General features: G+C 61.7%; 3 protein-coding genes across 3 annotated transcripts; 2 read left to right on the plus strand and 1 right to left on the minus strand.

Moving 5' to 3' along the window:
* Positions 1 to 10,467: 10,467 nt before the first annotated feature.
* TEKT4 (tektin 4) lies at positions 10,468 to 16,790 on the plus strand. Its single transcript, XM_084882157.1, has 6 exons — positions 10,468 to 11,078; positions 13,339 to 13,409; positions 13,747 to 13,890; positions 14,527 to 14,749; positions 15,332 to 15,486; positions 16,476 to 16,790. Exons 1-6 carry the CDS (start codon positions 10,545 to 10,547, stop codon positions 16,690 to 16,692), a joined length of 1,344 nt encoding a protein of 447 aa, XP_084738283.1. The 5' UTR covers positions 10,468 to 10,544; the 3' UTR covers positions 16,693 to 16,790.
* Positions 16,791 to 21,873: 5,083 nt separating this feature from the next.
* On the plus strand, positions 21,874 to 23,366 carry C1QTNF8 (C1q and TNF related 8). The gene is made up of 2 exons (XM_084882223.1): positions 21,874 to 22,084; positions 22,758 to 23,366. The coding sequence occupies exons 1-2, from the start codon at positions 21,880 to 21,882 to the stop codon at positions 23,306 to 23,308; spliced, it is 756 nt and encodes a 251-aa protein (XP_084738349.1). The 5' UTR covers positions 21,874 to 21,879; the 3' UTR covers positions 23,309 to 23,366.
* A 6,389-nt stretch (positions 23,367 to 29,755) lies between these two features.
* SSTR5 (somatostatin receptor 5) lies at positions 29,756 to 30,859 on the minus strand (the record flags this gene model as incomplete). The annotated part of the gene is made up of 1 exon (XM_084883132.1): positions 29,756 to 30,859. The coding sequence occupies one exon, from the start codon at positions 30,857 to 30,859 to the stop codon at positions 29,756 to 29,758; it is 1,104 nt and encodes a 367-aa protein (XP_084739258.1).
* Positions 30,860 to 68,652: the final 37,793 nt, after the last annotated feature.

Below are 68,652 nucleotides of genomic sequence, written 5' to 3' on the forward strand. Positions count from 1 at the left end.
CCATGGAGACAGGCCGGGTGGGGCTATGTGCCCAGAGTGTTCAGCCCCAGTCCTCATGGGGACCCTGGGACACGGCTGAGCACCCCCTGCTCCTAATCCCCACAACTCTGTCCTTTCAGAAATGATGTCCAGGGCCTCCACATCTCAGGAGCCTTCCGGGGTGTTCCAGGCTGAGCTGGGGGAACAGACGGTGGGGCCCGAGGTGGGGGCTGGCCTGGTGATGGTCCCACTAAACCCCGACTCTCCCTGTGGATCATGGACAATTACCTGAGGGCAAGCCCCATTAGGCCCTCACGCATCATTAAAGACTTTAAAAGCAACAATTTGTCAGCAATACCGCAAGAGGACCAAAGTTCAGGCAGGCTGCGGTGTGTCTGGTGGACGTGGGGGCAGGGTGCTGTCGCCACGTGAAGGGCACTTTGTCTCCAGACTGTCTGAGGGGCAGGCTCTCCACCTGGGAGCCTGAGTCCACGTTGGAGCCCAGGAGGCTCTGCCTCCCGGCCCACAGGCACCCACGTGCCCAGTGAGGGGCGTGCCCGGTGGGAATCCTGGCCTTTGCTCGGAGGTAGAGGACCCAGCTCCCCCGCACCCCCTCCTCCCTGACCTGATGAGCAATTCTCCCCAAGATTAGGAGGCCCCGTCGCCATAGAAACGACCACGTTCCCAGAGTAAACTACAGCCATCTGTGTCCCTCTCTGGCCAGAGCCGGGAGTGGGCGGGGACGGGTGGCCGCTCCTCTGTGAATGGGACAAACAAGGCCAGGTCCCTGCTCGCACCACACCTGGGCAGGCTTCCCATCGCACAGGGACCAAATCCTGGGGCCCCTGCATCGTCCGGACCCCACTTCCCCTGTCCTCTCATGCACCACACTGGCCCCCACCCTCCGCTGTCCAGTGGGCAGGCTGAGCCTGAGCCCATCGCAGATTCAGAGTCCATGTTGGTCACAAACTAGGGGCGCCGGACGCTGCCAGAAGCTGGATGGGGCCAGAGGACCCTCCCCAGGAGTGTCAGACAGACAGAGCCTCCCGAGACGCCTCGATCTAGAACTTCTGGCCTCCGGGCTGTGAGAGTGCGGCTTTCTGTGCCGAGCCACCATTTCCATCTTCTGTTACATCTGCCCCGGAAGCATATACCACCTTCAGTCATGGCTACCAAGGTTAATGTCTGATGCAAAATGCATGAAAACTAGTCTTTAAACCCTTTGCTGCTTTTATTGATTTGTAATACCCAAAGGGAACACTGTTTACCGAAGACAGGCCCCTCCCCATCTTTCCCGACCAGCTAAGTCCTTCTGCCCTCGGCCCACCTTCCTCCAGGATTCTGGTCTGCCCTCGGGCCGCGGTGACTCTCCGTGCATCAGCCGGGGTCTCATTCGAGAATATTCAGTCTGCTGGCCCTGGGTGGCTGGGGCTTTGCCAGCCCCAAAGTGCCCGACACTGCCCAGCCCCATGGTCAGCAAACTGCGGCTCAAGAGCCACATGCTGCTCTTTGGCCCCTTGAGTGTGGCTCTTCCACAAAATACCACGGCCTGGGCAAGCCTATTTTGAAGAATGGCGTCAGAAGAAGTTTAAGTTTAAAAAATCTGGCTCTCGAAAGAAATGTCCATCATTGTCCTGTTGGTATTTGGCTCTGTGGACTAATGAGTTTGCCGACCACTGGCCTAGGCCACTTCAGAGCAGAGCTTCTGCCAGGGTGGCTCCTCAGGACGCTGGCGGGGGTCACGGTTCACCTGGAAGGGGATGCTGGCTCCACACAGTGGGACCGCAGCTCCTGGCCCCGCTGCTTGGTCAGGTCCCACTGCGTGGCCAGGCCCATGTGCTCATGGGGCCACTCGCCATGGGAGGCAGGGGGGCAGGCAGCCCAGAGGCCCAGCTAAGGGCCAGCGGAGAGCTTCCTGAAGAAACGGGTCCCAGGCCGGTCCTGCGGATGATGAGAGAGGGGAGGAAGGGAAGGTGACCCGAGGGAGGCCCTGCGGGCAGAAGGACCTGGGGTTCTCAGGGCCCTGAGGTCAGCCTGCACAGACAAGGGGCCACCCGGGGAGGTGTGCATGGCAGGTGGAACAGCACATTCGGGGGGCTGGCAGGGACCTGGGGGCATGTGGAGCCCTCCGGGAAGGAGCTTCCTGTAAATCTGAGCAAATGGTGTCTGTTAGGACCGGCGCCTGCTCCCTGCAGAGGCAGGCGGGTCCCCAGAGCACCTTCCCCCTCTTCTCACGGAAAGCGAGGCTTACCAGAAAGCAGTGCATTAGCGCCAAGCGGAGGGCGGGCTGAGCCCACCTCCCGGGCGATCGATGCCTCCGCTGACTGACAGCCCGTTAGAGCTGCCCAGGGGACGGGGGAGGCCGTGCTAATGGGGGGCTGGGAGCGGGCGAGGCTGCTCCCCCTCCCCCCTCCAGCCTGAGCTCCCCTCCCCCTCGCCTGCCCTCTGTATGCTGTGGGGGCACCTTTGCTCCCCAGGAGACACAATACCAACCTCCCATCTCTGCCCACTAAGAAGACCCCCGTCTCTGCACCCCTCCCTGCCATTCTCGGGGTCCCAGAGGGGGGCGTTGGCCAGAGCCACGGTCAGGAGCTGGGCTCTGCGGTGCACGGGCGGGCGAAACCCGGCTCTCGGATGGGCCAGCGGGGCCAGGCCCCGTCCAAGCCCCGGTTAACTCCTGCGCCCACCAGGGCGGCGGCACACACTAGGCACTTGATACCATTTAGAAAGCGGGCCTGGATTACTGTCATTGGCATCTGTATGGAGCCCAAGTGCTACCAAGTGCTGGGGAGATGGCCACCTTGGTCCCATGCACCCATCCCCCTCCCAGGGGTGGGGACGCAGGCCGGGTGGAGGATGTGAGCTGGGATACCCTGGTTGCTGGCCCTCTGGGTCTGTGGACAACCCCCACCTGGCCGGGGGGCAGAGGGGAGCTCCAGAGGCCGTACAGCTGAAAGCGAAGAGGGTCCGGGACCCAGGAGCACCCAGAGCTGGGTCCAATATCCGGGGAACGGCCCTGGAGTCCATGGAGCAGGGGCCATGGGGGGCACAGGGAGAGCCCAGTCCCAGATCCTGAGCCCATCGGAGGCCAAGGGGAGACCCTGAAGTGGGGTCTCACCCCAGACAGGAGCCTGCACAGCGCAGGCACCACTCGGAGCTGACAGTCACAAGGCCAGCGTAGAGGATGGCATTGCTGTCTGGGGTGAGACCCAGGAGCCTGGGTCTGTCCCCACTTCAGGGTCTCCCCTTGGCCTCCGATGGGCTCAGGATCTGGGACTGGGCTTTCCCTGTGCCCCGCATGGCCCCTGCTCCATGGACTCCAGGGCCGTTCCCCGGATGTTAGACCCAGCTCTGGGTGCTCCTGGGTCCCGGTCCCTCTTCGCTTTCAGCTGTACGGCCTCTGGAGCTCCCCTCTGCCCTCCGGCCAGGTGGGTTTGTCCACAGACCCAGAGGGCCAGCAACCAGCGTATCCCAGCTCACAAGTGAGACACCAACACCCAGGGGCTACGTTCACGTCTGAGGCCGATTCCAACAGCCCACCCGAAGCCAGGGAACGGGACAGGGCGATGCTCCCCCTCCGCCCTCTGTGCGCAGGCACCCAGGCTGGGTGGGTGGAGGTGCAGGGCTGAGGGGGCTGAGGGCCAGGCCTGGCTCGTGGGAAGGACGGGGTGGGTGATGGGGTAAGCGACCTTGCCCTTCCCCTCCCGGCACTTAGCTGGCTGCTCGCTCCCTCCTGGTGGAGACAGAGCAGCCCTGGTTCCATCAGCTAAGTGGCTCCACCGGCATCCGCTGCTCCCATGAGGACATGCGGGCGTGGCGTGCTGTGCGGCTCGGCCTATTTTCCGGCCTCTCCGGGCTAAGTGCTGTGTGGAGCCGCCCCTCGGCCGCGGGCACATGGGGGCTGGCAGGGGCATCCCGTGCACACACGTGGACCGGCAATTCCAGGAAAGACATTCTTTCCTGCCGCCAGAGTGCTGTCTGAGAGACCGTCTGCACGCAGACACTCCGGCCCTCCAGCAGGAAGGAGCCGCGGCGCTGTCCCTGGGCAGGTGCTGGCGTCCTGGCGCTGCGACCCGGCTGTCTGGACGCTGAGGTACCCCACATGCCTGCAGACATTGCCCAAGTCACCCCCAGGGAGGAGAAGAAGGGGGTGGTAGTCCCACAGGCCTTGGGGTGACCACAGCGAGGCGATGTGAGGGGCCCCTGTGTGTGGCGGGGGGTTGGGGCCTGGGGACCCCCAGTCACACTGCATGTGGGACCCCGACTCCTCTTGAATGGCAGGGCATCTTAGGAGCAGCCCAGCCCCCATGGGCATCAGGCCAGGATCCCACCCCCCAGAAGGAAGGCCCCACATCCCAGGTCCCCGCAGGCCCAGAGCCCCCTTTAGCCTGCTGGGTGGGGGAGGGGCAGCAGACTTCATCCATCTTCCAAGTGGCCTCCAGGTGTCCCTGGAGACCCAAGAGGTCCGTGGCAGGAAGACAGGACACCCCACAGCCAGGCGGGGGGACCATGGCTCACAGCGTGCAGCGAACACAGAGAGGTTAGGGCTGCCAGGAGTCACATAGTGTGCAAGCCAGATGCACGGCTCACCGGGAAGGGGGTGTCAGTTTCAGAGCAGCTCCGTGTCCTTGGTCGGCGCCGCCAGAGGGGCAGGATGGGGGAGGGCGGGCAGGAGGCAGGGAACACCTTCTCGCAGTCCTCCGGGCCTGCCCCTGGCTCTTATCTGCAGCCTGCAGCCCGCACACCGGAATCAGCTGACAGCAGCGTTTACAGAGGATGCTGCTGCGGCCTCATAACATCAGAGCGGCTGCTCGAACCCCAGCACCTTTGCTGGGACTGTCCAAGGTTACCTGGGCTAGGACTCACCCAGAACCTGAGCCTGGGAGCAGAGGGCCACCCAGAGGCTGGACCGAAGGGCCCGAAGTCTGCTACAGACCCGGCACGCGAGCACACACACACACACACACACACACACGCAGGAGAGGTGAGAGGACACCCTGAGGGCACTTCCGGGCCCTGTGCCTGACTCTCCGGGCTGCAGCTAGGACTGGTCTGGGTTTGGGTTATTGCTGCGTGGGGGCTGTGTGGGGGCGGGACAGCCATGTATCTCCCAGGCCACACAAGAACCCCTCTCATCTTTGGGCCAGACTCCTCCGAGCTCTTCCTGGGGTCACACAGGCAGTGGGGTCGAGAAGGGACATGAGACTGGGGGAGTGAGCACCTGCTGAGTCCTGCCGGACTGGGTCCCGCATCACAGCCGCTAGGAAGGCCAGTGCCGAGGCAACGACACCAACAGGTCAAGATGGTCCCTCTGTCCCCCAGCTGGGGCCTGACCCGCCACAGTCACCAGCGCCCCTGAATGCCCCACTAAAAATAACCCAGCCCAGGCCTGCGCTGCCCCGCACCTTCCCTGGGCCAGTCCCACACACCGCCCTGGCCCCGCCTGGCCCCCATGTATCCCGTTACTCCCGTGTGGCAGGTGGCACAGAGGCGGCAAGAGGCTTGTGCAAAGTCACCTAGAGCAGCAGTTTCCAACCTCTTCCGTTTCATGGCACACATAACCTAATTACCAAAATTCTGCGGCACACCAAAGTATAGATTACGTTTCTGCTGATCTGGCAGAAGAAGTAGGTATAATTTTGGTTCATTCATGCCCAACAGCTATTGTTCTGTTGGCTGTTGTCGTTTTTTTTGTTTTACACTAAGGGAAAAGAGGTCGGTGCCCTGACTCAATAGTCGGGTTGCACATGCTAAAAATTCCTGTGGCACGCCAGCTGAAAATCTCTGCACCCCACAGCCCCTGCTCTCAGCCCAGCACCCCTGCCATCTACACCCTGACCTCCAGGACCTGCCAACAGGGACAAGGGCTTCCAGGATGCGGCTGTGGCCCCTGGCTGGGGGTGGCCCCTCAGTCCAGTCACTTCCTCTGGGTCTGCTGGGCCCGCCTGGCTGAGGGGGGAGGGGTGAAGGTGCCAGAGGGCCCACCCGGGGGCAGGACACCAGGCGGGAGGAGGGGTACGTGGACACGGGCAGGCAGCACAGACCGTGGGCGGCCAGGCCGGCAGGGGAAGGAGGGACGGGGCCTGGGGAACTGTCCCTAAGCCCAGCCTTACTCCTGACACACACCAGGCCTGGGGCCCCCAGCCTCTCTGAGCCCGTGCAGCTGGGAGCCCTGTGGGTCCTTCCGGAGGGAGGCCACAGGGGCCTGGGTGTCTGTGTCCTGAAGCTCTGGGCAGCGACCTGCCGCCTCCAGGCGCCGGACAAGAGGGGCTCTGATAGCCCCACAGCCAGCCGGGCTCCTGCTCCACCCCACTCTTCCCCTGGTCGCCCATGACTCCCGCTGCTGGGCATCTCCTGAGGTGGTCCAGAGCCGGGGCCTTCTCAGAGCGGGAGAGCCGCCCTGGCCTCCCAGCCTCCTGGGGGGCTGGGGGTCACTAAAGCCACCCTTTAACCCCCGACTTCAGAGATGATGGGGGGGGAGGGGCAAGCTGCTGAGAGGAGCCAGCGCCTCCTCGCCCAGGCCGGCGGTCTGCCCACTTCGGGTCCACATCCCTGGCCTGGACCCTGGGATGGCACTGCCGCTGAGGCCACATCCTGGCCCCCACTGCCTGCCTGAGCCATACCATGGCCTCCGTCTCCTCATCTGTGAGAGGACCGGTGGGGAGGTGGCTGGGGGCGGCTCCGTGGGTTCGGAAAGGCTCTCCAGGAAGGACAGACGTGGGGGGAGAAGGGGACCGTGGTGCCGGGGCCTGGAACCCCACACGTGGCCTGTTGGCAGGTTGTCCTCGCCCCGGGCTGCGGAGCTCCAGGCGGGGCGGGGGCTGGGCTGGGCGCCTTCTACCCAGCCTGCTCCTGGCCCTGCTCAGGCAGACGCAAAATCTCTCGGAAATCCTGTATTTAATTTTGTTCTCCGGGAAACCGTAGGAGGTTTTGGAGATAAAGCTGAGCCGATAAGTCGGGGATTTGGCTGTTCTACCCCAAACTCCGGGGCTGGGAGGCCGGTGGCAGCCCAGGATGCCGAGTCAGCTGGGCAGGGCTTAGGAGCCCCCCTCGCACCACCCCCATCTACAGCGTTCAAGGTCAGTAGGCTCCCGAGGGTGACAAGCGTGAAGGACACCAGGGAGAGCATGACATGCTTGGGGGTCAGACCCCAAGGGACGCCAAGGGCACTGGGGGCAGTGGGTCCGTGCACTGCAGCTTTGGGGGCAGCATGGCTTGGGGGGTTGCTGATGCTCAGCAGCTCCAGGGCCTCCCCTGGGGGTTTGGTCTCCGTCGCTGCCCTCGCTCGAGGCTCTGCCCCACTCAGCAAACACCCCCACCTTCTGGTCCGTTTTCCGCGTCCCTGGTTTGCCAGGGCGTGGCAGACAGTCCTGCAGAGGTTATTACTCTCCAGCCCCCGGCAAGGTGCAGCCGGAAGCCCCTCATGTCCTCAAAGGCCCGGTCTCTGAGACTTTCCAAGTGGCAACTGGGTGATAAGCAGAACACACCCCAAAGCATTGGAAACAGGGTCTGGGCGGAAACCGGTGTGGCTCAGTGGATAGAGTGTTGGCTTGCGGACTGAAAGGTCCAGGTTCGATTCCGGTCAAGGGCATATACCTTGGTTGCGGGCACATCCCCAGTAGGGGGTGTGCAAGAGGCAGCTGATCGATGTTTCTAACTCTCTATCCTTCTCTCTTCCTCTCTGTAAAATATCAATAAAATATTTTTTTAAGAAAAAGAAAAGAAAAAGAAAGCAGTGTCTGAACGCACAGAACTGTGTGTGTCCGTGGTCACAATAGGTCTCCTTACAGCAGCCCCCACCCGGAAACCTCCCAGGTGCCCACCAATGGGCATGGGGGTGACCACCACATGGCCCGCCCACACAGCGGAACAGCATGCAGCCCTGAAAAGGATCGGAAACGTTCTAAGGAAAAGAATCCAGACACGAAGGGGCCCGTATGGCATAGCTCCATCGGCACGACATGTCCATGACAGGCAAATGCACGCGGACGGAGAGCAGGCTGGTGATTGCCGGGGGCTGGGGGCGAGGAGAGGGGGGCGCTGGGGCTTCTGTCTGAGGTGATGAAAAAAGTTCTGGAACTAAATACAGACGGTGGTTTTACAACCTTGTGAATGTACTAAAGGCCGCCCAGCCACACTTTAATGATAAAAACGACGAATTTTCTGTTATGGGCGCTTTGCCACGAGAAGAGGAAGCAGTGGTGAGAAAAGCCAATGTGTCTGCAAGGCTGGCTGCAGGCCCGGCACCGTCCTCGGTGCTGTGGCTCTCACCTTTCCGGTGGCCTCGCCTTCACAGACGTGCTGACGGGCAGACGCACAGACGGGCAGACAGGGCAGGGGCCCTCTCCCAGATCGCCCGCGGAAACAGCGGGCCTGGGCCTCCACCTGGGCCCTGTTCCGCGCCATCGGACAGAACTTCCTTTGGGAAGCTGACTCTATACCTCCACCTGGAGCCATCCTGTGTCCAGTGCCTCCTTTGTCGTCGACAGCATGATAGTCATCTGCCTCCTGCCGCTGGGATCTTCACAGCGTTTCATTTGGGGCTTTTATAGCGTCTTCTAGAAAACCGCTCAGCTTGGACATGTGTGGAGTCAGTTCCGGAGGGAGGGGGTTCTGAGGGGTGGTGGAGGTCAAGGCCCCTTGTCGTTGGCCTCTCCGGGTGGGTGGACAGGAAGGGGAGCCTGGTAGAGGCGCCCACTCACCTGTTTCTGGGCCCTCCCAGCCCTCTCCCACCCGCTCCGGCCTCTCCGCCCAGGCGGCCGTGGGCATTGCCCAGAAAGGACATCACGCCGGGACTGGCACTTAGATACCCTCCGGCAAGAACGAGGCCAGGGGTAGAGGCTGCTCAGAAGAGGAGCTGGCCGAGCCAGGAGCTGCACACACCGTCTCCCCCTTCTCCAGCGCCTACGTGGGGGCGGCTGCCCTATCTCTCCTCACATCTGGGGGCACGGAAGGCTCCATGCCAGGCAGCCTCCGGCGCTGCTGTCCGGAACCGCTGTCCTCGTCACAGACCTCCAGAGCCCGGCCACAGGGCTGGGGACATCTCGAGTGCGCGGGCCACGGCGTTGGCAGCTGCCTGGGGCTGGGCAGAGCCCCCTGCCCCTCACCAAGCCCTGGAGGTGGGCATAGCTGCCCAGGACCCACACAGAGTACCCACTTCCTGGCAGATGAACTGAGGGAGTCACGCGTGCGATGTCCTCCCTGGCTGAGGGGCGGCCTGGAGAGCGTCGGTAGTCCTTCCCACCTTGGCCGGGGGCAGGCCTCTGACTGCTTCCTCACTCCCTGCCCAGCCTTCCTGCCCACACTCAGGTCCTCTGTCTCCCCCATTGGCCCTCCCGCACCTGACACCTCCCCAGGGGAGGGGCCTCCACAGCTGCCTGGGACCAGGAGCTGCACACACCTCACCTTCTGAAAGCCAGGTTCTAAATAAGAGGTGGCTGGTGGTCCCCCCCACCCCCACCCTCTGAGTGGGCCCTGTGTTGTCTGCTGCCCTGGGGAAACCGAGGCACAGAGAAGCTTGAAGCATTCCTCAGGCCACATCAGCCCTGAGGGTCCCCTGACCTCCGGCCCACGAGGGCAGACTGGCTCAGTGGGTCGGGAGCGTCTGGGGCTCGGTCCCCTGAGCCCACATGTGTGAAGCACTCCTCTGTGCCACGAGGTCTAAAGGCCATCAGCACAGCGAGGGTGCCAGTGCCGAGGCCAGGGCCTAGGAGGAGGCACCTCCAAGCGGAGCCTCAGGAGCCAGGCTGGTGTGTCTGAGGAGGCGCCGGGGCTCCTGGGCCCTCGTGCCGGAGGGACAGGGTCAGGAGGGTGGAGGGGCAGGGCTTCTGGGGATTATGCTGGGAGTGGGATGTCTATAGGGCTAAGAGGACTGAGCTAAGAGGACTGGGGATGGGGGTCCCGTGGGAGGAGCCAGGATGGAGGGCTGAGGGGCCATCCAGGCCAGAGTGTTGTTGAGCCGGCAGAGGTGAGCCCAAGGCTCTGCCCTGCCCCGCACATGGCATTTTACAGCCAATGGCGCCCTCTGCTGCCCATGTGGGGCATCAGCCCCGCATTGGAACTTGACACCCAGAATGGGGGTGAGGAGGACATGTGCCCCACACTGGGCGTATAGCTTGCCCCCCTCCCAGGCCTCAGCCACAAGCCTTTCCCTGGGTGGCCTTGGTGTACCGTCCCCAGGACAGGACCTGCGGGGCAGATGTGGGGCAAATGTGGGAATCTGATTTCCGGCACCATGGGAGGCTGAATTCAACTCCCCATCAGAGATACTTACACAGAGGGTGATCCCACGGGGACAGGTGAGACAGGCAGGAGTGAGCAGCCCGGCCCAGGCACACTGCCTCCTCTGACAGATGCCAGCCAGGATGGGTGGGGTTAGAACCTGCCTGGCCCTTTAAGAGGGCCTCTGGGGGAGGGGTCTCTGTTGCCCAGCAACAGGAGGGCTTGGTCTGTACCTGTCTCCAGGAGACTTAGAGATGTCCTGTGTTGGGACAGAGTTGCCAGAGCTGCTCTGCAGACCATGCCAAGTGCCCTGCCTGCCCACCTGTGGCCAGGCCGGCGGCGCCATGGCTCAGACGGACGTGCTGCTGACCAAGCAGCCGGCCCCGCAGACGGTGCCGCCGTGCGAGCTGCCCCCCAAGCTGTACGATGTGGCCCGCAACACAGGTGCCCACACGTCCGCAGGCCTGGCCACCGCCGGCTTCCGCACGGCCAAGTACCTGGTGGACGAGTGGTTCCAGAACTGCTACGCCAGCTACCACCAGGCCTTTGCCGACCGCGACCAGTCGGAGCGGCAGCGCCATGAGAGCCGGCAGCTGGCCGCGGAGACGGAGGCGCTGGCGCAGCGGACGCAGGAGGACTCCACCCGGAAGGTGGGCGAGCGCCTGCAGGACATGCACTGCTGGAAGTCGGAGCTGCAGCGGGAGGTGGGTGAGCTGGTCGCCGAGACGGACCTGCTGCTGGCCCAGAAGCTGCGGCTGGAGCGCGCCCTGGACGCCACCGCCCTGCCCTTCACCATCGCCACCGACAACCTGCAGTGTCGCGAGCGCCGCCAGCACCCCGACCTCGTCCGCGACCATGTGGAGATGGAGCTGCTGAAGGTGTGAACCCCTGGGGCTCTGGGGGGCCTGCACCCGGTCACCCTCACCCTTCTGCCAGGAGAAGGGCCTGGGCAGAGCCTGGCGGTGGACATGGTGTATCCCCAGGACGCGGGCTGGCAGAGGCCTGGGTGCCCGTGCCCCCTCTGCACACACAGGCTCAGGGAAGCTGGGACTAGGTCAGGGACGAGAACTGACTGGGTGCTGGGGCAGCCTGGGCTGGGGGTGGCCAGGGTGCGGCATTGTCCCTCCCTCCAGGTGTGTGTCTGGTCTGCCTTGGGGTAAGGCTGGGCTCCCTACAAGGAGCGGCAGCGCCATGAGAGCAAAGAGGGGCCACATCCTGAGACTTGGGAGGTTCATGAGCAGCTGAGTGTGGGGGTCAGTTGTGGGGAGTCAGAGAAGGGGGTTGGCAACCTGGGGGAGGGCAGGAAGGTGACGGAAGCCTTTCCCTGGGTGGCCTCCCCCAGGACAGGACCTGCGGGGCAGATGTGGGAATCTGATTCCAGGCACCATGGGAGGCTGAATTCAACTCCCCATTAGAGATACTTACACAGAGGGAGACCCCCGGGGACAAGTGAGACAGGCAGGAGCTGACAGGCTCAGTCCAGGTACAATACCTCCTCTGACAGATGCCAGCCAGGATGGGTGGGGTTAGCACCTGCGTGGCCCTTTAAGAGGGCCGGGTTGGGGGCACTGTGGCCTGGGTGCCCCGGTGTGGGGGCTCAAACGCATCCCAGGGCTGGGGCTGAAGCTTGGCACTTGCCCACTTGTCCCAATCTCGTGTCTGGCGCCCCCAATTATTGTTCACACTGGGGGTGAGGCAGGGCCCACCCTGTGGCAGGATTTATACCTAAGATATGTGTTGGGGCCGTTTACCTGTGGATGGGACAGGCAGAGGGCCTCGGAGGCAGGGAGGGGCCCAGCCAGTCCACCCCACCAGCTCTGACACCCCTCTACGTACACCCTGCGTATGAAGAGGGGCCTGGGCTGAGTCCTGGGGCAGCTCTCTGAGGTTGGAGATTGGGCGTGGTCAGGGCCTGGGGCACCACTGAGTGATCCCTTGGTGACCTCAGGTTCCGGTACCTGCCGGATCACCCTGGGCATGCGCATGACGCCTGACCCTAAGCTCCAGGAGGCTGAGCGCCCTCCCCCAAGCACACGTGTGGTGGAAACCCAGGCACCAGCCAGCAGTGTGTTGTGATGGGGCAAGAAAAGGGTGGAGGCTACAATTATTCCACAAGGGTCCCCACACTCAACCCGCAGGACCTGTCCTAGGGCAGCCCCACGAGAAGAATCGGTCCAGGAGCCTGATCCTGGTGCGGCAGACCTCTTAGCCTGCGGGCCGCACCTCTCAGCCTGGGGGCCGCATATGTGAACATGCATGAGGGATTCGGAGACAAACAGCTGCCTCAGAGCACCCCTCAAGCCATCCCCCGCACCACCCCCCCAAGCTCAGGCCAGAACCTGAGCCCCGTCCGTCTCCTTCCTGACCTCCCCCAGATTGCCAACCCCCTTCTCTGACTCCCCACAACTGACCCCCACACTCAGCTGCTCAAGAACCTCCCCAGTCTCAGGATGTGGCCCCTCTCTTTTGAGCCCAGACCACTGGCCCAGTAGTGCATGGACCACTAGAGTGGCCTGAAGAGGAGCACAGACCAGGGGACAGACCCGGGCACACACGGGTTAAGGCACGAATGGAGGTGAGACTTCACATCAGGGGAAGGGTTGTCTGTCTATAGAAAAGGAAGCAGTCGAGGCAGCACAGAGAGCGGCAGGGAGCCCGCCGTGTCCTCGGTGTGGGGAAGGCCTCCCTGCGCCGTGGCCCCAAGGGGAGGCCCCACTCAGGAGGCTCCTCGTCCCCGGGGGCCTAGGTCAGAGGGGCTGTAGGCCCGACTGTCCAGGGGCTGATGCCCTCAGTGCCCTGGGCAGGCTGCAGGAACAGCCCCTGGAGCCTAGGGGTGCTGGTGCCCCCAGAAGAAAAGACCCCACACGAAGCACCAAATAGAATGGCCAGAAGCCAGGAGTAAACCTTACGAGGAAGATCAGGGTTCGTGCCCCATTCTCCAGAAAAGAGAGCAGGGGTCAACAAGGCCCAAGGCCAAGCCACTCAGCTGGGGGTCAAGTGCCAGCTGAGCCCCAGCTCCCCTGGGTGTCTCCCCGAATCCCAGCCCCTCCTGGGCGTCGAAGAAGTTGCCTGTGGGTCGCAGCAGCCCTGCAGCCCTGCGGCCAGCAGGTCTTCACGGGGACGGGGTTTCCCTCCCAGGAGGCGGAGCTCATCCGGAACATTCAGGAGCTGCTGAAGAGGACCATCATGCAGGCTGTGCACCAGATCAGGTGGGTCTCCAGCCCCCGGGGGGGACCCCTGGCCCCCCACCCCTCAGGCTGGCTTTGGGCAGGAAGTCAGGGTCACCAGGCCCTGAGGCTCAGAGAGGAGCGCAGGCTGGCAGGGCACTGGGTGATGGGGAACCTGGGCTTCCACGTGGCCCAGGCCAGCATCCAGGGGCGGAGGGGCCGCTGCGCTTGGACACTGCTGGCTCGGTGGCCTCGGTGTCCCAAGGACCTCACGCTGGGCAGATGAGGCATGCCTGCTGTTTGGGGGTTGCCCTGCCCGGTGCCCAGCGGGCCCAGCTCCCCCCTCTGCACAGATTCAAGCCCTGCCCGCTGCCCCCAGGTCGAACCGGGAGCACAAGGAGCTGTGCGAGATGGACTGGTCTGACAAGGTGGACGCCTACAACATCGATGAGACCTGTGCCGGATACACCAACCAGAGCACGGAGGTGCAGTTCCACCCGCACTCCACCAAGTTTGAGGAGAGGTGGGCTTCAGCCTCCCTACCCCTGCACAAACACCCTGTCCCACACCCTTGTCCTCCCTGCCCCCCTCATCCCATCTGGCTCCTGGGGGTCCTCCCAGCGGGCCCCTCCACCCCCGTCTGACCCTGAGGCCCTCACCATAGAGCCTGCAGTTCTGCTTCTGGGGCCTGGGGATGGGCTTCGATCAGGTCTCCTGCCCTAGTGCTCAGCACACACAGGCACCAGAGAGGCCAAGGGGCTGCGGAGGGAGACGGGACCAGGGGTGGGGTGGGTGGGCGGGGCTGAGGCACAGGACTGGGAGGTGGGGGGGTCAGGGGAAGCCTGGGAAACTCAAGGACGAGGACAAGTGGCCTGCAGCTCCGAGAGCGGCCAGTAGGGAGCGCGAGACCGCCGTCCATCTTAGCCCAGCCCGTGTGGAGGGTTGGGGGGTGGAGGGGAGAGGCACAAGACGCTGGGTGCAGCAGGGGATGCAGGACGCTGGGCGGCGCTGGAGGGCGCGGGGCAGAGCTGGGGTAGTGGTGGCTGGAGACGCCGGACTGTAGGGGGCGCGGGGACAGGGGCTCGAGGAGGGCCTGGAGGGATCCAGAGCGTTGGCGGGTGCACCCAACGACCCTGCTCCACCCGCTCCCCGCCCGCAGCGCCTCCATGCCGGAGACCTGGGCCAGGTTCACGCAGGAAAACCTGCAGCGCGCCGAGCGCGAGCGCCTGGCCTCCTTCAACCTGAGGGGCCTCATCGAGTGCATCCTGCGCGACACGTCCGAGGACCTGCGGCTGCAGTGCGACTCCGTGAACCTGGCCTTCGGGCGCCGCCTGGAGGAGCTGGAGGACGCGCGCCACAAGCTGCAGCATCACCTGAACAAGGTGCGCGGATGCACACAGGCCAGCCCTGGGGTCTGGGTGCCCACAGCCAGAGAGAGACCCGCTCCTGTGCCCCTCCTCTCCCACCCCCTGGCCACTGTGCCCTGGTCAGGACCCGGCCTGGCCCCTGCCCCTCCTCTGCCCCTCCACCCTGAGGGACCCCAGAGGCAGGGCCTCCACCCCTTCCTGCACCCTCACTGAGCCAAGGAAAACCCACTCCCTGCAGCTAGTGTTTGCCTACTGGCACTGCCACCTGAGTGACTCACCAGGAGGGACGGTCAGGTGCGGGCGGGAGAGAAGATGGGAGAAGGTGGTCTGGGCCCAGCAGGGCTCTGACCCCAGGCTGTTAGAGCCACTTTTGCTGCTTCCAAGTCTCTCTGGTTGTTGACCACCAGCTTTGTGGTCTCACCCCCCTGGGTGCTCTTGAGAGCCCAGGGAGCTGTGCACCCCCCCGCCCGCCTCCACACCCCCTCCAGAGCCAGTGGACAGGCTTCTCGCTGGACAGCCCTAGGGCTCAGGGACACAGCCAGGCCCCTCCTGGCAGCCTGCCTTGCCTGGGGCCCATGGGCACTATCTTGTGTGCAGACGCTTCGCGAGATCTCAGACCAGGAGCACAATGTGGCCGAGCTGAAGCTGGCCATCAGGAACAAGGAGCTGCCTCTGAAGGTGGCGCAGACCCGCCTGTACCAGCGCTCACAGCGGCCCAACGTGGAGCTGTGCCGCGACACCGCCCAGTTCAGGTGCAGTCCCGGGGCGAGCCAGACCCCCGCCCCTACCCCACCCGGGCGCTGCCCAGGCCCCCTCGGTCTCTGGGACCCCCATGACACCCCTTCCCTAGGCACACAGACCGTAGATGAGGTGAGGAGACACTGGGGTCTCACACTGGCACAGCTCACACACGCAGACATCTGCACACCCCACTCCCTCCCAGCATGGCTGGGCACCGCATGGGCCACGGAGGGGCACGATGTCAGGACTTCGGGTGCCAGGGCCCGCGGGCACTTCCCCATGTCATCCTGCGCTGTGCAGTCTTCCTAGGGAGGAGTCTCGGGTCCGAGCGGCTGAGTCCTGCCTCACAGGCCAGTCGCACCTCTGGTGGCACGGGGGGCCCTCGTCCTGGGCTGGGGCCATGGGTGGGACCAAGTCTTCTGTCTTTCTAACTGACTGAGCTGCCCTGGTGAGTAACTGACCCCACCCGCCCTGGCCTGCCCCCTTCCAGTTTCTTGATTTTGTTCAGAAAACGGGGCTTCACTCTGCTCCAGGGGTCCGTCCTGCTTCCAAGCATCAGGACTAGAAGGAGCCTCAGGGAGCCTTCGGGCCTCTCGCAGAGCCCTGGCCCCAGGCCACGCCCCTGTTCCGCCAGGGTAGGGGTGTCGAACTCAATCAGATAAGGGGCCAAAATCTAAAATCCAGCCTAAATCGCGGGCCGAATGGTTTACTGAACAGTCATAAACTGACAATGTCATAAACTGACAGCGGAGTGCAGTGATGACAGCGTGGTGCGGGCCACATTGCAAGGCCTGGCGGGCTGGATTTGGCCCGCGGGCCTTGTGTTTGACACATGTGCGCCAGGGGCTGAGGTTTGACGTCCTCTTTTGGCTGAGCGTCTTGGCCAGGACTGCTCACCAGGGTTTCTAGCCTTTGCATCTCCGGTCTTGCCCCTCCCCGCCCAAAGGCCTGGTGTTCTAGTGACCGCCAAGCTCATTCCTCCTTCCACCAAATCCCCTAGGCTGGTGAGTGAGGTAGAGGAGCTGAACAGGTCCCTCACCGCACTGAAGGAGAAGCTTCTAGAAGCGGAGCAGTCGCTGCGCAACCTGGAGGACACACGCATGAGCCTGGAGAAGGACATCGCCGTCAAAAACAACAGCATCTTCATCGACAGCCAGAAGTGCATGACCCACCGCGCCCGCTACCCCACTATCCTCCAGCTGGCCGGCTACCAGTGACAGGGCCAGCCCCCTGGCACAGCCTCCCCGCTTTCCTTGGCCAGATTCGGGCAGGGACCTGTCCCCCGCCCCCCAAATAAAGAGCACGTTTGCTTCCTACCTGTGGCATGGGGCTCAGTCAGTTCCTCACGCCCAGGGCACGCTCAGTTACCACCGTGGAGAGGGGTCAGCCAAGGAGAGGCTCCCCCTCATCGCTCCAGCTGACCACGGGGGGCCAGGCCCCTCCCCGGCTCCCAGCCATGGCCCCCTGCGCCCCCTGCAGGATGCTGCTGAGTAAGGGTCACCTCTCATCCCACGGAGGCCACACCACTCGTCACAGCCTCGGATCCCGGCAGCAATAACCTGCTCTTTGTCCTCCACGGGCCCGCGAGGCTGTGGTGCTGAGGCCACCGGCTCTCCCCTCGGTATTGGGAGGTGAACCGGGGCAGAGGTGCCGGACACACTGTCAGCCTGCTCTGCCCGGAGGACGTGGCCCCAGGGCTTTGGGCATCCACGCCGTGACTCAGCACCCCTGGAGAACCCCCGGCCAGGCCAGTGACCTCCTAGGAAAACCCCTGCCTCCCCCCCCAGGCACAGGGTGGGCACTGGAAGGCAGACCCTGAGCTGGGGGTGGGGAAGTCAAGGTTGTGGGTGGCCTCCATGCCCAGCCACCTCGGCCACCTTTAGGTGGCCAGTCTCCTTGTTCAGCGCCCTCCCTAGCCAGCTAGTGCGTCGGATGGGGTGTGGGTGTGGGTGTGGGTGTGGGTGTGGGTGTGAGGAAATGCAGGGTCTCTGCTGCCCACCTGGTCCCACGCCTCCTGCACCCTGTGTCCACGCTCTGGGAGAAAGGCAGTCCCCCAGGAGGGCCAGGCACTTTGTGGAGGGGGTGGCAGTGAAGCCCCCCTTGCTGTGCCCACAATGTCCCTCCACCCCCGGCTGCTCTCTCTTCCCAGCAGCAGCTCACAGACAGGACACTCAGGGACACATCCACTAAGAGGCCGGAGATAATAACTCCCTCTGTGCAAACCGCTGCCCGCAGACCCCCTCATCACCATGGCCGAGGCAGTGTCCCCATTAGCGCCGGGGTCGTCTCGTCCTGCCTCCTGGAGGGTGGCAGCTGATGGAGCTCAGTGAGGGGGGCTGTTTGAAACTCATTATCTCTACAGCGTGGGGGTGACACCAGCAGGGAGGGTGGCAGGGGGGGTTCCGTTGTCTGCAGTCCCCTGTGCCAGCTGTGAGGCTGGACATTTTGTCACCCTGTAGAGACCAATGACCAGGCCCTGGAGCGGAGCCATGGCTCCAGGCCACACATCGAATGCCTGGGGCTTTCTGTGGGGCTTGGGGTGGGGATAGACAGCGATGTCATCCCAGGCTGGCCAGTTCCCTCCAGCAGGAATTCAGCCCCCCCCCCCCCGGCCCTCTGTGGTCAGCTGGCCCCGTGGGGCCACAATGCTCAGCCACCTTCCCGTTGTCACGGAGATGTGGGGCAGCATGTCCAAGCGATGGCTATTTCTGTCCAGGAGCCTCGTCCTCGACCTGCCACCCGCTGAGTCACCCTGGTGCTTGCTGACTCCCTCCGCTCAGAGCCTGCCTGCCCACCTGCTGCAGCCACACACCGCAGCCCGGGTCCCAGAGGCCCGGCTCAGCCCAGACCCACCCCCCAGATACTGGCACATTTAACTCACTACCCCTCCCCCAAGGGGGCTCACAGTGGCTGCCATCACTTCTGGGGGCTGCTCTGCCTGTTGGAGTCAGGGAGCAGGCGGCAGGAGGCACGGGGAGGGACATCAGCCCTGCAGCGTGGTGAGACTCTGGCTTCAGCCATGTCCATCTGGCACACTCCGGCCACGTCTGAGCCCACTGGTACCATTTACAGGTGGGGACACCACGGCTCAGGTGCAGAGCTCCGGTGCCCGCCTTTCTCTGGGAGCCTCAGAGGTGGTACTGGGAGGGCAGAGAACAGCCCAAGCCTGCCCTCGGGCCATCAGCTCCACACGGAGTGGGTGATGAGAGACAGGGGCCTCGGCCACTCACCGCCCTGAGGCCGCCGGCTGAGCCGCCTCAAGTCTCAGAGCCAAACCACAGGGCGCTGGGGCTGCGGGAGCTCCAGGGAGGCGAGCCATCGCTCAGGGCCTGGGGTCTTCACACCCCCTCTGTCTGTGCCGCCCTCCAGGCGAAGACAGCTGTCCCCAAAGGGAGTCCCTGGGCCTGCTGGAGTGAGCTGTCCTCCCCTTGGGGATGGGGCCAGCCTGGGAGCCAGCTCCAGCTGGTGTAGCCCCCATCCGCACCCCTCACCAGCCCCACTCACTCCATCCTGCACAAGAAGCCCCCCACAGGCGGGGCACCTCCACCCCCCTCTCACCTCCCCCATGCTTCCCCTCCCGGGTCCTCAGTGAGGAGGGCGGGAACAGCAGAACCGGGTGAGCTGTCCCGGCCGCACACAGCCCGCCTGGTCCCCAGGCCTGGCTGGTGCCTCGCCCACAGGTGGCCGGCTTGGTGTGTGTGTGGGTCCACATCCCAGGAATCGCATGTCCCCATGTTCAGAGGCCAAGGTGCAGGGTTCTGCACCCAGACCCAGTGTCCAGCTGTCCACACCCAAAGCGGGGATGAGGCCGGGCTCTGGTGTGGGCTCAGCTTTAGGCTCACGGTGGGCCCAGCCCTGCCTGCCACCGCTTGGGGGCGCCTAAAAGTCACTCCCACCAGTGGGCATAACAGGGACACAGCCCTTGTCCACGGAAAGGCCAGGCTTCTGTCACAGCAGGCTTCTCGCTTTGCTGGGCACCTTGACCTGGAAGGGTGCGGGGGAGACCGGGGTCGACACCATGGGTCTGGCCCAGTGGTCGGCAAACTCATTAGTCAACAGAGCCAAATAGAAACAGCACAACGATTGAAATTTCTTTTGAGAGCCAAATTTTTTAAACATAAACTTCTTCTAATGCCACTTCTTCAAAATAGACTCGCCTAGGCCGTGGCATTTTGTGGAAGAGCCACACTCAAGGGGCCAAAGAGCCGCATGTGGCTCAAGAGCCTCAGTTTGCCGACCACGGGTCTGTTCTCCTGAGTTCCATCCACCAGCCCCAGCCCTCACTTCCCAGCAGGAGACAGAAGGCTGTGGCCATTGCCAGGTGGGCCCTGGTCTGCCCCAGCCCACGTTGGCGCCAAGCCCTCTGACGAGTCTCCTCCCAGCTGTGGCTTCGGCCTCCCCCAGTCTCCGCTCAGTCATTGCGCCCCAGATGGAGGAGGCAGCCAGCCCACGGCACCATCTCCCAACCCGCCAGTCAGTCCCAGACGTTCCCGACCCCCAGACCCTCCCGGCCCCTGGAGGCCCCGTGACAAGGCTCTCGCCCCGTTGGCAGGTAGTCGGTTGGCGGAGGGCAGACTGGCGGCAGGCGGCAGGGCCCCGTGAGCTCCCGCGGAGGCTCTGAAGCTGGCCCGAGGCCTGTTGGTCTTGGCTGGCCTGGGGGAAGTGGCGCTTGGTGCGGGCATGAAAAGGCTCTTTCACAGGCGGCTGGGCAGAGACACTGGAGACAGCCAGACGGGCAGCAGCACCGACGGTGAAATGGTAACGGGGAGCATGGGGGCGGGTGGGTATTCACTGCCACCCAGCCCAGGCGGGTCTTACAAGGGGTCCGTGCTCCCCCGGAGACCCCAGCAAGAAGGAGGCTCCAGCCCAGGCTGTCTTCTGGGCAGGCCAGGCGGTTAGGATGCCCAGGACCCCAGACTGCCAGAGGGGCGAGGTGGGGTCCCCTGGAGACGCCCACTCCTGTCCGATCCCTCCATGGGAGGAATCCAGGAGGGTCTGGCAGGGTCCAGTGAGGCTGGCAGGACTAGGCAGGGTCTCCTGGGCGCTGGGGTGGGTGGAAAGACGGGGTCCCCTCTGCCAGGGAAGCTAAACCTGAAAGTGGGTCTCGGACCCACTGTGCAAGAGGAAGGACCTTGCACTGGGCTGCAGCTCCAGAGGGCTCCCTGGAGGAGGGTGCCTGGGTCTTTGCTCAGCAAGGTCGGGCTACAGAGGAGAGAGAAGACCCTTACCTCGCACGCCTGCCTTTGGCTGAGCCTCCCAGATGCAGCCTCTGGGGAGACCAGGGCCCACTTGCCGGGGGAAACTGAGGCCTGGATGCTTGTGGGACTCACCCAGAGGCCCCAGCAGCAGCTGGTTGAACCAGGAAGCGGTGCCCTACCTGGCATGGGCAAGCCAGGTGTCAGGCAGGGTTTCCTAGGGGAGGGTGTTAGGAGGCAGGAGGCCCAGGACTGGTGGGGTTAAACACCACCGTCCCCATCAGAGTGGGGGACCGCATGGGTAGCCTTCCAAGAAGCCCTCCTCTCCCTCCTGGGAGCTTAGGACCAGAGGGCTGCTCTCTGCCCAGCAAGGCAGCAGGAAGAAACTGCCCCACCTGGGCCCCACCCAACCAGGACCCAGGCCCCAGACAACCAGGACCCAGGCCCCAGACAACCAGGACCCAGGCCCCAGACAACCAGGACCCAGGCCCCACCCAACCAGGACCCAGGCCCATCCTCAGGGTTGGGGAACTGTGCTTCCTTGAAGCTGCCCCCTGCTCCCCCTACCCCCCACCCTCACCCAGGGCTCTGCCTGCACAGGAGGGAGAGGGCTTTGGAGGGTGGAATCAGAGCCCCACCTCCACCATCTTCCAGGTGCAAGGTCCCCAGCCACAGGGGCTCTGGGTACCAGGACTCCCCGGCTGCAGGCACTTAGGGTGTCTGCTCCAGCCCAGAGTGAAGGCCCTGGGAGGGTGGGGGTGTAAGAGGGAGCAGCCCCTAAGAAGGAGCCTGGCAGGACCAGCTCAGACTGGGCGCGGCTGCCTGGGCCACTTTGCCAGGGGCTCTGGAAGGGCAGGGGTGAGCTGTCCCCTGTGCAGGCCCTCAAGTTGTGGTGGCCCTGGTGGTGCTGTGTGAGGAGGATTCTGAGGCCGCATCCAGGTCTGGGTGAAAGAGTGCGGGAATCTATTAATGATGTCTGTCAGGGCTGGGGGCTAAGAATCCGAGAAGGGCATGCCAGGCCTCTGAGACCCTGGCTCTGCCCACTGTGGCACCTCAAGGGCCCCCAACTGTGTACCCCACCCAGATCCCATCTGCTGGCTCCCCAGACAAGGGGGCACAGACAGCTGCTGTGGGGTCTGGGGGCTCAACGGGGTTTCTCTTTTCTCAGATGCCCTCTCCACCTCTCCCCTCTCCTAGGCTCCAGCCCAGATGGCAGCCCCTGGCCTTCTGCTCCTCCTGGCGCTGCCTGCAGGGGCCTGGCCCAGGCTGGGGCTGCCCCACCGGCCGTGTGTGCACTGCTGCCGCCCGGCCTGGCCCCCAGCTACCCCTGGCTCACACGCCCCTGACGGTGATGGGGAGAAATGGGTGCAGCTGCCCCACGTGCGGCCCACCATCGACATCTCCATCCTCAAAGGTAGTGTCACCGAGAGGTGGCCCACCCTGTTCCCCGCCCGCACAGGGACCCCCCCTGAGAGGCAGAGGAAGGAAGGGGCAGGACAAAGCTCTGAGGCCCTGACTGAGTGGAGTGGCTCTGGAAAGGCACCCAGGGCCCCGGTGAGACACTTTGCAAATGTCATCAGCCCCCAGCCACCCCTCAAGCGGGAAGCAAGGCGCTTGGAGAGGGGCTGTGAAGAGAGGGAAACTGAGGTCCTTTCCATTTGCTCACCCAGTCTGCGTCTGCCCTCCCGGCCCAGCACCCATTGGAGGTGGGGTTGGAAGGGTAGGTCCACCTTGGGAGAAGGCAAGAGAGGCTGAGCTCAAGAGAACCTCACCCTGGGGTTGGACAGCAGGCCCCCAGAAGGTTGGACTTGGGTACCAACTTCCCAGCCCTGTCGTCTTTCAACACCCAGTCCAGCTGCTTGGACCCACGGTCCCTCCCTCCGTCCCCACTGGATCATTTGCACAGGCTCCAGAACAGCCACAACCTAGGGGTGTGGCCTCTCTTTGCCCTGGGCGAGGGGTGGGTTAACACACCCATCCTACAATAAGGAGACTGAGGTTTGGGGAAGTGAGGTCACCCACTAGGCCACACGGCCAGCAAATGGGCCCCAAGCCTTGACCAGAGGCTTCTGCTTGTTCCCCTGCAGGTGAGAAGGGTGAGACCGGGGTCAGAGGTCGCTCCGGGAGGAGCGGGAAGGAGGGCCCGCCAGGCTCCCGGGGTCTCCGGGGCCGCAAGGGCCAGAAGGGGCAGGTGGGGCTGCCGGGCACCCCATGCCAGCGTGCCTACGCGGCCTTCTCCGTGGGCCGGCGCGAGGGGCTGCACAGCACCGACGCCTTCCAGGCCGTGCCCTTCGACACGGAGCTGGTGAACCTGGACGGCGCCTTCGACCTTGCGTCGGGCCGCTTCCTCTGCGCCGCGCCTGGCGTGTACTTCCTGAGCCTCACCGTGCACACCTGGAACTACAAGGAGACCTACCTGCACATCATGTGCAACCAGCAGGCCGCGGCCGTGCTGTACGCGCAGCCGAGCGAGCGCAGCGTCATGCAGACCCAGAGCCTGCTGCTGCCGCTGGCCGCGGGCGACACGGTCTGGGTGCGCATGTTCAAGCGTGACCAAGACAACGCCATCTACGGCGAGCCCGGGGACCTCTACATCACCTTCAGCGGCCACCTGGTCAAGCCGGCCGCCGAGCTCTAGCCACCCCTGAGTGCCACCGCCAGCGCTTGGTGGCACTCACCGCCCCCCGGAGCCTGACCCCTCCCTCTCCGCTGAGGGGGATGCCAGTATGTCCGGGAGATGGCTGTGCGGTGATCGAACCCCGATTGCATGCAGACACTGAGCTGAGGGGTGGGGCAGGAGCAAGACAGGTCTGGGGGCCTGGCCTGGGGGGATGGGTACAACCGAGTGTTCACACTGAGAAGTTTGAGATGAGACTGTGGGGGTGGGTGTTGGGCAGGGTGGGCGGGGCATCTCTACATGCTGTGGAGTGTGCCTCTCAGTCAAGCGAGAGTTTGCTTATTAAAGGCTGTGCCAGCACCGCTGCCTCGGAGACCTTCATAAAACACCTACTCGGCGCCGGGCTGGACAGTGGGGAGTCCAGAGAGCAAACTCAGACGTCAGTCCTCTCAGAACTGATGCTAGCCATCTCAGGCCAACACGGCGAGGAGGGCAGGGGTCCTGGGGTCCCCACATTCAGTTCCTAAGGAAGCAGACCTGGGTGGGGCTATGACTCCAGACCCTTAGTGCCAGTCCAGGCCCCCCAGACAAAATGGGACCCTGCCTTGAAAAGCCACAGATAAAGAGGTCAGGACAGACAGGTGCCTGTGCCTGGAGGCCCAGCACCGCAAGGGGCTCAGAGGCGACCCTGGCCTGGGAACCCAAGGCTGGGCCAGACTCTGCCATGGTGCTTGGCAGGCAACAGCAAAATTGGGGGTAGGGATGGCAGTGTGTGTGGAGGGGGGATCTTACAGTCAAGGATGAAGCAGAACGTCATGGGCTGCTGAAGCTATGGCCCCACTACTGACAGGAGGGGGCTGCGGGGGACTGCGGGGCCCTGGGCATGGATTTGGGCGGAGCCTCAGGCTGAACTTTGTGTCCTTTTATGGCTGTTAGAGCCGGAAACGCCCAGGGTGCTGGGCAACCTGTGAGCACATCAGGAGCGAGTACTAATGGGGGACAGGGTGGCAGACAGGGTTCTGCTGTGAGATAAAGGTGCTGAACAGCAATGGGGGCCTGAGGGGGCGGGGCCTCCCTCAGGCCTCCCTCCTGGAACCTGAACTCCCCTCCCACCCTGACCAGGAACCCCAGACCCCTGTGTGTTGGGGCCAGCCTAGCCAGGAGGGGCCGGGCGGGAAGCCCCTGTCTGCCAGCTCCAAATGAAGCCTGTGTCCTCTCCAGCCGCCTTCTGAGGGCCTCTGTCAGGGCCCCAGAGCGGCAGAGGTGGGGTCTAGGGCAGGGTCACCCTGCCCAGACCTGGCAGCCACTCTACTCCTTTTACCCTCATGGCTTGAATCCGGCTGTTAGAGCCCCCTGACAGGTAGACATTGGGGCATCCCGGCCGAGTATTGAGGGACAGGCCCTGCTCCCCGCTGCTGACACAGGAGGGCAGAGCAGGTCCAGGGAGGAAGGGCACCTGCCAACCTCCAAGCTCCAAAGCGACCACATCCTCAGAGACTGGGGGGGGGGGGGGGGGGCCTTAGCGAGGCCGAGACCCCACCGAGAGCCTCAGTACTTGTTAGGGACGTGCCAGAGGACTCTGCCCGTGAGTGCAGGACGAGAAGGCTGTGCCTGCCTCACCCCACAGCCTCCAGGTTTATTTGTTACAAAACAAACAAACAAACAAACAAATAAAAAAGGACTAAGAGCTGGGGACAGGGTGGGGGCAGGATGGGGGTAGGAGGGGTCAAGGTCATCATTTTCTTGAAGTGATAAAGGGCGCCCTTGGGTTGAGCGCAGAGACACGAAGGTCGGTGAGGCCCAGCTGCCCGGACCACTCTTAGAAGAAGGAGGAGGAAGTGACCCCAATCAGCACAGCCAGCAGGCAGCCCCCGCCATGTGGTTTGTGGGAATCAGGAATGACGCGCACGCGCCTGGGAAAAAAGCTGGGAAAACACGCATTTACGGGGACAGCCCGGCCGCCTCCTGAGAGATGGGATCCTGTCTGGGAGCCGGTTTACCCATATTCGGTTTACCCATTTAGTGGAATTCCAATAAAACAGACATTTAAAAAACTAGGTGAAATCCATACAATAAAAAGTACCATTTTTTAAAATTTATTTATTTAAATATATTTTATTGATTTTCCACAGAGAGGAAGGGAGAGGGATAGAGAGCTAGAAATGTCGATGAGAGAGAAACATCGATCAGCTGCCTCCTGCACACCCCCTACCGGGGATGTGCCCGCAACCAATGTACATGCCCTTGACCAGAATCAAACCTGGGACCTTTCAGTCCGCAGGCTGACGCTCTATCCACTGAGCCAAACCGGTTTCGGCAAAATGTACCCTGTTTCCCCGAAAATAAGACAGTGTCTTATATTAATTTTTGCTCCCAAAGATGCGCTAGGTCTTATTTTCAGGGGATGTCTTATTTTTCCATGAAGAATACGGTACACATTTATTGTTAAATGAAAATAAAGGAAATTTATTACCTGTATACAGTACGGTAGTACGGTAGTTGTCAACACAAACCAGACAAACCGTGAATCCTGCAGTATCAAGAATTTACTCATTTATTCAATGACAATCATGTCATCATCTTCTGGAAAATCATCATAACAATCCAATTCCTGAATTTCCTGGTGAATTTCTTGTGACTCCATTTCTTTCAGAATCAGTGGACCAAATCTCTCATGTTTAGCCTAGTGGGGCCTTATTTTCAGGGGATGCCTTATATTTCACTCAGAAGGAAACCTGTAAGTAGGTCTTATTTTCGGAGGATGTCTTATTTTCGGGGAAACACAGTACCATTTTAAAGTGAACAACTTAATGGCATTTTGCACTTTCACAGCATCAGCTCTATTAGTATCTATGTCTAGAATAGTCTCACGATTCCCGAAGAAACTCTCCACCCCATTGGCAGTCACTCCATAACCCCGCCCCCAAATATCAAGTATTTGCAAATATCACAGAAGAGAGCCTCTGATCTCCCCCAAGGCAGAGGTGCTGGGAGGGAGGCTTGCTCAGGTGGAGCTCCAGTCCCCCCAACTTGGGGACCCATCCAGGTGCCCAGATGATGCCCTCATACCTCCATCAGCACAAATCGGGCAAATGCATAGCTGCCACCTCATCGCCAGGTACATAGCCCGAAGGAGGGGAGAAGAAGGGCCTGGCACAGGGGGAGTAAGCTGCCTGCGTTGGCATGAGTGTCCCAGGACAGGTAGGGGCAGGGAGGGGCACCCCCTCAAGCTCATGGGCAGTCTAGGACCCTCATGGTAAGGTCCCCACTTGGGCAGAGACGCCATCATTCAACATCAATTATTCATTCAACAAACACCTTTCAGCGCTGTGGTAGCTGGACCAGCCCTTGGGAGCTGAGGGATGGCATCGGCTGGTCTACACAGGGCAGGACAGTGCCCTTGGGATTGATGGAGAGGAGGTGGGAGGTGGGGCTTGGGGAGGGCCCCTTGTCCCCAGCAGCCAGGGTGGAGGAGGGGCGGTGGGTCATAGATCCAGCTGTCTCTCCAGGGCTCCATCCCCATCCAGCCCTGGGACCCACGGTTCTGCAGGAGCCCTGATCAGGGGCCAGCGGAGAGCCTGTTCTCCGTATCATTCAGTCGTTAGGGCATTGCTGATCTCTGCGGCCCCAGGTTCCGTGGCAAGTCCTTCCCGATGTCTCCCCTTCCTTCGCTGTTGTTCTGCCCCAGGACCCCCTCACCTGGGGCACCCCGACATGGCTCCTGCTGTCAGGGGCTGGGCCGGGAGTGCAGCCTCAGTTAATCACAGGGCAGAGCGGCCTTGGTTTCCCTCATGGTGGGGACCCAGCACCTGCAATCGCACCACATCCCACCCTGTGCCCAGCCCTGTCAGGCAAACAGAGCCCTCCTGCCCTTGCGCCCCACCCCAGAGGCGGCCGGATTTCCTGAGCAAGGTCATTGTGGAAGCCACTGGAGCCCATTGGCCAATAAAACCCATCGATGCAGAGAGAGAGCCCATAAAACAGGTCTCCCTTCCCAGAGGTATCGCTCTGGGTCACCCCCACCCCGCTCAGGGCTGGGCCGGGACCTGCAAGCGGCGTGGCTCTGTCCGCAGCCTGTGCTGGGTGTGGGCGGGCAGCAGGGCTCCTCCTGGCTCCCTGGGCGCAGGCTTCTCTTGGGACATTCCTGCTCTGCCCTCGCAGGTCCTCATTCCCGCCTGCTCAGTGGCTCACCCTTGCTCAGGCCTCTGCAGCGGTCCACACTGGCCAAGCCTCTTCTCACTCCCATAGACCCGTGTCCACAGGCTCCCCGGGATCCTCTGGAACGTCCCACAGGCTCCCCGACACTGGGCCCATCAGGCCCCAGGCACCACACACACACACACACACACACACACACACACACACACGGGCACACGCTCACCCCCCTCACAGGCAGGAACAGGTCAGGGTACTGCTGGCGTCTGTACACTCCACACGGTACCCTCGGTTGGCATGGCCTTGGGGAGGGAGCTCATGCAGTTGAATCAATCAGGGGAAATTGATCTGGGCAAGATTTCCGAGCCATCTGCTCACTCCCAGAGTCACTTTGATCCCAGGGAGGCCTGGTCCTGGGGTGGGGACAGCAGGTAAGGCTGGCCTCAGTTTCTCCTGGGGCACCCACCCCTCCCTCAGATGCTGGCCCCTAGAGTGGGTGGTGGTGGGTTTGGCCATCAGCACCCAGTGATTGCAATCCCAGCCTCTGCGGACCCCACATGGAGGAGCCACCCCCACTCCTTGGAACTGAGCCCAGGAGTGGTGGAGACAGCCTGGTCCCTCAAGGCAGCCAGGTCCACAAACCCAACAACCACAGAAGGAGCTGACCCCCACCCCATCCTTAGAGGCCAAACTCAGATCCTCCCCCTGCCCAGCTCAAGGCAAAGGCCCATCTTTTCACACCTATTGTTTGCACCTTCCATTATGGCATCATCTAAGTGCCCACTGGTCACTTCTAGCTGGTGTTTGCCCACGCCGGTCCTGCCTCCTCCTGTCCACCAGCTCTGATTTGCATTGGCTTCTCGGCTCCGGGGACAATATTTGCTCTGGGAAAGAGTCAAGCCTTTATTCTCTAATTTATTCAGGAGAGTGGTTGTCAAACACGAGCGCCCTCCTTACACCACCGCGTTTCCAGGGTTTGGCCTCTGTCTGGGATCAGCGGGGTCCAGCTGTGCTGACTGGCCTTCCTCTGCCCAGCCCAGCTCCCCCTGCCCCTTGTGCCCTCCTGAGGGTGGGTTCCTGCTTTGGGCAGACAGAAGCTCAAGTGAGGTGGCACCGGCCAGGGCTGTGCCAGGCAGGGGGTCGGCGGGTGGAGCCAGCCCTGTGCCCTGGTCCTTTTCCTTGGAGAGAGGCCAGCGGCACCAGGACCCCAGCGAGGCGCAGGCAGTGAGCTCTGGGCCCCGGGTGTGGGCCTGGAGTAGGGGGGCTGCCGGTACTGCTGGAGGCAGGTGGGACCATTCTGGTCTGGGGGCTGCGGAATTCCTCAGGGGCCTGGCATTTGCTGGCATTTGCATCTGCCCACACAGCCTTTCTAGGCCGGCTGCTATTTGCACTGCGAGGCCGCTCCCCGCGCTGCTGTCTGGATATTTCTCCTCTTCTGCGTTCATCCCCCTCCCTCTCCAGCCCAAAGCCCCTCTGTGAGCGGAAGAGAGAGCTATAGGTTCCCTGTCCTCACTGGCCCCTCCCAGGACAGCCCCTCCCAGCGACCTAGGCCCCCTGCACTGAGCCCCTCTGCACACCTGTGCGCCCACCACAAACCCAGAAACCTGCGGCTGACAGTCCACCCCCAACCTCGGCTCCTCCCTCTCCCTCTGCACTTGCTGCCTTCCCCACCGAATCCCACCATGGAAGCCATGGCTCCGCCCCTCGCTGCCCCTGGGGACTGTGGGCAGCAGGAAGGGAAGTGCAGCAGCAGAGGTGGGCCAGCTGCATCCATCACCCTTTGCCACTGCCCTGGGGCATTCGCAGCTTCTGTTCTTCACACCTGCCATGTCCAAAGTCAGCCAGCCCCCAGTTGCTGGAGCCAGGGGGCACAGACCAGAAACCAGCACATCAGAGTCTTTAGTTTCAGGGTGTAGCACGTGACGCTGACCAGGTGGTACAGGGCTGACAAGAGGGTGGAGGCTGGAGAGTGGTCACCCAGTCACACTAACCACCACTCCTCCAGCCTGGGAGGCTGACACAGGCCGGGGCAGGACCAGAGGGTCGAGATGGCCTGACCGTTGCCTGGAACCCCGGGGCCTCTCCCACCCACCCCACCCCTGAAGCCCCGTAACCCCAGTTTGCCCAGTAAGAACAGACAGGTGGAGTGGCAGCTTGCCACGCAGGACCAGCCTCAGCCCCCTTCCAGACAGCTGCCCTCACACCACAGAGAGTATTCAAGCTCCTGGGGAGCAACCTCAGGGGGTCCCCGAATCTCAGGGAAGGGCTTGGCCCAGCAGGAACCCCAGACCGGGCGTGGCCCATCGGCTCCCCTCACAGCCTTCTGGTCTGCATGAGCCCGTTGGCCTCGGAGCTGCATGCAGCCAGCGTGGCCTCCTGCAGCCGGCTGCTCTTGTCGGGCCGTGGCTCTGTGGCATCCACGTCCTCGGCGCCGTCGCCCCTCCGGAAGCACAGGACCTTCCGGAAGCTCTGGCGGAAGTTGTCGGAGAGGAAGCCGTAGAGCACGGGGTTGGCACAGCTGTTGGCGTAGGACAGGATGACCACGAAGAAGTAGACGCCGGCGGCGGCGGGCTCCGCGGGCAGGACCACGGCCAGGTTGACGATGTTGATGATGAAGAAGGGCAGCCAGCAGCCCACGAACACCAGCACCACCACCACCACCATGCGGGTCACCTTGCGCTCTGAGCGCCGCCGCGCGGAGCCCACCCGCACGCCGGACGCCTTCACCTTCACCACGATGAGCAGGTAGCACAGGCAGATGACCAGCAGCGGCCCGAAGAAGCCCAGGACGGACGTGTAGATGATGAAGACGGCGCCCCACAGGCCCACGGGCTCCGGCCAGCTGAGGTTGCAGGTGTCCCAGCCCTCCTGGATGTCCGCGAAGACCACCAGGGGCAGCGACATGAGCAGCGAGAAGGCCCAGACCGCGGCGCTGGCCAGCCTGGCCACCCGCGGGCGGCGCCACTGCGTGGAGCGGATGGGGTGGACCACGGCCAGGTAGCGGTCCACGCTCATGATGGTCAGGCAGAAGATGCTGGTGAACTGGTTGATGCCGTCCAGCGTCATCACCAGGCGGCACAGCACGGGCCCGAAGGGCCAGTAGGAGACGGCGTTCTGCGTGGCCAGGAAGGGCAGCCCCAGCATGAGCAGCACGTCGGCCACCGCCAGGTTGAGGATGTAGATGTTGGTGACGGTCTTCATCTTGGCGTGGCGCAGCACCACGTAGATGACCAGCGCGTTGCCGCCCAGCCCCACCACGCACACCAGCAGGTAGAGCACCGGCACCACCACCGCGCGGGCCCCCGGCGAGGACACCGGCCCCGCCAGCGTCCCGTTCTCCCCGCCACCACTGATGCCACCGGCGGCCGCGGAGGCATTCCAGCCGGCTGGCCTGGAGGTGGCGAACAGCGGCTCCATCGCTGCCACCCAGGGCAGGGCGCTGTCCTCTCTGCAGGAGCAGAAGGAAGGATGCAGGCAATTAATCGGACAGCCAGGCCCTTCCTCCCCCAGGGCCCCGCCTGCCCCAGGAGGCGCGGGATTACCCCACTCGTAGGGTAAACACGATTACTCATGTTCAACTGGGCTGGGAATCACATTAAGCAAATTGTTTGGAAAACAAGCCCGAGAGGAAGGAGCCGGGAGACAGCTGCCCTGAGCGGAGACATCGACGTGTTGTCCGATGGGACTGCAGTGACGCACGGAGACCGGACCACCCCGATGCCCCCACCTCCCTGGCTGGCTCCTCTCCCTGCAGCACCACGACCCCACCACGCAGGTAAGAAGCTGAGGATGGCAGGTGTCACCTCCAGGACTTTCAGGGACCCTCCCTGGGGACAGAGGGAGCAATGAGCCCGCCAAGACATCGCCGGGCACGGCAACTGGTGCCCCTGGAAGTGCAGCCACGCCTGCCGAGCCCTGCTCTCCCGGGGACCCCAAAGCCGAACTGTTACAGGGTGACCTCCTGTCACCATCGGGCCTTGCCTGTGGCCAAGAAGCCAGCCCTCAGGCTGCAGAGGCTTTGCCAGTGTCCACCCGGCTCCCAGGAACACTGTCCCCCGGTGAGCGGCATCGGTGTCACCCCGCCAGAGCTCCAGCCGTGTGGCCCAAGCGGGGTTGGTCTCCCGGCCCCCACAGCTGCCAGCCCACTCGCTGCAGCAGGGCTGTCGCTGTGAAGGAAATGACCCGAGAAATCGCTATAGGATGTGCTGTCATCGCGGCCTCGGGGACACACCCACGTGCTCTGTGGTGGGCCCTCACCTCCACGGCAATGGCAGCATTTCCTCAGCCTCGGGCAGCGGCCGCCATGCGGGAGCAGGCAGAACAGACACCCCCCCCCCCCCAACACACACACACACACACACACACGTTGTAAACAGGGAACACCAAGTGGACAGAGTAATTACAGCTAATTATAGCTCGTGCCTCGGGGCGGGAGGAAATGCATGTGTGGGCGCGCAGGGCACATGTGTGTGAAGGAGAGGCAGGGAGAGCGAACAGGGAGGGAGAGTGTGAAAGGGGACGATTCGGGGAGACTTCGGCTGGGTGACGGGGTTTTGTAGAAAAAGAGCGGAGGCAAAGACGGGGAGATGTGAACACCTGCCGCTCCAGGTGATCAGCATGCAGGTATTGGTCGTAGAATTTTCATATTTTTCTGTGTGTTTAGAGTAGTTCGCAAAAATGGTGACGATAGAAAAATTAACACCTCCTTTGACAAGAGGGAAAGGAGAAAGGGGACACAGGTATAGCTGATGTCTTGGGCCCCCCTTTCCAGCCCCTTTTAGGGTCTTATTGCCCCCCCCCAACTCAACCCTGCTTGGACCACACAGCTGGGGCTCAACAGCAATGGCACGGATGCCGCTCACCAGGAGACAGTGTTCCTGGGAGCCGGGTGGACATTGGCAAAGCCTCTGCAGCCTGAGGGCTGGCTTCTTGGCCGCAGGCAAGGCCTGGTCCCCTCCCGATGGTTACAGGGGAGTTAGGGGGGGCATAAGACCCCGAAAGGGATGGAAAGGGCCATGGTGACCCAGCCAGGGCCACTCAGGCCCAGCAGCCCCCTAGAGCCTGACTCAGGTAGCCCACAGCACCCCGAGTCAGCTCAGCACAGAGGATGCGCCCAGTTGCTGGTCCTGAGTTTGGGGAGGCAGCTGAAATCTGATAGACCCGTGTTAGGGGCAGGAAAGCCCAGAATAAATAACATTGACAATGGCAGAAAGAAACCCTCTTCTCTCATGCAGCACACTAGCTTTGCCAAGTTCGCTTGGCTGACCGATGCTGGGAAGCATGACCAGTGGGAAGTTGACCCACCAGACAATGGGAGGTTGGCCCACCAGACTCATTTCAGGTGAAATAATAACACTGTGACTTAATGATCGTGTCCAAAACATGTTCAATATGTTTAGGATCCCCAATAAGGCATGGATAAAATTATTGTGTAACAAGTGTGGCTTCTGTTTAAGAAGTAAATGAACAAGTGTATGTTTTTGAAAACGGCAACTCTTGGGTGCGGAAAATCATCGTTTTGGGGAGAAAAAAATTGTATTACAGTCTGGATACAGTTGAAGAGAGAATCAGGGAACCGGAAGAGGAGCGGAGGGAGTTCTTCAGGATGCGGTGCAGAGAGAAGGAGGGGGCAGAGGGCAGAGGGCTCTGAGCCCTTGGAGGAGGGCACTGACCCCTGATTCAGAGGATGGCTGGGCCCCTGTGGAACTGACCAAAGACAAGAGTCCTGCTCGAAAGCACAAACCTGTGGGCACCAGAATAAAGGAAGCATACCATAGGGTCAGAGTTGACCTACAGAGCACTGAGGGTAAGGAGAAAGTCCCGAAGCATGCCGACAAGGAGGCAAGAGGAACCCTGGAGGCGAGGACCAGCAGGCCCCGCAGCTCAGGAGCCACAGGAGCCAGCGGGAGAATTCCTCACCGAATCCCTCGCCAGGAGGGGAGAGAGGCATTTTCTGCGTTTTGCAGGATTTCTTGCTCCTGGCGCTACGCACCCTTGCCGTGTGCTGTGTCCTGGTGTGAAGCATGTGACAAAAACTCTATTCCAAAAGGGCAAAAGCATGATGTTTGGGGACAACTGCCTTTCAAGACAAAGGGGTCCCTGGGGCAGAGCTCCGAGCTCAGTCAGGAGGGTGTTGCCAGGTTGGGAGAGCCCACACTTCCCAGGGGTGCCCGCCTGGGAGGAGGGTCCTTCAGACTCAGGGCTGCCAAAGGCCCGCTCCTGTAGGAGGGGGGGCCTCCTACACTCACGTTTAAAGAAATACCCAAGGGGCTCTGAGCCCATTCTACGTGGGCCCCAACGGGCACTGTGGGGAGAAGGAGCCCCCCAAGGTGCTCTGTTCACCATGTCGGTGGGCCCGGGGGCTCAAGTGTATCTAGGGTCTTGGTTTCCACGCCCGCTGTGGCTGAGCGGGCCTCTCCTTCTAAATCAGATCCCCGTCTTGTCTTCATGAGGCTCTCAGCTGCTCAGGGCTCCTCCGGGGCTGCTGCCAGGTGCCCAGGCTCCCAGAACCCAAAGTGGGCAGAGCAGACTGTCACCACCACCCCCACGCCACCCTCCCAAACACCCCACCCCCTGGGTTAGACTCAAGAGCCATGCAGGACAAAATCAGGCCTCTATTACTGAGTCTGCCTCTTAGCACATAATTCCACAAGAGCCGTGATTCAGGAGTTGCAATTTTAGTCACCGAAATTACACATTCGTGGAAAAACGGTCGCTGGGACCCCTCCCCCAGTAGATGGGGGGTTCAATGGGGGGGGGGCGCTGTGGAACTGACCCTGAACCAATGCTGGGGCTGACTCAGAGCTCCCACCAGGAAGGGACTGCCCAACCCACCCATGTGGCACAGGGAACACACCGTGGTCCCTCCACCCCCTGCCCCAGTATACCCACACGCATTGCCCAAGCAACCCTGGGTAAGCCATGCCACTCCTCTGAGCCTGGCTTCCCGTAATAGGTGGCTCCTATACAACGCAATTCCTCTGAGCAGAGTCAGCACGCTCCGGTGTGCACGATGCTGCCACAGTGACTGGCACACAGCGGGTTCTCCGTCATTCTGCCACTCGCCTGCCCCAAATAGCCCGGCATCTCCTCCCCAATGTCAGGAAACCCACCTGCCCACAGCTCCGTGGAGAGGTGGGCAGAGCCTCCCAGGGGCCTGGGCACAGAGCTGGGCCTCAGCGCTCCGGCGCTCCATGCCAGTGAGTCCGGCCTGTCCCTCCCAGCCCTGCCCAGGCTGGCCCCTGGCACAGTCAGCCCATCCTCCATGGGAGCTCACACCCCACCTGGGAGGTAGCAGACCCACCTATGGGGCAGGAAAATGGGGGGCATCTATGCGGAGAGGCCCAGCACTGCCAGAGGGGCCCCAGCCCGGCCTGCCTCCTCCAGGAGGTGCTTTACAGGCTCTGCTCCATCTTGTAGGGGGGAGCTGATGGCAGCCTGCCCCCCACCCGGAGGGCAGCCAGTGGCTACTGCACTCCTGCCCTCCCCCCAACACGCTCATCTGCCCTATGGCAGCCTGTGGCCGGGCCCAGATCCCTTCCTCCTGGGAGGGACCGAGGCGGGTGTGGGGGGCTCAGGAGCATCCACAGAGGGGCCTGCCGGTGGAGCCCCTCGGCAGGGCCTGCACACCCTGCAGGATGTTTCCTTCTGCTCCAGGGCATGTTACCGGAAGTCTAGGCCATTACTTTCCCCGAAACCCATAGTGGGTCACCATCATTGGTGCTACCCACCTCCCTCTGCCCGGGAGGCTCCCAGTCTTTCCCCAAGGGGCCGGCGCCCCGGGAGCCTGTTCTCAGAAAGTCTGAGCTGCAGCAAGATCTGCCTCAAACTTTGGGCAGGGCAAGCTCCTGGCTCTCGCCTTGCTGAGGCCCCAGGCTGGAGGGCTGGCCAGGGCAGTGGGCCAGCCAGATGGAGGCCCCCTGATCCCTGGGGGGGAGGGGGGAGGGGAGGAGGCAGCACCGGGGTGGACTTCCAGGGCCGGTGCTCCCTCTGGGGAGGGGGCAGGAGGGCTCCAGAGCGCAGGTGCCCAGCCATGGGGGAGTGGGTGCTCCGTTTCCAGCGGGCAGGGGCGGCACCCCTCCCCCGCCCCACTCAGAGCGAAGTACCTGCTGTGCCTGCGTCTCCCCACACTGGTGCCTCCTCTCCGCAGAATGGCAGACCCCAAGGCCCCCGCCAGTGCCCCCCTCGCATGCATTGGCTCCTACTCCCTCTGTGTTCTGCTTTCCCCACCCCCCACCCCCAGCCACAGTCTTGCACGAACCACCCCCGCCCTCCCCTCCCCCGCCAGGGTGAGCCCACTGCGGTGAGATCAAGCAGGGAGAGGCTCAGTGGGCAACCTCCCTGGGCCCTCTACCCAGACCCTGGCACACCAGGTCCCAGCCAGCAGGTGGCGAGGGCGTGGGGAATGAGGGAGGGGGTGGGGTGGCGCGGCTGAGGCTGGGAAGAAGGGGAGAGGCTCCAGGCAAAGGTAAGTGAACCTCAGAGGTGCAGAGGGGGCGCCCGCACAGGTGGCGGGGGCGGGGGGATCCCAGGGGGGATAAGTGCGGGACCCCCTCCCCGCAGGATGGGGATGTGGGAGGGGCCAGTGGAGGGCGGAGGAGGGGCGGGGGCTTGGCACTCACCCGCAGGGCGCCCTCTGACCGGTGGAGCCCAGTGCCTGCTGCTGCGTGGTCAGAGCTTGGGCACCAGCGGGAGGCAGGGTGGGCGGGGCCAGCAAGCAGGCAGGTTGGGGAGGGTGGTGGCGCGGGGCTGGTACTAGATGGGATGGGGGCTGGGGGCAGCTACTAAGCTCCCTGCAACACCAAGGCCAGCACATCTGTCCCTCTCTGTCTGTCCATCTGTCCATTCGCCTTCTTCAAGCCTTCGCATGTTATCCTATAGTCCCGGTGCCTGACGGGCAGCCATGTGGGAGGAGGGCAGCAAGCAAGGGCCAGGCTGCATGTCCTTCCCAGGTGGGAAGCGGTCTGCGTGTGCATACGTATGTGGCCTGTCACATGCCCAGCTGGTTCACACAAGCCCTCTGGATGTGTGTAGGTGGGAGACACACAGACACCAGACGCCCAGCTGAGCTGGATGCTGCAGACGCCGCCGGGAGCTGACCGGACAGGCCTGTTCCCGCAGCTCTGGGAGTGGCAGCGAAGGTGATAAACCCAAAGTGATTTCTTGTTGTTGTTAATCCTGACCCGAGGATAATTTTTTTTAGAGTGGAAGGGAGGAATGGGAGAGAGAGAGAGAGAGAGAGAGAGAGAGAGAGAGAGAGAGAGAGAGAAAGAGAGAGAGAGAGATTGTCTTCAGCACTGGAGCCCAGAATGAAACCCCACCCAGGTATGTGCCCTTGACTGAGAATCAAACCCGTGACCCTTTGGTTTTTGGGCAGACGCTCTACCATTGAACCACACAGGCCAGGGCAAACCAACAGGTTTTAACGGAGGTACTTCTCGATTGTCCCAAAGACAGTGTGGTGAGAGGATATTGAGAGGCAGCTCCCTGGTGGATGAAACTGTGCACTATTCCACACCCTGTCCTGTCTCGTACTCCCCACTCCTCTCCCCTGCTTTCTGGGGTTGCCTCCCAAATCGTACCCCAGACCCTTGGCAAGTGAGCTGGCCACGTGGCTGCCCAGGCAGAGGGTGGGCAGGGACTCCTGGTGTGCACACCTGAGCCAGGGGCTGTGCTGGCCCCGTTCCTGCCTCTGGATCCAGAGACCCCCATCAAGTTCTGGGGCTCCCTGAGCAGCTTCTGTGATCCCAGCATCCTGGGGGTGCGGAGTCCTGTATGAGAGTCGCGCCCCATGCTGTCCCTTGAACGGAAGAACATTGCAGGGGTGAGGAGGGGACAGGCATAGGCTGTCTTGACACAGCCCTGCAGTAGGTGGGTGCTTGGCCCAGTCGCAGCCCAGGATCAAGTCGGGGCACCCCAACACCCTAACACCAAAGTGGTCTCAGCCAGGCCCTCGTTGGCAAAGGAAGGAAGGTGCCCAGAGGCGGCCTGGCCATTCTGAGGCCACTTCCCCCTGTTGCCCCAGGCCTCTGGCAAGAGCCCCCTCTCCTCTCAGCCCCGAGTCTGAGCCCCAGGAGGCTCAAGGAAGGTGAAGCCTGGGGACACTGCAGAGGTCACCCAGAGCTGGCGGTGAGGAGGGCGAGGATTAGTGGCAGCCAGGAGCCATAGCAATAGGACAGCGGCCCGATGGACTCCCCACGGACCATCCCTGGACCCCCTCGCATGGGGACCCCCGCCCTAGCTGTGAACTCCTCCCTGGCCTGGGGCCCCCCGTTTTAAGAGGCCAAGGACAGAGGCTACTGGACACACGTCTGCCCCTCCCACAACCACCCATGCCAGGCTTGGCCACACTGCTGAGGCTCCTGTGATTATTCAAAAGCAACGGAGACAGACTCCAGTTCACCTGGAAACACCCAGAGGCCCCCCTGTCTGTGTCTCCAGGGTCCCCAAGCTGGGGCGGGCCCTGCCAGCTGCGAGGCACTCTGTGTCCTCTGGCCAAGCTGGCCCTCCCTCCACTCCACCGATGGGCATGCTGCCTTTCACCTTGGCCTGGCTGTGCCCCTGCCTGGTGAACCCCATCTCCCTTTCCCCAGTTAACTCACCTGTCCGTCTGCACGCCCCTCTCTCCAGGAAGCGCCTTGGGCCGCCCCACGTGGGTTGTCTGTCCCTTGGCAGCCTGCTGTTCCCAGACCGCATCTGTTGGCAATGTCTGTCCTGGCTGCAGAAGGTGTGCATGCTGGGAGCAAGCGTCTGCCCTTCCACGTTGCAGATGTCACTGTGGGCTCATGGGAGGCAAGGGCCTTCGCAGGTGTCTGAGCTCCCTGCTGGCCCTGGTCTTTAGGCTTCAGTGAGCATCTCCTTCAAATGGAGGCGCATTCACATGCAGCTTCCCAGGCTGCCCAGCCCTCAGCATGGGAGGGGGAGGGGTGCTGGGAGGCTGCCCTCATGGGGCTCTCTGGGCACTGGGCCAGGCTCCATCCAGGCCCCGGGACGGAGGCGGGACCAGAGGCCAGCCCCTGCTAAAGGGGCCATGAGTCTGGCCCAGTTTGGAGGGCAGGGAAGAGGGAAGAAGGAGGGATTTGGGTGGACTGGACCCTGGAGACTTGCATCCAGCACCGCCACCTCCATTGCTGAGACCCCGCCTGCCTCCCCTCAAAAACAGCTCCTCCCTCGCTGGCAGGTGTGCATGTACCACCCAGGGGCACTGATTGGCTTCAGGCCTCTCAGGTGTGCACTTTCTGCTTTATGGGGGGAGGGCTGCAAAGTCACCTAGAGGGCTCTCCCAGGACAATCCAGCCCCTGCCAGAGCTAAGGCCAGGCCTGGGCTCCCAGGAGCTCTCCTTCTAGGATAAGCCTGGTCCCAGTTGGGCTGCACAGCCACACCCAGGACACCCCAGCCCCCCTCGGACATGACAGCACCTGCCTGCCCCCGCCCCACTCCTGCAGTGCTCCTCCATTCTGGGACAGCAGGGTATCCTGAGTAGGTTCCAGGCTGACTCAGATTCAGCCAACCTCCATGAGCGCCTGGGTTGATGGGTTTGAGTGCTCTCCACCTCTTGGGCACTCAGGATGTCCAAAAGCTGGATGGAGCCCAGTGGCCAACCCCCAGGGAGAGAGCCTGTGGCATCAGACATGGAGCTTGTGAAGGAAGAGGGACAGGCCATTCACCAGGTGGGGGTGCAGCCTGGGAATGTGAGAGGCAAGTCCTAGCTCTTCATTTGAAAATGGAGAAACTGAGGCTCAGAGAGGGCAGGAGCTGGGTTGGGCACAGAGCAAAGATGGGCTGAATCTGAGTCTCTGCACCCGCAGCTTGGGACCTGCTGGGCTCAGCCTGGGCAAGGTAAGTGGGGGGGCCCTGTCTAGAGTACGCTGGATGTCCAAGGCCACTCTGAGCATGGGAATCTTAATCAGGGTGTTCAAGTGCAAAGATTCAGCAATCTATGCACTGAGCAAGCATGCCCTTCTATAACCCAAAAGACTGAGGCCACTATTTGGAAGGAACCCTCTTTGGTCTAAGTAGTATGAAGCATGGTACTAACCAGCAAATAGCTAGCTCAGATGAAGGCTGGTGTGGCTGCTTGGTGAGGCCGTGGCTCTAAGGATGGCTCCCATATAACTAGCTCCCACGTAGGAGGCTACTGCTTTGTAGGAAAGATGTATTGTTACCCAGCAGTGTGCGGCTACCTGCTATGTGGGACTTTGCTTTAAAGAACTGTTGGCTCCTTGTTAGCAATGGCTACTTGGCCACTGGCTCCTACAATAAAGATTCTCTTATACACCCATGACTTCTCGTGGCCTCTTTGTCAAATACCCGGGGTCCAAGAAGGTCCAGCCCCTGGCAGAGGGACTCAGACCCTATAGTTGGCATAGTTGAGCAGAGGATGAAGGAACAAAGTTCCCAACAGTTAGTACAGAGGAAGGAGCTTGCTCTGATAGTAGAGAAGGCAACTTGTCCATTTCCAGGGCCACCCCTCCCCCCTCCGTGTGAGATACCGACCCTCAGGCAGAGCACTTGGGCTGTGTGGCCTCAGGATGGGCATTGGCACTGACTCAGCATCGGGGTGGGAAAACAGGACACGGGAGGGAAGAGGCAGGCGGTGAGCTTCCACATTCAGCCGTGACACGAAGTGGGACTATTGCCGGACCACTGATCCAGCAGAGACCTGCCCAGCGCCTGCCCTGAGCCCGAGCCATTCCACGGGCTGGAGCTTCAGGAACAACTGCAAGCGCTGCCCCCCGGGCACACAGACAGGAACAGTGATTGTCCTTCCTCCTGCGGGCACCGGGAGCAGGTGGCAGAGGTGGCACCCAACCCTGCCCAATGCCAAAGCCCATGGGCTTCCTCTGGCCAAGGGAGGAGAGGAGGTGGAGGTGACACAAAGAGATACGACACCCCGTGAGGGTGCTGTGTCCCAGGGCCTCTGGGGAGGAGTCCAGGAGGGGGCTCCAGAACATCAGCTGCGGCTCCCCGGCCAGTGCAGGCTGCAGGGGCCAGCGTGGGTCCGAGAGCGCCTGGGCTGGTGGGTTTGAGTGCTGTCCACCATCATCGCCCTGGACCCCCAAGGCAGGAACAGAAAATGCTCAGAGGAGATGACTGGGAGGGGTGCCAGGTACAGGGAAAAGCTGGTCGGCAGGGCTGTTCTTCCAGGGCCTGAGGGCGGCCGTTGGGGGTAAGAGAGGGGATATAGACACGAACAGTGCCAGCCACAGGGCAAGGGACTCTGACCCACACCGGGCAGCAACCGCCCAGGAAGCCGGACCACAGCCTCTGCCCAGAGCCGTCAGGACTTGTTCGGTGACAGGAGCTGTCTGTGTCCCCCCATTTCCAACCCAGGGCCCGTCAGAGGAAGCTGGCGTGCTCGCCAAGCCCACCACACAGGGCCCCGCTCCGTGAGAATTACTCCTGCATCGGCCCCTCTTCCAGCTAACGCCTCCCCCTCCCAGCCTGACTTCAATCTCTAGCAGGTGTGGTAACTGGCTTACCTGCCCCCACTCCTCCCCCCCCCCCCCCCCCAGCTATAGCAGCTCAAGGTAAACACCCTCTCCGTACTCATAGCTGGTTCGTCAGAGCACAGGGAACCCCCTGGATGGCAGCTGGCCCTGAAGGTGCTTCCTGTATGAGACGTCCCTGGGACGGAGCCTTTCCCTGCTGGGTCCAGCCATCCCCAGGGAGGGAGTGTCAGGTGGAGCTGTGGGGCTCCCAGCTGGTGCCTGAGGATTGCTGGGTGTGTCGCATGGTGTCTGAAGTGGAGTGCGGACTGTGCGGAGAGCAGCGTGCTGCGGAAGGGTTTTCCTATCCAGCAGGCAGCCCTGCAGTCACCCCGGCGCCCGGCTTGGTTGAATGCTCTGCTGTGGCCATTCAATATCTCTAATCATTTGACCTTTGCGCCAGTGTTTTGTGAGTGAGTTTGATGGCACCGTGATGAACGGGGGGAGCAGGGGTGGTGTGTGCGACATGCAGCATCGGCGAGCACAGCCCTGAGCACACAGCTCTGGTGGGTCCAGCTGCACGGAGTTCAGATCAAGAAGGTCTAAGGCACCGAGGCTGCCATCAAAAAGGACCACAAAAGGGGCCTGAGCACAGCAGAGATGTGGTGTCTCGCAGTCTGGAGGCCAGAAGTCCGAGACCAACCGAGTGTTGGCAGGGCCTCGCGCCCTCCGAGGCCTAAAGGAGAATCAGTGCCTGGCCTTCCGGTTTCCGGTATTGGGGCACCCCCTCGCTGGAGCCACACCATTCACCTCTGCCTCCCTCTTCACGCAGCCATCTGCTCTGTGTGTCTGTGTGTCTGTGTGTCCGTGTGTCCCTCTGTGACCGCTTCTCCTCTTACAAGGACACCAGTCATTGGACATAGGGCCCCCCTAAGACCCAGGATGGTTTTATCTTGAGATCCTTAATTGCATCAGCAAAGGCCCTGTTTTCAAATAAGATCACATTCTGAGGTTCCCAGTGGACATGAGTTCGGGGAGCGGACACTTCAGTACACAGGTGAAGGGTTATGTCTATAGCTGAGTAGAGGCAGGGAGGGAGGGCTGCTGACAGCCAGGGGCCCCCATCTCTGCCAGAACCAGACGTGCAGGAAGAAGGCAGGGGTGTCCTAAGAAACACACGTGGCCAGGGACCCATCACATCCTCTTTCTGGTGCTGCTTCCTGTGGGAGCCAATCGCACTGCAGTGATGACGCACCCCCGTGCCCAGCCGCCCCGTCCTTCCTCCGTGAAAGTGGAGTGAAATCAGAGCAGCTGCGCCAGGTCTGTGCCATGTTTTCGCTAATCTGGTAACAGAATACACGTGTATCTACGCCCATGGAGCACACATGGTGCAATCTGGGCGATTTTACTGATGAGTGGAATGCTCTTTCCGTGGTACTGACAACTGACATCATACAATACGGAGATAAATGAGGAAATTCGTGCTCATCCCTAAACGTTTCCTTCTTCTTTACAGAGAACAACATTAAATAACCCAATGAAAACACTGCCCCCTGGGGGAGACTGCAGGAGAAAGGAAAGCACTTTCCGTGTTCGGACCGCTGGTGGCCCCTTTGCCCCGGTTTTTGAACAAGGGCCCTGCGTTCTCCCGTGGCACAGGGCCCACAGACTGCGTAGCCAGTTAGTCCAGAGGAAGATGAGGGTGAGGAGGGAGAAGGTCCCGGAGCAGGAGACATGCACAGAAGACAGAGAAGAAGCGTAGACACATCTCCCAGCTGGGCACTGCCCAGTATCTGCAGGCTCTTGATATGCTGCACAGAGCCAGGGGTCCTTGCAAACCAAGACAAGCAAAGAGACAGAGGATTTAGCCCCAAGGCAGGATGCAGACACCCCTTTAATGCGCCAACTGCCCCCACCCACATTGTTTTAAAATTAAATTTATTGGGGTGATAGCTATATATGTAAAAGCCTAAGTGACCATTCCGACTGGTCCACCAAACAACCAGTTGGCAGTCTCTATGATGCACACTGACCACCAGGGGGCATACACTCAATGCAGGAGCTGTCCCCTGGTGGTCAGTATGCTCCCATAGCCAACCTCCTGCGCCTGGCTAACTCGGCTAACAGACTCCATCCAGGGTGGGCCTGGTGCCAGGGGAGACACTAGCCACAGATGGCATGGTGCCGCCTGTGGGTACCTTTCTCCCTGCACTCTGTCCTCAACCTCACCCACAGCCCACATCATCTTGGAAGGAGACACTGGACCAGGAGTGACCATCCCTCTCATGCAAGTTGGTGGCCTTGGCTAGACCCCAGCAAGAGGGCAGAGCTGCTGGCTCCATGTCTGAGACAAGCAGATGGCCAGGCCAGCGTCTGGAGCAGGTGTGACTGTCGGAGCACAGCTCCTTCTCTGCTAGGGGCAGTCGCAGGCATAGAGGAGAGACGTTATTGCAGACCACGCAGCCATGGCCCACCAGGAGCCATCACACAGGGGAGTTCTTCAAAGTAGCCCCACAAAGCAGCCACATGCCAGCTGGTCAGGAACACATCTTCGTGCCAACGTAGACAAAAGAGGCTTCTAGCAGAATAGTGACATCCACATTGCAGGGACCCAGGGACCTCACAGAGGCCCACACATATCCCACCGCGGCAGGGGGCCTGGGGCCAGGCCCGGGAAGGGATGGGCTGCAGGAGAAGGCCTGGCTGATGGGTTCACGCCCTGCAGCCAGCGATTCCAGGTGACAGTGGAACCGGCTTTGAGCCCAGCGAGGTCCAAGTCACGGAGTCGCCGGTTAGCTCCACACGTGGAGGCCACAGCCTCTTAAGGTGACTGATGTCTTGCCAAATTCAATGAGAACCTGAGTGGTGATCGGAGGCCCAGTGGGCAGAGGGCCCGGCACCCTGTGATGCCTCCGGGGCTGGAGTGGGAGGAGAAGCACCAGGTTGAAACCAGGCTTCCCCATGGGCCACAGCGAAGACTGAAAGGCGCCTGGTGGGGCTCTGGCCCCGAGCGCCTTCCTGAACCTCAGTCACCCCTGTGGCGAAGGGGCTAGACGGGGAAACCGAGGCTCTGGGGCCGCACACCTGCTCACAGTCTCCTGTGTTACGTTCCCACAGCTGCTGTAGCTGAGGGCCACAAACTGGGGCTGAAAACAACGGGGCTCTATTCTCAGTTCTGGAAGCTGGAAGTCAAAATCAATATGGGGCAGGCCGGGGAGGGGGGCTCCTTCCTGCCTCTCTCCTGGTGCGTGGCCTGTCGCGGTGTCACCCAGAATCCCCTCTGCTTGTCGTCCCACAGTCGTCTCCTCCTCCTTGCCAGGACACCAGTCATTGGACTGGACCCACCCTGTTTCAGTGTGACCATGACTTACCTTGATCACACCTACAAGACCTTATTTCCAACATGGTCACTGGGGTGAGGACTTAGAGACATCATTTAGGGACCACGATTCAGCTCCCGCTTCCCTCCCCCACCAGCTTCTGAGTCCCAGGGCCTCTGGCTGCAGTTCCCCAGGGCTCAGGGCAGGTCCCTCCATCCCTCCTGGAAGGGACCACCTGGAACACAAGGAAGAGGGTGGTAGCAGCCAACGCCCAATGGAGACAGTATAGGAGTGGGGCTGTGCCCACCACCCCACCTGCCAAGCTGCTGGGCTCCTGGGGAGCCTCCTCTGAGGGTTCCTCAGAGAAGGGTAACCCCTAAGTGCCAGGCCAGCTTTCTTGTCCACTCAGCAAGAGCCAGGCCTTAGGCTGGTGGTGGAGAGTGACCGGTGTCAGCTCCTGCAGGTGGCTGGACAGCATCCCTGGATGCTGATAAACAATCCATTTGCACATCAGCTCTGTGAGCCCGGAGCTTCCTGGCGGCATTTAAGAGCCACTGCCTCCAACTTCATTAGGGGGGCTTGGCCCAGAGGTGGCCTGGAACCCGAGCCCTCCTGCCCCCCCCCCCCGCCCTTCACCCCGTACCCTTAACCTTCCCCAGCTTTGGAGCCCTCCCCTCTCAGGTGGTCAGGCTTTGGGAGGGGGTCCTGGCTGCTGAGAAGTGGCCATCAATGTCCCCAGGCCAAGTCACCCCTCACCCAAGCCCCTGGCAGAGAGACTGAGCAGCTGCCACCAGGACTTTGTCTGCTGCCCCTCCCTGGACAAAGAGGGCAGAGGGGCGTGTTCAGAGTCAGCAGCTCCCCTCTTGGGGTTTCAGCCTTGAGCCTTTAGCGTAAAAAAAAACATTGAAACCTGTAAAGAATAAACTCACAATAAAACTGTCGACATATGCGGGGAAGCAGAACCTCAGTGAATTGAGATAAGGCTCAGGAGAATGGTGGGTTGTATCTGTATTTATACATTGCAATCAAAGGAAAGGGACATAGGTGGGTTACATGAAATCCACTGGTGAAAGGTTAAGGAGGCGGGAGAAAGCAAAGCCGGGAAAGCCCTGGGATTGGATAAAAAGTGAAATGATGGACACATACTTAGGTGGGTGCAGGAACGATAACATGATAATGAAGGAATTTGTGGTGTCTGTCCTGGCTCCCAGCACGGTAGGTTGTGTCCCAAGGGGTACAGAAAAAGGAAAGTTACAAGTTACCCAGACACTTCAAGGTCATGTTACCATGGAGGCCAAAAGACAGACAGGTTCAGTTAAGGTAAAGGCTGACCTTGTCAGTGAAGATACCGGCCTAGAGTGTAACTACCCACCATCACTTTAGTTAGTTTCATCTCGGCCCATCCTTTGTGGTCACTGTAGGCCTCTGTGTTTGCAAGACCGCCACGCAGGCCTCCCCTGAGCCTGTCAGTCAGCATGCGGCCCCTTTCACCCACAGGCCCTTCCCCGCACCCCAGGCAGTCAGGGGAGTGGGTGGGCCCCGAGGTAGCGCTGAGGGGCTCATGCTCAGTAGGGGATGTTCAGAGCCGCCTCGAACCTGAGGCCCGGCCTGAGCTTCACGCGGATCCGAGGAGCATCAGGTGGGCACTGTGATAATTAGCCACAAAGACAAATGCCTGCATTTGGCCCAGGACAGATTAGAGGCTCTCCATTAGCTGGAAGGGAAGGGAGGCGGGCCTGATCGGAGCCCAGATGATGAGGAAAGGGGGAAGAAATGGGGACACAGACAAGGGGGTCACAGGGCCCTCTATCCCCCATCCGCTCCTCCCAACCCCTCCCTCAATTGGATTGGCGGGTGTAGGGCGTGCACACCCCCTTGCCCCTCCTCTGCACCAACCCCCCATGGGAAGTTCTCTCCTGGGACCTCCATGTCCCCTCCATGTCCTCTCGACCTGTCCTGGACGCCAGGGCGTGGATGACCTCCCAGCTCTCCCCTTCCTCCCAACACTTCCCTCCCTGCCTAGACCCCTCCCTGACAGTGAATGGCAGCTCCCGAGGCAGGGACAGCAGAAGGAAAGGCAACAGGATGCTCAGGACCACTTCCTCCCCCAGGGCTTTTGACTCAGCCCCCTACTCTACCCTCCCGGAGGGGAACTGACACCCCTGCACAGTCAGGGGATGCCGGAGCCAGGACCTGAGCCCTGCCCCACGGGCCCCTAGACAGGGAGTGTCCCTCCCGCTCTCACCCCTTCTCTCCACCCTCCCTCCACCACATCTCTCCCCCCAGACCCTGGGGACTCACCAGGGAGGGGGTGAAATCAGACACAGTGGGTGATTGTCTCTGCCGGTTTCTGGCGACATCTGCTGGGCACCATGGTCACTGCGGAGCAGAGGGGCGGGGCTCGGGGCTGAGTGGGCACCGAGGAGCCACCGCTGCCCCTGCCGCAGTCCTTCCTGAATGAGGTGATGGCAGGGTTAGGAGAATGAGGCCAAGGGCACCTGTGGCCCCTACAGTCTGCCCCACAGCCCCTCCCACAGTTCTGCCCGCAGCCCAGTCCCCCACAGTCCCTCGAAGGGCCCCACGACCAGGACCAAAGCTCAGTCTCCCACAGTCCCATGCAGAGTCCCTCCCATGGCCCTGCCCATGGCCTGGCACGGACTGCGTTCCCAGCACCTCTGGCTGTGTGGCCTCAGCTGGTCACTCAGCCACTCTGAGCCCCAGTGTCTCATGGGCAGCGTGGGGTCACAATTACTGTCCCTCCTGCCCGCTCCCCCAGAAGTTTCCCAGAGAGCCCTGCCCTAGGCCTGCCTCCAGGCCCAAGTGCGTCCCCTCTGAGACCTCCTGAAGTCTATGCTGGGGTCCCTGGGGGCCCCTTAGTTGGACAGTCCTCCCCAGTGCTCCACAGCCCCCCTCCCTGCCCCACAGCCCCCTGTGGGTGAGCCAGTATCTTGGGGATCGGTGGCAATAGCCTCAGCATGCTGCCCCCCCCCCCTCCTTCTCCCTCCCCTCAGTTCCAGTGGTGTAGACAGAACAGGGGAGGAGGGGTGGGGCTTCCTTGAGGAGGGCTCGCCTCTGCCCACTCCTGGGGGACCAGCTCACCATTCCTACATGAAGAACAGCTGGGTTCTGGGTGCGCCCACATGGCAGGCCCGGGGCCATTAATACGCAGTATAACTGCCCGGCCAAGGCCAGAGGCTGTGTAACGCAGGGTCCTGCTTGCCCAGTGCTCCCGGGGCCCATGCTAAGCCCCCACCCTTCTCTGGTTTCCTGCTGGCGCCAACAACCTTGTCTTAAAGCCTGATTTAGGAACCCTGACATGACCCGGCCACTTCTCCGTCCACTCCTCCACTACAGCCCCCTAAACCTGCCCCTATCACAGGAGAGTTCAGATCACTGGAAACAAAGTGAGTGCTGCCACTGGGGGGCGCCAGCAGTTCACAAATGCTCTGACACAGCCAGGGGGTGTCCAGCCCCAGCTGAGAGTGGAAGATTCAGCGAAGGGGTGTTCTCCCTGTGCGTCCTCCCCAGTTGATGGCTAGTATTTCCCACGTCGGACTGAGAACACGGGGCTTCAGGCCAAGACCCAGGTCTGGCCAACCGCCCTGGCCTGCCTTAGGGGCTGGAGGATCTGGGTCGCCCACTCTGCTCTGGCAGGGGCGGTGGTGACCCACGTGGGGTGCCAGGCCCTCCTGCAGCCCCCAGCCCCGTCCAACCTCTGCCTGCTCTGCTGCCTGGGCCGGTGGCCAGCGCAGCCACCCCACACCCTCCAGCAGCTGGTTGGCGACCTTCCCGGTGGCGGGTGGACTTCGCTCAGCCAGTCTGGCCACACCTGCCACAGCAGCTGGTTCAAAATCCCCAAATTCTGCAAACTGGCCCCGCTCGCCCAAGCCAGGGAGTCCTTGGTCCTGACGGTTGGCCTGTCCTTCGCTGAATTGGCTGTCGGGGGCTGTGGCCAGGCAGGCGGGCGAGGCGGGCAGCTCCCCAAGAGGCCAAGGGCTTTGGGCCGGCCAGGCTGAGTTGACCCCGGACCCTTGGTGGGCAGGCGTGTCCCCACTGGCAGGGTGAACCATGACATCTGCAGACTCACTTCTCAGCAAGAAGAGTAGCAGAGACTTCCACACAAGTCCCACCACCGGGCTGCCTCGGATCCGAAGGAGGGGAAGTTGGGGGGTAATCCCTGTGCAGTCAGACGGCCACTGGGGAAGCCCCAGTTCATGGTCGCCAGGGTCCCTGTGGTGGGAGGGGAGGGGCACAGCTCCCCACAGGCTCCAGGCACCCCCCAGAGCCCTGACTCTTGCCATCTGAGGCTGCGGGGAGCAAGACGGGCACGCACGGAGTAACTCCCCACACAGTGCCATGCTAACGCCCAATTACTCCTGGAGCATTTGCTGAGCACCTGCCGTAGGCCCATGCATCCTGGCACACAGCACGGGGGGAGCAGGGGGGGAGGAAGGCCGCTCCTAGTCCCACAGCTCCCTGCCGTGTCCCTCATCGAGGCCACTTAACACTAACCTGCTGGCCCTCCAGGAGGCTCCAGGAGGCTGGTCCCGTCAGGAGATGCCAGCCTTTGGAAGGGGTGGGGCAGCTTCTGGGGGTCCCTGTGCCGCCCAAGGGGGTACCTGGACTGGGGACACCTGGTCACTGAACAAACTCAGAGCTGACCAGGGGACGCTGGACATCATTCCTGTGAGCAGCATGACCCCGGGAGGGGGCGGCCCCAGGAGTCTGTGTAAGTGGCCTCCCGCCCAGGGCAGCGCTAGTGCCACGTCCAGCGGCCAGAGGCCAGGCAGGGGCTCACTGCACTCTGCCTCACGCAGCTCCCCCTCCCCCATGTCTCTCCTCTCCTGCCCTCCTCTGCTCTCCTCCCTCCCTGTCCCCCAGCATCTGCAGCCCCTGTAACTGATCCCAACAGGGCTGGCCTGGGCTCCGGGCTCTCCTGGCTCTGGAGCCTCCGGCCCAGCTGTTGCTGGGGAGGCCATGTCTGTCCTGGGGACCAACAGCTGCAGGCCCGGAAGCTCCCCGCCCACCCCAGAGCAGGTGTGCCCATGGCCCGGCCCAGCCTGCCAAGGGCTAGTCCCAGGGGCAGGGGGGCCCCTTGTCCTCATCTGCTCAGCTTTGGGGGGTCCCGGGCCCTGGCATTCAGAGTTCTCGGGCTTATGGCAGCAGAAGCCAGGGCCCCTGTGGCCAGCCTGTAGGCAGCAGGGTCAGCCTCGCGCTCACTGAAGCCAGTGCCCAAAGGCCCCTGGCAGCAGCCACTCTCGCCTGAGCCTGCGAGGCTGGCACTGCGAACTTGGGCAGGGGGCCTTGGCTGAGGTCCCAGGGCAGGGGGCAGGGAGGACAGGTTCTCTGAGCAGCGGTGAGCAGCCCGAGGGGCCCACCCCTCCCCCCTCCAGGCTCAGCCTGGGCCCTAAGCCATGTGTTCCCCGCCCCCCAGGCCCTGGTGCTCCCTGACCCTCAAGCCTGTCCCCACTGTCCACTCTGATTCCAGGAGAGGGGGCCCCTGAGCTGTCAGGACCACTTGTGAACATTTGTCAAGGGTGTCCCCCTGCCTTCGGGCGCCTCCAACAGGTGCCGGGCCCCGCTCCATGCCGCCTGGCCGCACGCTTCCTGAGCCGTCATCAGTGGCCATGGCAGCAGGAGCCTGAGGCTTCGCACCGGGGACCACCCTGGATGCCCGCTCCCCTGACCCTGTGCCAGCTCTGGGCACTGACTCCCCGGCGGCTTCTGCATCTGCCACCCCAACCTGGGGTGCCCTCTCTGCCCCCCAACACCTGGGCCTATGCTCTCTCTCTGGCTCTCTGAGCCCCTTCCCCGCCTGTGCCAGGTCCACCAGCAGTGCCACCTCTGAGGACAGGGAGCAGCTGCAGTTAGGATATAGGGCAGGACAGGGCCAGCTTGGGGGGGGGGGCGGGTTCTCTGAGGGCACCTGGCCACTCAGAGGAGGAATCCAAGATGGGACTCGCTCCCCAGAAGGGTGTGAGCCAGCCAGCTGCCCCTTGGTGCCTGTTCTGGGTTGGATAGTGTCCCCAACATTCATGACCACCCAGACCCTCCGCACGTGACCCTCTTTGTAGGTGGGATTAAGGTAAGAAGAGGGCAGGCTGGATTAGAGTGGGCACTGAGCGCAGTGACTGGTGTCCCTAGAAGAGAGGGGAGGGGACCTGGGGAAAGGCCGCGTGGCCATTGAGGCGGAGGCTGGAGTGGCGCCATGAGCCCCCGGCGCTGGAGGAGGCGGGCAGGACCCGCCCCTGGAGCCTCCATAGCGAGGCCCTGCAGCTCCTGGATGTAACAGCCAGAACTGGGGGGATGCCCTCCTGTGGTTTAAGCTCCCCCCAGTCCCCACAGTCAGCTTTGTTACTTTGGCCCCAGGACACTGAGAGGCCCCTTCCTGGATGTGGCCCGGGGTGCAGGGGACTTACTGAGCAGCTTCTTGGCCGTGGTCTAGCTGTGCTCTCGGTGGTGCCCAATGCCCAGAGGGTGCCCAGCAGACCCACCTCTGGGCACTCTGCCAGCCCTCCTGTACCCCTGACTTTGACATGTAGAGGCCTCAGCCTCATCCCCCACACCTGGGCCCCCCTCAGCAGGGCTGAGCTCTGGACAGAGCAGGAGCTCTCGGGGAGAAAGCACACGGCAGGCTCTGGGACAGGCCTTCCTGGAGTGAGGAGGAGGTGCGCCAGCCCCGAGGTGGCTGCAGGGTCGGGGCTGGCGGTGCTGATGGGGGAGGGGGAGAAACCCACTGCTCCTCTGGCACAGGGAGGTGAATTAGTGTGTCTCTCAGGCCAGAGCCACCAGATCCCTGGGCTGCCTGGAGGGATTTGCCACAAAGGGCATCAGGCCATTTCTGCAAGAGTTCGGGGCTTGATTAGTGATGTCTGCCCTGGACCCTGTATGGACAATAGTATTAGGCCTGCCAGTGTCTGCCATGCTAGCCGAGAGCACAGAATGAGCCAGGCCACCCCTGAAGAGTCTTCCAAACAGCCCCCAACCAGAGCTGCTCAAGGCCTGACAGGGCTCCAGGCCACTCCTGAAAGCAGCTTCTTCCGGGTCAACGTCAGAAGTCCAGACTGGAGTGGGCTGGTCAGGACCAGCGCTCTGCTTGTCTCCCTGGGCCAGCGGGCAAGAAGAGGACAGAGTGGGCATGCTGGCTTCCACGGCCAGGTCCTCTCCTGAGCCCCCCACGACAGGAAGCCTGGGCCAGACATCACTGGCCAGGCAGACACGGCCCCCAGGCCTCTTCTGGGGCCCCGGCATTCCCAGCATCGCTCACTGTGGCCTCCCTCCTCGGCACCCAATCCATCAGCGGCGTGCAGGCACAGCACCTCCAGCCCGGGTCCCGCCCGGCGCAGGTTGGCCGGCCGGCTGTAAGCAGGTCATTTATCTGGGCCTCGTTTCCCCCCAGCATCTTCAAACAAACACGGATGATTTTGTTTCGATGGGGCGGCTGTCTGCATGGTCTGGATTTCCCATCTCCGGGAACCTTTTGCTTCTGAGAGACTGGGGTGGTGGATGTTTATTTTATCACTTCTCCCCACGCAGGAGGTTAATAATTTAGCCGTGGGCTTGGGGCGGCTCCTCCAAGCCATTTGTTTCTCCAGATCTCTCCTCTTTTCCAGACCCCCGCGTGTATGCACCGGCTGGCCACATATCATGTTTTCTCTCTACAGAAGTGGTTTTGCTATTAAGATCTTTGTTTCAGCCAGATTGTTCTACCATCCCTCAGTCTGGCCCAGCTGTCCAGAGCCAGCGGCACCCCCGGGTGGGTCCCAAAACCGGTGGAGGTGCAGCTCCGGAGCCGGCCAAACGCTCAGGCCCAGGGCTCTCAGGAGCAAAGCCTGGGCCTCCCATTGGCCCCTCGGGTGCCTCACCGCCTGGAAGAGCAGGCCCCGGGCAGCCGCTGTCCCACAGGCATCTCAGCTTTGGCCAGGGCTGGTGCTCAGCAGGAAAACACGAAAGAAAAACGAGCGATCATTAAGCACCTACTGTGTGGTGTCTTATCTCTAAACTTGATTTCCGTGGCCTTTCCCTCGCAGATAGGGCGTGAGGCCCCAACTGGCAACATTATTTAACAAACTCTTAGGGCATTCCCGTAGACCAGACGCCATTCAAAGAGCTGAGTGAACGTGTGCTCTGTTCTCTACCCCGAAATCTGACATAGAAGGATTAATAACCCTTTCCCAGATGAGAAAACCAAATGAGCACCCAGCCTGTGGCCCCGAGCTGGCGGGTGGGAGAAGCAGGGACCTGGCTGACACCAGCTGAGCCCTCAGGCACCACCTCCACAGTGTGTGTGCCGGGCGGGGGCGGGTTGGATTTTGATGAAGCAGGGTGATTCAGGAACACCCTCTGAATAAGGCGGTTGAGGGCCAGGTCTGCCCCTCCTGGACATGCTGGGCCTGGTGGGGCAGAGAAGGCTGGGGGGACTGTTTCCCCTGAGGGGTACCCCAGCTGCCAGCCTGTCCCTGTTCTGTGACCTGCTTGACTACCATCAACATCGAATCATAAAGCTCCACGCATCAGGTCTCCGGGTACCTGGCTCAGCCCTCCTCAGGGAGGCTCCTTAATTTAATTCAACGTTGGGGTCAGGCTCCTGGCCCCCTAGGACATGTCTGAGAGGCCCTGGAACTGGATCTGGCCTCCCTTCTGCACCTGGGTCCCGAGCTCAGGGAGTCCTGGCAGCCTGAGCCTGAAGCACCTGAAGGAGCCCCCGGGATGGGGTGGGGGATTGGGGGGGAGGTGGGAGATGCACCCCAGTGACCGGGAAGAACAGTTGTGGACCTTTAAGTCTCGGGCTCTGTTGGTTCTTCCAGAGGCCGGAGTGAGGCCAGGCTTATCGGGGTGACGTGATAGGGACGCCCCCTGGGCCCTGCTGAGATAGCAGCAGCTGCAGCCTGTCTCTGGCACCCTGACAGCATCAGGCTCCACACCACGCGGATCCAGGCTGACAGCCTGGGGAGCGGCCTGCAGGGGCTTCAACCTCAGGCCCCTGTGCCGCTGGCGCGAACACACCCTGACCCCTGACCTCCACTTCCAGTACAGCATGCTGATTTGAGGAGCCCCGCACAAAATGAAAATGTTCACAGATGGTCAAGAACCTAACGAGGTGGCCCTATGGTGCCCCCAGCTGAGTCCTACAGACAGTGAGAGCCAGGTTCCATCTCCGATGTGCACATGTCCCCAGGTCCCCGGACACACGGGCCCTCAGCCCACAGATGCAGGTTCTCAGGCGTCGGGCTTGGGGCCCTGGGTCAGCCCAGTCCGCCTCCCTTGACCCTGGCGGCAGCCTCGGCTCAGTTCTCATCTTCGCTCACATCTGTGTGTGCAGCTGTGGCCCCGTCAGAGGAAATCCTTAGCTTTGCGCAGCCCCAGGGGACACGGAGCTGCCCGGAACAGCTGGGAGGGGGCGGCTGAGGGGGACGCGGGCTGCTCTCCCACTCCAGGCAGAGCTGAGCCCCTGAGCCCCTAGTCCTGGGCCTGCTGTGCTCCAGCCTCTAGAGGGTCCCGCAAAGGGACAAAATCAGCCTTCCCCAATCTGACGGCGGTCCGAGAGCTACACCCAGCAGGCTCTTTGGGGACCACCTCCCCAATAGGATGTGTCCATGGGCTGTGCTAGGCCCCTGAGAGCAGCAGGACAATGCCCAGGGCGCCTTAGCACCCACAATGCACCTCCAGCCACAACTGGCCCGCGAGGAGGCTGAGGTCCAGGGGCGGAGGTGAAGCCGGAGTGGACGGCGGCACGTGGCTGGTGCTCCGGTCCCGGCTGCCCGAGATGCCTGAGGAAGGGGCCCTTGGCACGGAACGCTCAGTTAAGACAAGCCCCCACCCCAGTGGGTGCTGGCACAGGAATTGCAGAGGGCTGGGGCACAGGGCCAGCGTCACTGCGGCCCAAGGTGGGTTGAGCAGCCTGTTCAGCTCCGTGCTGCCCAGTCAGGACAACCGCCCCACACAACGGAGCTCTGAGCCCGGGGTGGGCTGGGAAGCGCTGCCCGCACGCACGCCCGCCCGCCCGCCCGCCCGCTCACAAGGGCCCCATTGTGTGGCTGCGGCTGTGGGCAGCAGGTGGCTGCCCAGTCCCACACGAGGAGGCCCTGCCGCCAGCCGCGCAGGCGGAGGAGGGCACGGCGGGCACCAGCAGGATGGGGGGGGGCATGGGTGGGCAGGGCCGGGCTAGGGTGCGGCACACAGAGCCGGGGCTGCGGCATGAAGGGGCCTATTCTCCCAGGCCTGGCCCTGCCCTCGCGGCCTGGCCAGCATGTGGTGAGGTGGTCCTCACCCCACCATAGGTCCCGAGCCAGTGCCTGGCCACGCCTGGGACTCGGAGCCGCCGCCACGGCCTGGGCAGTGGCTGGGGCTGGGAGCACAGAGCTGGTTCTGAGCAGGGCAGCCCGGGAGGCTCCCCGGAGGCAGTGAGGCAAAGGGGGAGCAGGGAGTGGCCCAGAGAGCCGAGGGGGCAACAAGAGGGCCTCGTGTGAGAGGAAGGGGCCTCAGGGGGCAGGCAGGACTTCCAGACAGTAGATAAGGTGACCAGACATCCTGCTTTTGGCGGGACAGTCCCGATTTTTAACAATTTGTCCTGCATCCCTCGGCGTTTTAAAAATGTCCCGATTTTTTGAAATATTCTTTTTAAAAAGTCCCGATTTTTGGAAAGATATTTGGGGACCACCTCAGCCCCCCTTTTTAAAAAAAAAAATATATTTTATTGATTTTTTTCACAGAGAAGAAGAGAGAGGGATAGATAGCTAGAGAGAGAATCATTGACCAGCTGCCTCCTACACACCCCCTACCGGGGATGTGCCCGCAACCAATGCACATGCCCTTGACCGGAATCGAACCCGGGACCTCTCAGTCCACAGACCAATGCTCTATCCATTGAGCCAAACCAGTTTTGGCTATAACCACCCCCCCCCCTTTTTTTTCTTTAAATATATTTTATTTAATTTTTACAGAGAGGAAGAGAGAGGGAATAGAGACTTAGAAACATCGATGAGAGAGAATCATCGATCAGCTGCCTCTTGCACAACCCCTACTGGGGATGTGCCCGCAACCAAGGTACATGCCCTTGACTGGAATCGAACCTGGGACCTTTCAGTCTGCAGGCTGATGCTCTATCCACTGAGCCAAACCGGTTTCGGCTGTAGCCCCTTTTTTTTTAAATGCCACGGGACTTGGGACAAATTATTAAAAATCGGGACTGTCCCACCAAAAGCGGGACATCTGGTCACCTTACAGTAGGACAGCCTCTGGGAGAGCACCGAGGGCAGGTGCCTGGTCACACTCAGCTCCCTGGGGCGCAGACAGCACACCCCCCTCTGTGCACCCCCATCCACAGAGGGAGGAACGGCGGCAGGAACTGGCCTGTGGACAGGCCCGGTCTGGGTAAGCTCCACACCAGGGCTGGTCCGCTGCTCCTCTCAGAGCCGACACACACGCCCCGCCGAAAGACCTCCCAGCCTTCGAGCCCGCCTGGCCACCAGCCCTCCTGGGGCAGCCCCCTCCTCCGCCAGCGGGGCCTGCCCTGCAGCCGCGGACAGGGAGGGAAATGAGGAGAGGCCCCAGTTCTGCTTCCAGCCCTGCCCGCCCCTGGGCCTGGCCCCTGGACAGGCTCCTCTGAAGAAGGAGGAGGGGGGGGGACTGGGCTCCCCACTTGGCCCCCACCCCGCACTGGCCCCAGGATCACACGTGGGGGTGGGCGCCCGGTCCCTCCCCGCAGCAGCGTTAGGGAAGGACGGCTGGAGCCAGCCCAGGGCTGGACTGCCCAACCGTCAGGCAGACCTCTGCCAACTGGACACGGGCCGTTTCACAGCAGCTCCCTGGACGGCCTGGGGCTCCGCTCCGGCCCCTCTCGCTGAACCAACATGAGAAGGGGGGTGCCCTGTGCCCAGACCCGAAGGCAGACAGGCCGCCCACCCTCCCTGAGCCGACAGGGCCGTGGGGCTGGTGTTGGCACAGTCGATCCTCAAAACAAGGGTTTGGAGTGAATGCTATTCTAATGCACAGGATGTGACAGAAATAAAAGGTGGGACCAGTTGGCCCCAGGAACGGGATTTGAGTCAAAATAAAACTTGGCCCTGGGCCTGGGCTCCCCTGAGACGGCAAGGGTGTGGATGCTAGCTCATGCCTTCAGCCGCCCAGCTCCTGCCACAGACAGAGCCATAGGGTGTGTGTCGGGGGGTGGGAGCGGGGCTGGGGAGGGCCACGGGATGTGTGTCAGGAAGGCCCCACAGCATGGCTGCGAGTGCCCACCATGGGCAGAGGCTGCCTGCCCGTGCAAGCTCCACACAATGGCCTGAGAAGCTGAGCAGAGCCCAGGTGGCCCCATTTCTCAGAGGAGAAAACTGAGGCCCAGAACCTGCCAATGCGTCAGTGCTAATGCTGGTAGGGTTGGTATTGAATGGCCAGTTCTGGACCATCTGCTGGACCCAAACTGCTCCTTCAAAGTCTTCTTCCTGAGCCGCCTCCCAAGGGGCCAAGGTCTCCACAGAGCACCCCTGCCCGCCAGCCTGAGCAAGGCAGGCACAGCGCTCCGCTCGGACGGCCAAAGCTCCGGTGCCTTTCCTTCTCCAGCATCTTGGCGGAGCCTCCTGTGGGCCCCCCGCTTGGCCGCCTGCCCCTGGGCCTCGGTGGCCAAGGAGGCCCCCTGGGGCTGGCACTCCCGAAGGGGCTCCACACACAGCGCAGCCTGTTGGGCTGACTCCCTCGTGCTCAGGAAAGCCCTCTGTCAGGGAAAGAGGTTCCAGGAGACAGAGAGCACCCAGGCGGGCGTGAGATGCTAAGGACCCTCCAGGGCTCATCGGAAAAGCACGTTTAATCCGCTGAAGCTGGAGCCAGACTCCCAAGCCAGGGAACGGCGCCTCACCAGGGCCTGGCCACCAAACTGCCTTGCTTCATGGCCCTGGTCAAGGCCCTGCAGGTCTCACCTCCTGCCAGGGGTCCTTCCTCCCTTTCGGCCCTGCCCATCCCCACGGGCACCAGCTCAGGGTCACCTCCTCCAGGAAGGCTGCCTTGGGCCTCCCTCTCCTTCCTGTAACAGCTCCTAGCAGGGCTGTGCAAGAGCCCAGGAAAGGGGCCTTGGGCTGGGGCTTCCGGTCTGTCCCCACCTCGGCTCCCCTGTCTGGGAGACAGAGTGTCTTGGCCAGGGTCCCTGGCCTCCGAAGCTTCCCCGTGAATGTTCCTGTCCTCGGGGTACTCAGGCCAGGGTGTCCCAGGCCTGACCCTGTGCTGGCGGGCAGACAGAGTCCCTGTGTCATGAATGTCGTCCCCAGAGACTTTGGGGAGCAGGAGGGGACCCCCAGGGAAGGTCTCAGCCACCACTTCTGGCTTCACCTCTCCTAGCAGCAGCAGCTGGCCGGGGCTTCACGGGGAGGGTGCGGGGAGGGGAGATGGGGGAGAGGAACTGGACAGGGACTCCCCCCCGCGATTGCCTGGATGTGGCACAAATCAATTCTCCCCCAATTTCTCTCTGGCCCAATCTGGAGCCGGATCAGACAAGGAATTCCGCAGCCGGCGGAGTGGAGCCAGGCTTAATGCCGCACAAACCCACCCCACCCCTCCGGAGCCCGAGTCACAGCCAGAGCCCAATTACCCGCTCCCGTCACGCTCTGCGGCTCCGAGGGGGCAGCCCGACGCTCCCGAGGCCTGAGGGGGCCTCGGCCCCGCTGACCGCAGCTCCGTGGCGGGCTGCCCGCTGTCTCTGTGCCCGGGAGAGGTGGGAGCTGGACCCCTGAACAGTGACCTCATTGTACGGCCGAGGGCTGGCCTGGGCCCCTCCCTCAGGCAGGTCTGCGGACAGCTGCCCAGAGCCTCACGCCCCGAGAGCTGCGGGGCCACAGAGGGCGCCGTGCTGTCGTCAGCTCTGGGTGGATGGTGTGTCTGTGCAGACACTGACCGTGTCCCCCAAAGGCCGGGGCTTCATGGCCGCAGAGGGACACACTCTATGGCTGGTCCCAGTCCTCAGATTGAACACACACTCTCTTAGGTGAAGGGTAGGTGCTGGGTTTGGCTTTCCAATGAGAAGATTGGGCGTAGGTCCTGGGCCAGACCGTACCTCTGAGGAACCACACATTGTCACGCGTGTGCACATCAGCCGGCTGGGCTGGGGTCTGACGGAGGGCTGAGAGCACCAGGCTCAGGTGGGCGTCGCAGGGCAGCTGGAGGGCCACTGCTGGAGGCATTTCTGCTGGGCGGAGGGGGGCGGGGGGCGGCAGACTCAGAGAGCTGGTTCCCTTTGTCCCACCTCTGCCCTTTCTAAGGAGGAGGAGTTCTGGGCCAGCCTGGCCCCATGTGGAAAGCACCGGTGAACAGGCTCAGCAAATGTGCTGCCCTCTACACCCCTCACGGGTTTTTTGCTTCACGGGGTCGACTCCTCTTGCTTCTCTGCAATTTCCTCCCCTCAAGCCACACAGGCCACAGCAGGACATGAAGCCACAGGGCCTTGCACTTGCTCTTCTGATTTTTCACACCCTGGGTCTTGCATGTGTGCTCCGTTTCGTCCATCGGATCCAGACAAAGAGGCCACCTCCTCTGTCTTAGTCCGCTCAGGCTGCTCTGATGAACTGCCATACATAGGGGGCTTCACACAACAAACACTGATGGCCTGCAGTCCTGGAGGCTAGGAAGTCAGAGTAAGGCGGAGCCAGTGTCTAGTGAGAACCCACTTCTTGGTTCATGAACGACCCATCTCTTGCTGTGTCCAACTCCTAGAAGGGGTGAGGGAGCTCTGGGGGTCTCTTTTATAAGAATGCTAACTGATTCATGGGGCTCATGACCTAAGTCCCCACCTCCTAACACCATAACCTTGGGGGTTAGGATTTAACATTAAATCGGTGGTGGAGTGGGGTGATGAACATTCGGTCTATAGCATCCTCCAAGAAGCAACCCCCTGGCCAGCCACTTGTGCCCACACCATGTAATCCCCACGCACTGTCCTTTATGGAAGTGACCTTGTGTGTGTATCTGCCTTCCTGGTTGACCATCTCTGTCTTCTAGATTGTCTAGATCAGGAGCTCCATTCCCTGCCAACGGCCCTCGGAGCTTAGTCCAGCGCCTGAAACTACAGAGGCGCTCAATACCTATTGCCAAGTGAAATGGTGAATGAATGACTAGTGACCAGAATCCCCCCTTGCAAACTGAAAATAGAGAACCAGCCATTTGGTTACATGATCTGCCAACATCTGGCATGTGATTCTTTTCACTGAATTAACCAGCTGTTTTGGAGTCACGCATAAACAGGCTGGTTAAATTCATTTCTGTAGGTTGACTCGAGTTGACAGGATGGAAGAGGAGGTCAGTAACGGACCTCAAATGTGGGGGAACTTAGCAAAGTGGGCACCAGTGGAAGGAAAGCACGGACTCTACAGTGATTGGTGTGGGGACAACTGTCTGCCTATAAATATATGTACAGTCAGATCCCTGCCTCACACTGTACACAAGATAAATCCCAGATAGATGGGAGCTGTTGACATGGGCAGTAAAAACATCTGTGTGCTTGAAGATAGTGAGAGATAGTGAGTTGTAGTAAAATTGAGGTGGGGAATCTTGCGTGAGTCTGACACCAACCACGACCAAAAATCAAGGAAAAGATGGACATAGTTCATTCACAGATACATTAAATATCTCAGGCCCTACACAGCAACATATACTGGATAAAGTTAAAAATTAACAACAAATGGTGGTGGGGTGGTATCTGCCTCAGTAACAAAAGTTACAGTGCAGGAAGGAGGGGTCTTAGTCTGGTAGGTATGTGGGCAGGTTGGCGAATGGATAAATAGAACGTGGTCCATCCACACAGTGGGATATCATTCACTCTCAAAACAAGGAATAAAATTCTGACACACGGTACAACATGAATGAACCTGAAGGATATTGTGCTAAAGGACAAATTCCTTGTGATCCCACTTCTATGAGGTTCCTAATTCATAGAAACAGGGTAGGATGGTGGGTGCCGAGGGCTGGGGGAGGGGAACGGCGAGTTAGTGTTTGATGGGGACAGAGGGTCAGTTTGAAAAGATGAGCACGTTCTGAGACGATGGCAGCCAGAGCTAACGATGTCCGTTCGTGTGCCAGGCCTGGTAGAGAAGTCCGCCTGGGGGCCCGGGGCAAGGAGACAGCCCAGGAAAGGAGCCTCAGGGGAGAAAGGGAACCGGTGATGGGGGGCAGGGGAGCCCTCAGGGAGAAGATGGGGACCCTCAGGGAGAAAGTGGGGGCTTGGGATCTCAAGGAGGCGAGGGCTCGGGCCAGGAGGAGGAGCTGGGGGGGAAATGCTCGAAGTCACTGGGAACCCAGGTCCACAGGCCCCGGGGCTGAGCCCACCCGCACGCTCACTCCTCCGCACGGGTGTCTGGTGGAAGCACTCGGGGCTCGGCAGGGCTGCTGGCTGACGTCTTCTTTACGGCACCAGGGCTTCGGGGCCGCACGGTCCACCCAGGGCTCTGCGGTCCCAGCTGGAATCCCACTTCCCTAATTACACGTTGGGGCCGCGGTGGGGCCAGCCTGGCGGCAGTCACAGGCCTGGCTGTCGTCTCCACAGGCAGTTTCCAGCCTCGGGCCCCAGGGGACCCGCTATCCTCCAGGCCCCTAAGGAGCTGTGGTGCCGAGCACGTACACAGTCCTTTGTCGAGTGGGAATGTCTGCGCCCCTCCGGGGTCCCGGGGCCAGGCCCCACGGGCTGGGTCTCCTCTCTGAGAGTTATGTTTCTCTGAGACCCAAAGCTTGGAGCTTCACTGCTCTCCGGTAACAGACAGACTATTTAGACCTGGGTTCAATGTCTACACATCTCCTAGCTGTGTGACTTCAGCCAGGTCACCTAACCTCTCTGAGCCCTGCTTCTGAATGTGAGAAGGGAATGGTAATACTCTCATCTCTGGGGGACACCATGAGGACTGACGGTGAGGATGTGTGTGCAGCAATGGCCACACCGCGTGAGGCCAAGGCCTGAACTGGGACCCTCTGTCGTGACCGACTCCAGTGCCATCCTGCCCCCTGGCCTCAGCCCCTTTGCAGTCATGGCCATCACTGACAGTTACCAAAGCAAAGCCACGGATGACATCTGTAATTGTCCCAAACCTCAAAGCAGCAAATGCACAAACCACGCGTGAGGAAAGCTAGGCTGCCCGCGGGGGGCATCTGTCTCCAGGCAGATCCCTTTTCTCAGCTAGGGGATATCTCCTGGTCCCTCCGGGCCCCCCAAGATGCTGCAGTGGCAGCCCTGCCAGAGGCATCCTCGGGGCTGGGCCCGTGCTTTCCTGCCCCTCCTCCTCCTCGTTTGGGCTCCTGCAGGATTCCCGGCTCTCACTCAGGAAGCCACGCTATTCCCCAGGATGCCTGGCCTGGGGGCTTCCTTCTTCGGAAGTCACTGGCTGAAGCCTGAGGTTGGTGCAGGCGAGGAAGGGAGCCCTCCTAATTATGAGTGTGCAGAATGGCCGGGCCATCGGAAATGCAGTGATTACATGCTGGGGGGCGAGGAGAGGGGGGGTAACACTGGTGGGTGAGCAATCTGAAATGAATTATGGCCACCGAGCAGCTTCCACCTTAAAATTTGGCTCTGGGGGTCCCCTCTGCTGGGGGGGGGGGGGGCAGCTTCTGGACACACAGCCCCTGGCCCCTGGGATCTGACAACCCCCTTCCCAGCCTGAGCTGTTCCCCCTCAGCTTTGAGGTTCACATGGGTCGTGGGGGGGAGGGGGCACTCCTACTGAGCCCAGGCCCGAGCCCCATCTCTCACACCTCCCTGACCTCGGCAGTTCCATGGCAGGAGGGAGAGGAAAGCAAAGCTTCTAAGCCCCTTCTTGCCCAAGACCTATGAAGAGCAGTCAGGCCGGTGACAGTGGGGACTCTCACCGTGAGCCTGCCGGTGAGGGCTCCAGAGTGGCCTCCACTCCCCACCCAGAGTCTGACCCCAGACAAGGCCCAAGAGCCTGGAGTTTGTCTGCAGAGCAGCCGCAGTGAGCATGGAGGGTCCCTTGGCACTGCATCTGGGGGCAGGAAGCTGGATGTCCATGCACCAGGCCTGGGGGCCTTCCAGCATCCAGAAGGGACCTGGGAGGGCAGGCTGCAGTGGGAGCAGAGGGGAAGCCTTGGGGGAACTGGGCTGTGGCCCTTGGGGGTCCCCTGTGCAGGGAAGAGAACGTGGGCCCATACACAGGGCTAGGGGACAACTCCCAGGCAGCCAGCACACAGGAGGCACTTAATAAACGCAGATACCCTCCTGGAAGGGGGAAGCAAAAGGAGCGAGGGAACCCTGTTCCCCTCCAGCACAGACCGTAAGAGCCTTGCGGAGGCATCCCTTGTCCTCTGTACAAGCTAGGACCTACTGTGTGCCCAGGAGCAGAGTGCCTTCTGGCTGCTTGGGAGTTGTCCTCTAGCCCTGTGTGTGGGGCCACGTTCTCTGCTCCTCCCCGACTCTGGCCCCAGCCTTAAGGGGTTAATGACAGGCAGGCAGACAAGCCCTCACACTGGCCCCTCCTGACCCTTAGAGCTCTTTCCATCCCCTCCCCCCGGCCCAGTGCCCACTCACCCAGCTCCAAACAGGGCTCTGTTGTCCAGGGCAGCCCACGCTAGAGGGAGGAGGAGCGCCAGGCCACTGCCTGGAGCACATGTGTCCCTCCCGGCAGGGCTGCTGGGAGAGGCCGCTGCCTGCTCTCTGCATCTGCAGGGCGGGGGGACAGCTTGGGAGCCTCCAGGACAGGGCTCCGGCTGGCCCGATTGCCCCGCCTCCCTGCTGGCCTCTGTCCACAGTGTCAGCAGGGGCCAGGCGAGAAGGTGAGCCCCACCACTTACCACCTGTGTGGCACTGAGCCTCAGTCCCCCCCTCCCCCTCCCCAGGCCCTCAGGGAGCTTGGAAGCTTGAGGAGATAATGTGGGCTGTGCTGCACAGGGTAAGCACTCACTACAGTCCCTTCCCTCCCCGTGTCTCTCCTGAAACCCGGGTCCCATGACTCCTAGCAGCTGCCTATGGCCAACCCTGCCATCACTGCCCCAGACTGGCTCTCCAGGTGACCTGAGGGTCACCTCTGTGGCCAGTGGCCTCAGACCATCCATGTCAGCCTGGGGGAGGTGTCAAGTCGGAGTCAGAGGGTGTCGGTCCCTGCACCCTCGGCAGCATCCACTTGGGGCCAGGCACCTCCAGGTCTCTATCCCGATGCCCCAGTCCTGTGCTCTGCCGTGAAGCCAGTCCACATTGGGACCTGTGCCCTACTTTCTGGGCTGCCAGGGCCCTTGGTCAGCAGCCTGCCTTCCTCAGCAAGCCCAGGCCACGAGGCCCCAGGCCCCTCCCTTCCCACCCAGGTGGGCACTGCACTATAAAAGGCCCCTGCAAAGTCTGAACAGATGGATGCTGGGGGCACAGGGAGCTGCCCACCTGGAACCCCAACCCTTCACAGCCACCTCCTCAAGCCCTTCCATTTCCGCCCAGGCCGCCCTGCCCAGCTTCTCTGTTCGCTCCCTAGTCAGCAGCTTCCCTCTCCGAGCTCCCCCACCCAAAGGAGGCGGAGCTTTTATGCTGCTCTAAACCGGAAACACTTCCATCCAATGACCGGAGCCAGCAGGTCCAGATTCCCACCCGGACCCCACCGCTGTGGGCTGGGCTGCCTGTCTGACAGCCGGCAGGAAGGCCAAGCTCCTGGGCACGAGGATGCCTGTGAGCAGCCAGGGGCCTGGCTGGCACTCACCTTCCCTCCCTTCATTCTCACGCAAGGCCAGACAGGCGGAGGATGGATGCGTGGACGAAAAGATAGACGGGCAGACAGAATAGACAGTGGGATAGAGTAATGGGCGCATGGAGGGAGTTAACAGAGCCTGGGAGGGCAAATGGAGCCTTCAACTCCCTTCTTTTGGCCCTCATGGCCTCAGGGGAGCAGAACCACCAGCGTGGGGGGTGGGGGTGGGGTGGGGCCCAGCTTTGGTCCTCACCTGAGGGGCTCACAAAAACCCTGAATCACCCTGCTTCTGCCCTTTTAATTTGGTGGATGGATCTAGATGTGGACACATCCTGTGTGATCCAAAAGCTTGCTCTGGGCTTTTCTTGCAGACTTGAAGGTCATACAGCAGCCTCTGCCCGGTGGCTAAGGGGCTCCAGGGGCAGGACTCCAGCCAACCTGGAACATCGCAGGTAGAGTCCAATCCCAGTCATCTCCGGGACTGGCTGTGGTGGGCTGAACTGCGCCCCCCAATTCATGCCCACCAGAACCTGTGAACGTGGCCATATTTGGAAAGGGTTCTTTACAGACATAATTAAGTTAAGAATCTCTAGATGAGATCATCCTGGATGACTCAGGTGGGCCCTAAGTCCGATGACAAGTGTCCTTGTAAGAGACAGAAGAGAGATACACACACAGAGGAGGAGGCACAGATCAGAGTGAGGCAGCCACATGCCAAGGAACATAAGGACTGCCAGCCTCCCCAGGAGCCACCTCCCTCCACCCAGTGGTCTGCCCCCCACCCGTGCTGGAGCCCCTGGTAGTTGAGGTTGGGTGCCTGGGTTCACCTCCCGGTCGCACCTGTCATGGGCCTCTCTGACCTCTCTGAGCCCCAGGCCACCAGTGCACCCCTTCTCCCCTCCCAGCAGCTCCAGCCCAGGTGTGGCCATGGCAACTGCTGCCTGTCCCTGCATGCCTCACCTCTTTTGGGCCCACTATGGGTCACTCAGTACCCTCTTGTGTAAATGCCTGGCAGGCTACTGACTAAGGGCCCTTGGTATCAGCAGAGTCATCATTTCACTGATGTTTGGCTCTCACCCTTGGCCCAGAGCGGCAGCTTCTGACCCCGCTGTCTGTCTGACCTGTGACCACAGATAGTCCTGCTGAGTCTGTGAGCCTAGTCATGCCCCGTACCAGGCCCTGGCCACATCCTCCTGCTCTATGCAGCTGGTGCTCAGGTGTCCAAGCGGTGGGAGTAGAGCCCACCACCGGGCCCCTCCTCCCTTCCTCCCAGTTAGGCCTCCATCAGAGCCCAGGGTTAAGGGCCGAGCCACAGTGGCAAGGGGTCTCCTGATGAGCTGCGAAGGAGGTGCCCTCTTCACAAAACCCTGGGTCCCTGGGCACGTGCTTCAGAGCGGTCTTCTCACCCAGCCCAGCCCCCCAGGACACCCTCTGAGCTCCCCCAAGCCTCCCGGCCACCCCACCCTCTGAGATCATTTTCCACCCAGCCCACGCCTGCTGGAAAAAGAGACCAGGACACCTCATTGCCAAGCCAGGGGGGCCGTGGGGGTTGGGGTAGCGGGAACCCGACCAATTTAAAACAGGAGGCGCAGCTTGGCAGCCACCAGTGGAGTGGACTCTTGGGGCCAGTTGGGCACTCCTTGAGGAGAGGCCTTGTCCAGGCCAAGGGGCACCTGCAAGCATGAGGGGGCCTTGGGGCAGATGGACGACCGGGACCCATGTGACACCCTGCCAATCCCAAGAGCAGCCCATCCTGAGCCCTCACCCTCATCCCGCCTCACATGGTCACAGGGCCAGCATGGAGTGGCCACAGCCAACCCAGTGACCCGGAATGGGCTGGGTCCGGGGGAAGGGCCAGCCGTGTGGACAGACCATGGGGTGGGGCTGGGCAGCGTCTTAGTCCCGTGGCTGCCATAACGAAGCACCACAGACAGAGGGCTTGAAACAAGAGGGACTCACTCTCTTGGAGTTGGGGTCCCTCCTGCCTCTTCCAGCTCCGGGTGGAGCCTCCACACTTTGGCTTGTGGCTGCATCGCTCCAACCCTCGCCCAGTCGCCACCCTCTGCTTTCTCCCCTGTGTGTCTGTGCCTCCGTTTCCTCTTATAAGGATGCCAGTCACTGGATTTAGGACCCATCCCCTTCCGTCTGACCTCATCTTAATGTCATTCCATCCGCAAAGGCCCTATTTCCAAATAAGGCCACTTTCTGAGGTCCTGGGGGAACATGAATTTTAGGGGGACCCAGCACAGCATCCTAGGAGGTGCCAAGGCCTCCTGTTGAAACTGTGGGCAATTCTGGGGAATGAGGGGCCATCTACAGGGCACACCGAGGCTCGAGGGAAGGTGGTCCTGGGGAACTGTGCAGGCAGAGGGGCCGTCGGAGGCTCTGGGACAGGCCTGGCGGGGGCAGGCTGGGGGAGTGGGAGGGGATGGGACCCCTGGGCTGGGAGCCGGGTGGGGCTCTGCAGCTGGCCCACAGCAGTGGTGAGTAGATGCTCGTGGAGTGACCAGAAGGGACAGCAGGACCGTGGCAGGAGGAAGGTCCCAGGTGGGGAAAAATGGGATAGGACTCGGCGGGTGACGGGGTCACGCGCTGGCCCTGAGGGGGTTACAGAGAGTCTGGGGAGGGATAGCCATCCTCAGGGCCAGACACGTGTCTGGGGGACATGTCGGCCACAGTTGGCTTTCCCTGGTGACAGATGTCCATGGTGCTGAGCAGAGACAGAGCTGCATCCACCCTCCAGGCAGCCAGCAAGGAAGAGGCTGGTGGGTTTCCCTGGGGCGGAGCTGAGGGGTGGGGGTGGGGGTAGCGAGAGGCCAGGGCCGCCCCGGGGCCTGTCTGGACGGGGATCCAGGGGAGGGTCCTCTGAGAAGGCAGCTGTGTTGGTGTGGGAATGCTGAGTGAATGTCTGGCGGGACGGCAGGATGGTGGGGCCTCGCAGACTTCCTTCCTGGGGCGGAGACATGTGCAGCCGTGGTGGCTGGAAGCAGTTGTGTGTCTCGGAATGCAGAGTAGGGGTCCTGGCCTCCCCAGACCAGCGCAGCACACTCCCCAGGCTCCGGCCTCGGGCCCTGGAGGAGGAAGAAGGGCCATCTGTTTTCTGTCAGGCGGACAGTCTGGGGCTTCCCCGCATGTGACCCCGGGACCTGCCTCCCAGGTGGGGCGCTCTGATGTGCAGAAACAGGGAAATGACAACAGCAGCGTGGCCAAGCAGCCTGCCCTTGGCTGGTGAGGGTGTCCCTGTTTTCCTTACTAAATCCACGGGGCAAGGAGGCCAAGCCTTCCAGAAGGTTCCAGGTGTGCCCCGTGCAAGAGCAGGGTGGCACTGCCCCTCGCCTCTGCCCCCAGGCCAGCCCATTGGCCCCTCCGACCTTCATCACAGCTGCAAGTCATTGCTCAGGGTATAAACACGGAAGCCTGCTGCTCCAGCAGCTCATGGCACATCCCTGCAACAGAGCTCACAACCCGGGAACGCTCTATGGGACATGCATGAGAACTCGGGCAAGGAAGTCTGTATGACTGCATTCCCGCCCCCCCCCCCCCTTTATCTGTGGTAAAATATAAATAAAGTTACCATTTCAACCATTTTTAAGTGCACAGCTCAGTGACATGACGCACATTCACATTGTTGTGCAGCCATCACCACCGTCCGTCACCAGAGTTTTTTCACCTTCCCTAACTGAAATTCCACAACAGATGCATCCAAAATATGAACATGGCAGCATGCGATTAATATAAGCATTATTAATGAGATAATGAGGTTTTGTTGATGTGCAATTCACATACCATGCAACTCCCCCGTTTACAGTGGCTTTTCGTTGTGCAACCATCTGCAGAGTCAATCTCCTTAGCAGTCGCTCCCCGACCCCTCTCTCCCCAACCACTTTCTGCCCGGGCAGAGTCACCTGCTCTGGACATTTCACATACATGGAGTGAGCGTCATGGTTCCAAGGCCCATCCATGCTGTAGCTCCTGTCACTCCTTTTTAAGGCTGAGTAATATTCCATGGCCCGGGTCTACCCTGTTACATTCTTTCCTTAAGCCTTGGAAACCTGGCAAGTCCTTTACACCGATGGCTCGTCTCCATTTGGACCAGCCACAATGCAGGGCTCTCCGGACCAAGTGGCCCTCCGAGCCCCACCATCTCACAGCCAATGGCCACCCCTTTTCAAGATGGCACTGAAATGAGGGCAAGTCAATGGCTCTGACTTTTCAAAAAGAAAGGGAGGATGCCGTCCTCTGAAGATGTTTTCCAACCAGCTCCTTGTGTTTGGTTTTCTCATCGCATGAGCGTAAATGTTGGGGTAAGGTGGGGGAGGGGAGGGAAGACCTGTCACATCCTGACCACTGTGCCAGGAGCAGAGTCACAGGGACAGGCTGTGTCCTCCAGCCAGAGGCTCACTGTCCTGCCTCCCAAACATGCTGATGCCGCCTCCACCCCCTGCTCCCCTCTCCATCCTCACTGGCCCAGTCCACCTCTGAGGGCACCTTTTGTGCTGGACAGTGGCCATCTCCATGACAATGCTAGCTCAATGATGGTGGTGAAGATGGCCTTCTCAGGGGTATCAGGCTTTCAGCCCCTGAGCTGCTTTTAGCTGCGCCCTCGCCCCTGTGATCCATTTCACTCTCAGATGCCAGCATCTCCTCCTTGTGCCCAGCCAGGAAGCGGAGACCCAGGGGCTGTGAGCTCAGCTGTGGCCACTTCTGTGCTGACAATGTCCTGATGGTGTCAGGGGCTGCTCCCCAGCTGCTTGAAGACACTTGGACTTGGCAGTGCATGGCCCCCAGGCAGAGATAGGGGCTGGTTCTCAGCA

Source organism: Pipistrellus hanaki (genome assembly GCF_964339955.1).
Source record: "Pipistrellus hanaki genome assembly, chromosome: 4".
NCBI classification, from domain to species: Eukaryota; Metazoa; Chordata; class Mammalia; order Chiroptera; family Vespertilionidae; genus Pipistrellus; species Pipistrellus hanaki.

Bases quoted from the DNA above. Each gene is read 5' to 3' on its own strand.
- TEKT4 (XM_084882157.1), top strand. From the start codon at position 10,545: ATGGCTCAGACGGACGTGCTGCTGACCAAGCAGCCGGCCCCGCAGACG. The intron at 14,750-15,331 runs GTGCGCGGATGC...TCTTGTGTGCAG, and splicing joins TGCAGCATCACCTGAACAAG to ACGCTTCGCGAGATCTCAGA. The intron at 15,487-16,475 runs GTGCAGTCCCGG...CAAATCCCCTAG, and splicing joins CGCGACACCGCCCAGTTCAG to GCTGGTGAGTGAGGTAGAGG.
- C1QTNF8 (XM_084882223.1), top strand. From the start codon at position 21,880: ATGGCAGCCCCTGGCCTTCTGCTCCTCCTGGCGCTGCCTGCAGGGGCC. The intron at 22,085-22,757 runs GTAGTGTCACCG...GTTCCCCTGCAG, and splicing joins CGACATCTCCATCCTCAAAG to GTGAGAAGGGTGAGACCGGG.